Consider the following 71,520-nt stretch of genomic DNA (forward strand, 5'->3'; position numbering starts at 1 on the left):
GAAAACTTTCTTCCAAAGTGGAGAGTCTTCAACCGAAACGGCAAGAAAATTGCGGTCAAAATTCGGAAAAAAAGCGCCTTCCAGGCAGTTTGTGGATAGTTTTGTGAAGCGTGTGCGTGAGACTGGATGGTTGATGGATAAAACAACACGTTTAAGTGCTCGTCCAGTTCGGTCGGTCGAAAATATCGCTGCGGTGGCCCATAGTGCCAATGACAATCCGTCGACGTCAACTCGGCACCGTGCTCAAGAGTTGGACATTTCGCGCATTTCGGATTTTAACCAAAGACCTTTGACCATCCAATGGGTTTTCGGTTCGCGGAATGGGCTCAGGAGCGCTTAATTGAAGATGACCATTTTTTCCGAAAAATCGTGTTTCTTGATGAAGCCTAGCAAAACGGCGCTACGTGCCACGCAGCCAACGTCACAATCGATCTTTTGCGCGGTACGTTCGAAAATCGCATAATCAGCCGAGACGGCGATGTAAAATGGCCGCCTCGCAGTTGCGATTTGACCCCGTTGGACTATTGTTTGTAGGGGTGCCGTCAAGGATAAGTGTTACGCCAACCACCCAGAGACGATTGACGACTTTAATGGGAACCTCAAAAGGATTTATTTGAATTTAAAGTAAATTTCGGGGAACCAAAAAATACTAACAAAGCAATAGTGTCATCGACATAATCAAAAATATATGATCCCTCAGAAAATCTTTTTATTCAAAAATTTTGGATAAATAAGAATTTCTTGGCTTAGGAAGTATTCAAGGAAGACAAAGATTATTGCGATAAATATAGAGAAAATTTGTTATATTTAAAAAAAAGATTCGAATCCCAAGATATATAAGTTCCAACAATTGTATAAAAATACTGCTTCATGGATTAGCTGACGCTTCCAAAAAGGCATACACGCGTTTCTTTTAATAAAATAGTATTAATATTAATGATTATGTATTTTACTTATGCCAAGAAAGGTTGCCAGCTTCCATCTACATCAAAAGATAGATTTATCTTCTGCTGGCACTGCGATACAATCATGCACGCTTAATGTACAGGACTCGTTGGCAGAGTTAGAGATTACATTGACCTGAGGACTGGGCTGAAGTGGCCATGTTTGTCCTGCAGGGAATGGAACTTGGGATGTGTGGCTTTATGAGGCAGACTCGTAACGGTTTTAAGAATCTTTTTGGAGTATAAAACAACTCACTAAAGTTTTAAACGCGGTAATTGAACAATTTAGTAGTAAAAAACTGCTAAATGAATAACATAAGCGTGAAAAACCGAGACCATGGGCGCTTCTTTAAATTCAGTTTTAGAAAGGAATCAAAAAAATTGAAATTGGGGAAGAAATTTCAATTTTAAATATTTATAACACAGAAAAACAAAATGGGACTTTGTAAAAAGTGAAAGCATCTCTGTACAAAAAAATTTTAGTATTGACTTATATAAGCATATGTGAATTTTGCATCATATCTTAAGTAAAACCAAACTATTGAATATTTTAATCACCTCTTTTTCCAAAGCATTTCAAAAGGTGAACAGGTTTCAAAAAAATATAGAAAAATGGCTGCAAGTTAATATTTTACATACGTGAAGAGACGAAGATAATAAACACCATTTTCTCAAAAAGTGACAAATTTTAAGGACCCAGGAGCCAATGCTTTTTACACTCAAACATGAGCGGGCTGTTCAAGGGGTATTCGTAATGATTCTTCATGTAAAATATTATTGAATCTTGTTTACCACATAAAACGGTTTGTGATAAGAGGTGTTTCACTTAAGATATGATGGGAAATTCAATACAGATATAAGCAATTACATCTAAGAAATTTAATTTTAAGAGTCACAAATTCTTTAGCAATTTTAGCAACTTAATTACAAACGCGCACTCGTTAGCATTTTTGACTTTTTTTATACATTTTTGAAATTGCAAATATTACGATTAATAATATGTGCTTGGGTTAAGATGCTTTTTTATTGACAATTGTTACATAATTTGAGGCAACTTTTTTTCCAAATCTAGCCATTTTTGCTTCGGGTATTCTGGCAACACCGCCTGTCACTGGATAATTTGTAACAGCCCGGTGGCTCAAATGATTTCAGCCAACTGTTCCTCATAGTACTGCGTGTTCTGGAGTACTCCCTTCATCAGAAATTCGGAGTAAAAATGTTCAAGGGGTTTAAGGTTGCTGGTGGTAAAAATAGTCGTTCAGTTGTTCCCAAAAAAAAACAATTATTTGTTTCTCGATTGACCCCCGAATCCAAATGTGATGATGTTATGGAGTTTATTAAAAAAAAAACACATCTCCACACGTTACAGTTGAACAACTTAAATAAAATAAAATGTCTAGCCTATCAATATGTAAGGGGACTTAATATGAAGTTACCTAGGCTGTTTGTTGACTCCTCTGCATTTAATGTCTTCACAGAAAATTGGCTGAAACCGGAGATTTCCAACTCCGAAGTTTTTCCAAACAACATTAACACTTATAGAAATGATCGGGTTTCTCGTAAAGGAAATCACTCCAAGTTCTTATTGCTGTTAGCTCCAGTCTAAAATCGGAGATAATTCAGCCTGATTACCCCAATGAAATAGAATTTGTTAGTGTAAAAGTCTCCTTACATGACTTTCTATTTTTGAACCCTGTCCTTATTTCCCCCTGGGTCTGGCATCTTAAATTATGAATATCATTTGGCTGCTATTAAATCTGTCCTATCTCTACTTTCTGACAGGGATCATTTGATTGATTTGGGAGATTTTAATCTCCAAGATATATCTTGGTCACCTCCTATCGACTCCCTTGTTTGCACGCCATTGTAGGATCATGACTTTGTTGATGGACTTTCGGACGTATCATTACAAAAAATTAGCTTTATCCGTAACTGTTTAAATAGGCAATTATATCTGGTATTTGTTTTTGATCCGTCTGAGGTCGTTGTATCTATATTTGACCCTCTGCTTGTCCCAGAGGACCTTTACCATCCCACAATGGAATTCACAATTTCCCTGCCCGGCTGTGATACCTGTTCCCATTTAGTTTCTCAAACTAAAACGGAATGCGTCCGCAAATGTGACTTTTACAAGCTAAACTACTTGATTTTCGAAGTAAAATGGACAAACTTATACAATTGCATGGATATGGAAAGTGCCACTGCAATATTCTATAGCGATTTAAACATGTTTTTTAATGATTGCGTTCCTGACAGACTTCCTACAAGACATAAAAGACCTCCGTGGTTTACACAAGACCTTCAAAGACTTAAAAACCTCAAAACAAACACATATAAAAGTACAAAAGGACGGCTTTGATTTTTCGAAATATGTGGTCGGAAAAAAATTCCGCCTTGCCTTCATCAGTACGGTTAAACTGAAATATTTTCCAAGTTCCTCCAAACTACCTATAGTGCGGTTTCTTGTCTAAATTCAGTTTACCCTTACAAGTTAAACAGGTCAAATTGTATTTTTCCTCGGTTATAACAAAAAGTCCTCTTCTAAGGGATTTGGAGACCATAACATACTCTCCATGGCCGGACTGGCTTCCTGGGTGCATGCATAAGTTTTGTGCCTCGACTATTTGTAAACCGATTCTTGAACTGTTTTAATTGTCTACCTCAACATAAGTTTTTCCAACTATCTGGAAAGATTTTTTTATTATTCCACCCCATAAAAACGGAGAAATACCTAAGGCATTTGAGCGCATTATTACTTCTCATTTGCAACATTTGTGTTCCTCACTAATATCACCTTATCGACGTTGTTTTGTTAAGCGGAGGTCAACTACCACTAACCTACTTGAATTGACATTTATTGTAATAATAAAATGCAGACTGATGTTATTATACATATTTTCTTTTATTTAAATTAGATCAGCTCGGCTTTTCGAATAACCTATTAACTTGGATTTCAAGTTATTTGAATGGAAGAACTCAGAGGGTTATTTTTATAAAAGCAGTTTCCAATATGATTAACGTTACATCTGGAGTGCCTCAGGGTAGTCATTTGGGCCCATTGGTTTCGGAGAATCCTGTGGCCAAAAACCGCCACTTGAGTGTCACTTAAGCAAATGCAGCTCAATCGACTCAAGAGGGGCACCATTACGTGCTACAGGTGTGGGAATCCCAGACACATCGCATCGGCTAACCCAGGACTTCTTTCATTACCAATCCAGAGAAAATCAGATGGAAAGCATGTTAGCTTGTGTATCATTTGGTGAGTCGTAACCATTTTGCTTCTATTCTGAAGCAGAGTGCTCCCTCGTAAAAAAATCGTTATCCCTATGCCTCTCATTAATGATCAAATTGCTAGATTAGGTGGGGTAAAGTATTTTAAGTGTCTCGATATGGCAAGCGGTTATCACCAGATTCCGATTCATCCAAACTCAGTTGAGCGTACTGCATTCGTCACACCAGAGGACCAGTTTGAGTTCTTAACAATGTCTTTCGGACTAAAAAATGCGGCACCTGTGTTTCTAAAAGCGGTAATTAAGGCGGTAGGTGAGCTGGCTTATTCATACATCATAGTTTATATGGACGATATTTTATTAACCTCTAGTACAGAAGAAAGCTTTCAAAGACTACGAATTGTTCTAAGCCTTTTATCTCAAGCTGGTTTTTCATTTAACATCGGAAAATGTTTTCAAACCAAGGAAGGCGAAGTTAGACTAAATCCACCAAAGGTACATTATCATTCTACCCCCTCCACAGTCAAAGTTACAAAAGTATGGAAGTTTATCAGGTTGGCGCCATATTTTCAGTTCGTTCCGCAATTTTCTAAGAAAATAAAGCCGTTTTACGCCTTAACCTGTAAAAATAAAGTATTTGAGTGGAAAGGCAAATTGCGGAATTGCGTAAAAACATTATCAAACAAAAACAAGAAAGGAAGCATACTTCGGCAAGCCGAAGTTCATATACCCTTGCAGCTATTGCAAAAATGAAATATACTTAAAAACATTCAAACTATGATTTACTTTCGTATATGTTTAAAAACATTAAAGCTATGATGTTTTGCAGCTCAATTATTCAATAGTTCCTATGGCAACTATATGATGTTAATTAAGTTAATTAAGTTCTCGATTTTTACTTTTGCTACTCCTTTTTGAATTCCTTTCGCAAATCGCCGCCTGGCCCTTTTTCCACGGCCAGAATATATTTAGTTTTAGTTCGAATTTGTACTCGCTCGCTGAAGGCACGTTCGCAGATGGCCTGCCTATTCCTTTCGTCTTACTTTTGCTGGTTAAAAGGCACAGACAATTCGGTCTGACTGCCCAACCAACAAATCTCAAACATAAACATTTAAGCTTTGTAAAAAAGGCCTTGGTGGCATTTAGAATAAACTTAATTAGAAATTTGTGCGGTTTTATTTTACAAAGGTTAGCGTTAGTGAAAAAGCTCACTGACCCAACGTGATTTAAAAACAATAAAAACTAATGTGCAACCAAACAAATAATTTAATTATTTTCGTTCGTTTGAATAATCGCGCAAATACATAACCTGCGAGTTCTATGTACATAAGCGCAAGCAGTAACACATAAACTCCTATAGAAACTCACTTCGCCCCCGCGCATTCCGTTAGTTTTTCGGTGGTCAAGAGTTTTGGTACTGCACAGTGGAATTTAATTATTTACAAGTGATAAAAACCGAAAATAATTAAAATAAATATAATAAAATGTCAACCTAAACACTTTAGCTGCTTCAGTTCAGGGAGTGAAGCATTTTATATTAAAGGCTGAATCAATGCTTTCTAAGGCTAAAGTCTCTGGATTTTAATGAAATCGGCATCAAATTCACGATGATACAAATCAAGCTAACCGTTTCAACAATAAGCGTCTAATTTTCCAATCTCATATAATGGCAATTTTGGGACTCCCTAAAGTGGACATGCGGTCCGCAATGAAGCTGGGAGATATGTCCGATAAAATAAATGCTAATCTACGTGCTATTCAGTCAATGGGTTTGGCTGAGCAAGTTTCAATTTGTGTTTTTGTTTAGATATCAAAACTCAGGCCAATTGGGAAGAATCTGCCACTATTAATGAAATTCCATCGATTGATTAATTTACTAAATTTTTGGAAAATGTAGAGCACACTGCAGCATCGTACTTGAATAATTCACAATCAAGAAGAAGCCGCAAGAAAAGCATTTTAATTGCCACTAACACTTTGGGAAATAGATGCGTTGTGTGTGACAAAAGTAGCCATTCAATTTATAGCTGTGGTTAATTCGCCAATCTGAGTACAAGAGCGTGTTCGAAAGGTAAAGGAATTAGCGCTTTGTCTTAATTGCCTGAAGAAGGGGCATCAAATGCGCAATTGTAAGACAATCTGCTGTCGAACTTACTGGTCCAAGCATCACAACCTTTTGCATCTTGTCACTCAGTCCTCGACCCCGGTTCTGCAAGCTCCCGCTGTAGAACAAAGTACGCCAATTGCAATTACTTCAAGCCTTTCTACCTCTTTGCGGGCTCAGAATATGAATTCATATTCGATCAGGTGCTTGGAAATTATGCCGTGCGCTGTTAGACTCGTGATCTCAAGTTCGCATTGTGACTTCCCGACTCGCTCACCAGTTGCAATTGCATAAAACGAAGTCTCCCGTATCAGGTACTGGTTTTGGTGATGCTCGATTAGTTTCTGAAGGAGTCTCCGTTTGCATTAAGTTAAAGTCGCGTACCTCTGATTACTTCGCAAGCCTGATTACTGACAATCAACCCATTTTGTCCGTTAAGCCCGATGGTTGAAAAATTCCCTCGAATATTCAATTAGCCGATCCTGAATTCTATAGATTTCAGCGAATAGATCCTCTTATTGGCGCAAGCAAGTTTTTTGAGCTATTATCTGTAGGGCAGATTAAGTTAACTGCTGGGCTATCCCTATTGCAGAAAACGAGGCTTGTTTACTGCTGAAGTTCATATGGATGAATAAGTTCGTCGCTCTTGGGAAGTTGAGAGCTGTGGTGAAGGCGTGGTAACAGCCACCAAAGAAGAACTGGAGAGTGAGGCTCATTTCAAAACCAACATTCGTCGCTTAGACTCTGGTGAATATTCCGTACGATTGCCTGCAAAGAACAGTCTAGAATTACTGGGTGAATCGAACAATCAAGCTTATCGTCGGTTTCTCAATTTGGAGAACAAGCTAGAGCGCAGGCCAGAAGTCAAGATCCAATATTCGGCATTCATTCGTAAATATTTGAATTTGAATCACATGACCGTGGTGCCCAGAGGCTCGTTGAGTCCATGCAAAAATGTTCTGCCTCACCACTGCGTTTTCAAGGTAGACAGCACCACGACATTTAAAAAAACGCCGCAAATTGTCACTCCTGAAAAAACAGGACTTGTGCCCGGTGGAATAATCAGGCCAAATTCCATCGCCTTGATCCCTTTAGTATCCGTTCGAAGGGAAAGTGAATTAAGGTACAGAGAAGGCCCCTTAGTAAACTCACACTCAGGAGAGATCGCTGCAGCGTGGGATAAAACGGAATCCGCCGAACCTGTCATCATGAGAGCACGCCGAGATATGTTGCTACTGTAAGAAGAGTTATAAGTAGTTAAGTAAACGAAAACAAACAAATTATTTAAAATTAAAAAATATTCACAGAACAAAAGTTTATTCAAATATAAAGTGTAGAAGACACATTTTAGTAAAAAAAAGACCAAAATATAGGGAAAATAAATCCCCAGAAAATAATTACAAAAATCCACCCCATAATTCTTAGAAAACAACTTCCGAATAACTAAAATTAAAAGTAAATTTAACTTTTCCCTGCTCATATATCCATTCCCAAATGACCGAACTAGATTTGGCAGACAGACTCGCGAATCTTGACAGACCCTCATCAGCCAATAACACACAAATAAATCAACGAATCATGACCCAGAGCGACATTGAGGAATAAATAAGACAGTCTTAGAGACAAATCTCAGTAGCCTAGTAAGGAAACACTTATCCAAAAAAGATTTTCCAAATATACAGATCAAACAATTAAAGAGAACTAACGCACATCTTAGTGAGTTTGATAAATTACCAGACATGTGTCAGACACTCAGACACTTTTCAGGAAACAAAAGCTAATAAACGTCATGAGAGAAAAGTGTCGAGAGGGTGTTAAACATCTATGATAAGAGAATTGGTTCACCAAAATATTATGGAATACTTTTAGTAATCCGTAACAAATTACTTTTCAAGCGGACGCAGTACTAGAATCATAAATACCCCCTTAGAATGGATAGCTATTTCAAAATGCCTAAAAGCGCATTTCGACGACAAGCGCGAGTTAAAGACCTTATAATATCAACTCGATGCTCTTAACCAAGGTAACAATACTATAGATGAATATATCAGGCAGTTTATCAACAACTATCACTAATTCTAAACCAAATTGGCAGCTTAGATGCCTCACACGAAACTATACAATCTTTGACAGCCATGTACAGGGAAAAAGCCTTAGACACTTTTGTCAGAGGCCTTAATGGAAACCTGCCACAATTGCTGGCCATTAAAGAACCACATGACTTAGGACACCCTCTACATCGATGCTGTTTGCTAGAGAACCAAATACTAGAAATAACCAGATACCAAAAACTCCGTATTTAGGGAGGGCACCCATGCTAACACCCAAACCCCAATAACCATATCAGATGGTAGCTGTCAAACAAAATTTGCCATCCGCATCTCTACTATCTGGAAAAACACCTACAAAAAACTTCTCAGCACCGCTTATGTCCCAAATAATAACAAGATGCCAAGACAGTTCCATATTCAACCAGAGACAGAAAGTACCGCGCAGCCAAATTTAGATGAAGTTACATCAAGTCCAGAACAAGAGTATTATCAGCTAGTAGAAGAAAGTAAAGTAAACGAACTTCAGGGAGAATATGTATGGCAAAGTGATAGCGAACAATAAGAATAAATAGATATGTCAGAACATTATTTTTTAGAATAAATCGTTTCTCAGTACCTTACTTTAAAGTAACAACGGGGAACGGCAAAAATTATAAAGTTTTTAATCGCCACGGGCTCAAATCAAAATTATATTCAAAACCAATTAGTACCAAAGCCAAAGCCAAACGAGAACACTTTTTCAGTTAGTTCATTCGGAGGTACACTAAGATAACACAACACGCAATACATAAGCTCGCTATTATTTCGAATATACCCATGCAATTTTTTTTACTAAACACACTGAAAACCTTCCACGGTATTTTGGGCAATCACACAATGAAAAGCCTAGGAGCAATAATAGATGTAAAAAATAATATATTATTTCTCGGAAATAAACGCAAAATTGAAATTCATCAGTTAGCGACACAAACATTAAATACAATTGGACCGCAAGTCAGCCATGACCGAGCCACAGAAATTAATAATAAAACTCCTCGTACAAAGTCACAAAACCCTCTTTGCAGATCCCGATACAAAGTTAGCATACTAGAGTAGTGGGTGAGATCAGAACTTCATCAGATTCCCCAGTTTATTGAAAACATTACCCATACCCAATATCACTCAAACAGGAAGTAGAAAAACAAATAACAGAGATGCTTAGAGATGGTATTATAAGACCTACAAGATCACCATATAATGCACCAGTCTGGGTAGTTCCGTAAAAGTCCGGTCAGTCCGACCGGCTTGGGGACAACAAGTATTTTACGGTATTAGATCTTAAGAGTGGTTTTTACCAAATACCACTGAAAGATACGGACATAGAAAAAACAGCACACGCGGTAAATGGCGGATAATATGAACTTACGAGACTCCCATTTCCATCCATTTTTCAAAAGGCATTGGGTGACATATTGAGGGAATACTTAGGGAAAATTTGCTATGTGTATGTTGATGACATTATAGTGATAAGCAAAAACAAAGTGGTGCACGGCCAAAATTTGAAATGAGTATTTTCAACGCTACAAAACCCACATATAAGGGGCCAAATAGAAAAATACCATTTTTTCAAAAACTAAGTAGCTTTCTTGGGGTACACAATATCAGAAAATAGAGTAAAAACAAACATAGATTAAATAAAATCGATTATCAAAATCCCAGTTTCAAAAACATTAAAAGATCTTCGTTCCTTTTTGGGCATGACAGGTTATTATAGGCGGTTCATACAAGAAAGGAGAAGGAGAAGAAGGCCGTATATCTAAGACCAAGTAAAGCAGAACTGCTATCAACTTGAGCAAAGACGCGATTTCAGCATTAGAGAAATTAAAAAATACTCTCGGTTTCAGGGAGGTTACCCTTGCCTATCCAGATTTCGGATAAGAATTCCAATTGACTACTGACGCTTCAAGTTACGCAATAGGCGTTGTATTGGAACAAAATAATAGGCCAATAACGTTTAATAACTGAAGAGAACTACGCAACTAACGAAAGAAAAATGCTCGCTATCGTTTGGGCGCTCCAAAGTTTAAGACATTATATTTACGGGTATTCAAAAGTGATATTATACACGGATCACCAACCCTTGAGTTTTTCGAATAGCGTAAAAAACCATAACGCTAAGCTTAAATGCTGGAGAGACCTCATTGGCGAGTATAACCACGAGATCATGTACAAGCCCGGATTAGCTAATGTGGTAGCGGACGCGTTGTCCCGGGCCCCCGCAGAAATTAATTCAATCAGCTCCTCAGCATCAGCCCTTAGCGACGAAAGCGCGTCACACAACCTCATATTTTCGGTAAAAGCTCCAATTAACCAATTATTTTTACTGAAAGCCGACACAGACTCATATAGTTTCGAAATCCCATTCCCAACATACCACAGACACATAATCAAACAAAAATCTTACACAGAAGAACAACTTATAGCACTTTTAACTAGTAGACTTGACCCTAAGCTTATAAACGGAATCATTATATTGAGGTAATGGAAAAAATTCAAAACATTTACCCTACCTATTTTAAATCATACAAGGTAAGGTTTACGCAAAACGTATCTTCAGAGTCAAAATACCCTTGAACAGAGCCCATAGAGATGCAAAAGAGAACAAATTACAAATTTTGAAGTATTATTTTTTTCCACAAGTTACAAAAAAAGTCCAAGCAATAGTTTAAGCCTGTCAAACATGTAAAGAATCAAAATACGATAGACACCTCCAAAAGGAAAATCCAACCCTATTCCTAATTACCCAGGAGAAATAGTTCACATAGATATTTATATTACCGAAAAACATAGAGTCTTAAGGGGAATTGACAAGTTTTCAAAATATGTTCAAGTACAAATTTTAGAGTCAAAAGCATCTGCAGATATTAAAAATACGTTGAGGGAAATGTTAATTGCTTTCGGTATGCCGAAATGGACAATAATGGACAACGAACGATCATTTGGCTCAGCAACAATAAAGTTTATGTTAGAAGATGAACTCAAAATATCAGTACACACCACTGCTCCGTACGCATCGACAAGTAACGGACAAATAGAAAGGTGTCTCAAAAAAGACAATGGGAGCCAATCATTTGAGGATTTCATCTTTAAAGCAGTTCAGGAATATAATAAATCGATACATTCTGTAACAAGAGAAAGACACATAGACATATTTTTCAGAAGCACAATATCTAGTTCAACATCAGACATTGAAAAAAAACGAGAAGAAATAAAAAAGAAAAGAAAACAAACAGCCGACCTCGAATACCACAATCAAGAAAAAACATTACCAAAACTTTATAAGCCAGGCGAAACTGTACACGTGAAAATAGATAGAAGGTTAGGAACTAAACTTAAACCTAGATACAAAGCCGAAAAAGTAGCGGAAAACAAAACGACCACTATTAAAACACAAAACGGAAAAATCATACATAAAAATAACATAAGAACATAATTATTCAGGTTATTTTTACCAACATGCTTGGGGATAACTACAGTGCACGACTATTCCAATTCACAAATCATCTCATTCGAAACCAGACTAGCGGCTTAATAAGACGGAACATCTAAAATCATCCACATCTTTAACCTACAAAGCTATGAAGAAACTCTGGCGAAGTTAGAAGAATCATTTCATTCACTCACCTCATCTCATCCATTACACCCATATCTTTCTTATGAACTAAAACAGATCCGAACTGATTTACGCATACCCCAAACTCAAAAAGATAAAAAAAGGCAATAGAAGCAATATGTACTGCATGGAAATGGCTGCCGGGATCACCACGACCATCAGATCCTAGAAGATAAGATACATGAGCAGCTAGAAAACAACAATAGACAAGTAGTAATTAACAGATTAATTAACCAAAAAATAAACCAACTTATTAACGCTACTAATGCAATGTTGAAAATTACCCAGAGCTCGGAAGAAATCGTAAATCAGAAAGCAAATATTTTAAAGTATAAAATTCAATTAATAAAAAAAGAAATAACCAACAATCTAACATAATAAATTCATTTGTACTTACGAACACAGAAACCAAAGTAGTGGAGGAAATTTTTTAAAAAGGAAAATAACTTATTTTTTAACATAGAAGAATTATTGGAATTTGCTCGAGTCAAATTAGCAAGAAATGGCAACGACCTTATTTACATTATTAGCCCCCCAACCATTAAATCAGATAATTGTAGAACTATAAAAATTAAAGCAATAAAAAAGCCCAAATAATCAATGATATAAAATATGAAAATTTTTTAGAATGTAACAGACAATTATTTGCATAATGAAAAACTTCTACAACTTCAATACAATACCGTAATTCGACTGTAACTATTGACGAAACCACCTACTAGTCAAGGGAAATCAACGAAGTCGTACCAGAACCACCGTTATTGCAACTATTGGGAGAAAAGATTAAGTTAGAGGAAGTTCTCTCGCTACAAATGGTCAAGGAAGTCAAAATTAACAACACAAAAGAGCTGGAAAAATTAAGAAGCAAGGCAACCGTAGAATCTTCCGTTAGCTACGGATCCGCCATTATCCTAATACTACTTATAATAGGATCGATCACGGAACTACCACGAAGACTTAGGTCAACGGAAAGTGCACCAGCTTCCGTGCCAGAAACTCAAGATAATTGAAATGCACCGGCCAATTACAATTAAGTTTGGCCAACGGCGACGGCGACCAAGAGCAGCAACCAATGATATCAAAGAACGACAGCAGAAACAGCAACAGCGGTAGAGACGGTGGCAGCGATGGAGCGTCGCGTAGCTATAATCAATAATTGTTTAACTTAAGTAAATTAGTTCTTAATCCAACTCAATTAATGTTAAGTTTGATCTTTTTATATCAACATCTTAATCAATCTTTTCATTTATATATATACAAATATAATATTATAATGGAATAGGAATAAAATGCTCAATAAAAATTTATATGACTTTAACTTTAAACTTTTAAAGTTCAGTTATGTAATGTTTCTTTTCTTTGTATTCTACTTTTACTTTATATGATATTTCATGATTTAGTTGAGTGCCTTAAGTTGGCATAAACCATTTTTACTCTCACTATGAATTTGTATACTTATGCACGTGTAGATTTTGTTTCGCTGGTTGTGTTGTTGGTTTTTATACCCTTGCAGAGGGTATTATAATTTCAGTCAGAAGTTTGCAACGCAGTGAAGGAGACATTTCCGACCCTATAAAGTATATATATTCTTGATCAGCATCACTAGTAGAGTCGATCTAGCCATGTCCGTCTGTCCGTCCGTCTGTCCGTCCGTCTGTCCGTCTGTCCGTCCGTTTATATGCAAACTAGTCTCTCAGTTTTAAAACTATCTGCATGAAACTTTCCCAAAAGTTGTCATTCTATTGCAGGTAGTAAATAAGTCGGAACGAGCCGGATCGGACGACTAAAACATATAGCTCCCAAGGGAACAATCGGAAAAATAAATAAAAAAATTATAACTTTGCTGTTTTTTTAATTTTTTTAGTTCTTCGACATATAGTAATGGTTAAATATTTCAGAATTACTGTTTAAATTTCATCAAAATCGGACGACTATTACATAAAGCTCCCGTGAGAACAATATAAATAAAAAATAAATTTTTTTTAATTTAACTTTTTTATTTTGTAATTGTTTTTAGAAATTCTTTTTGATTATTTAATTATTTGACAGTTCAGAATTACGCTTTTAATATTTTTAAAATCGGAAAACGGTATCGTATAGCTGCCATAGGAACTCAAATAATTGAGCTGCAAGTCATCATAGCTTCAATGCTTTTAAACATACACGCAAGTAAATCATAGTTTTAATGTCTTCAAGAATATTTAATTTTTGCAATAGCTGTTTGCTTCCTTTCTTGATTTGTATTGTATGTTTCTTTAGCTGTGTTGAATTTACTTAGGTTTTCATTTAGGATGCTAAAAAAAAATTAGGTGTGATCTTAATTATTCGTTGATTTTCTCCTTAATTTGTTATGTGGCCTTTTCTATAATTTCGTAACAATGCCAATTTGTCTTCTCTCTTTAAAGGATATACGGATTCTTCTAACAAGTTCAGTTTTGAAGTAAAGAATACTCAGATCCATGCTTTAGCTCCATATGCTTTGGTGAATTGAATTTCGCAAGGCACAGCTGATAGCTGATTCATTCTTATCCCAGTCTCTCTGACCATCCTTGAGATATGCTCTTATTGCAGATATGATTGACCTCTTGTCACGCTCTGACTCATTTTCTGAGGTGAAAATATAAACATATGCTTAGCTTGAAATGAGTTTAGAAAGGCTTCGAATTCCTTGCTCTTAAATTACACAAAACTGGCACTGATATGATCTCAGGAGCTCCACAAGTGAAGAAAATTTTGTTTTGCAAGAAAGCTAAAATTGGAGAGTTATTACATTTTCTAAGCAGACATATACAATGGGATTTCGAAAAATGAACCAATATAAATATCAAACCCATAAATCCGTTCTTGCTTCTTGGATATGGCTCCAAAAAATCAATATAAAAGCGTTGAAATGGTCTTGTGGATTCTGCTTGTTTTCCCATCGGAGGTCGTAACACAAACTTCGTAAATAAATTTCGTAATTTTAAAAATGTTACAATTGCGGACGTAGTCTTTAATCTGCTGCACCACAATTGGCTAATAGCATTGTCTTCCCACTAGGGCCAGAGTTTTACTCACCCTCCGTGCGCTGCGGCTTCACAATCGTAAGCTCTATAAACAGTTTCTTTTGTTAGACTGGATGGTATCCATAACTTCCAGCCTGTATCTTTTTTTGCATCCGTTTCATCAGTCTGTTCCGTCCGCATATATACCCTCTGCATTTAAATCAGGGTAATCAGCTTCGACAGCCAAAACTCGACTTTGAAGAGTCATGTATTGAAACTCTCTGATTGCAAATCAATCATTGGTCCCACTGTTTCAACGCTTTCTACCTCATTCTCATGCAGTCTAAACAGAGCGTCCGGAACCACATAAAATTTATCTTTTCGATGACTAATAGTAAACCGATATCCTTGTAACTTTTAAGTTAGTCTGACGAGATAACCAAACCAAGCTTGCATGATCCGTGATCACTTTGAAATCCAGGTAACATCTAAACCCATTAGGGGTTTATGCAATAAAAAATCATTCGCCCAAAACGTTTTTAGAATAAATACTGAAAAATACCGATGTTTAACGATTTTTCGTTAGTGCCACCACTACAACAGCTGGCTTTTTTGTGCAGGGCTGGTGCAATTTTTGATTTCTTTCGAAATTAAAATCTATTTTGCATTAAAATGACTGAAAACAAGAGCAAACGCATCAAATCCTGGTCGCAGTACCACAATACATAACTGCTGGATCTCTGACAGGAAATAACACCCACATATACGGGGATCCTTGGCTTTTTAGAAACTGTAGTGCTCTCCTTTGCAAACCCGTCAAAAAACAACATCAGCTTCCCTTTCTTGTCGCCCAATTTGGCAAATGCCTGGATAGCATTATGGATGACCTGCTGAGCACTTAAGATATCCGTAAACTTGCACATATTCATGATTTTTAATTAATTTCCTTTTGATTTGCGACAGTTCAAAAGTAAACAAACACAGATCAGCTAAATGCTAATCCGCCAATGGAATCAGGCACATTTGAAAAGTCCACTAATGCGGCAATGGAATCCGGCTATTATACAGTAGTTTCTTTGTGAAGTGTCGAACTTTTTGCTCATATAAGCAATCGGCTTTTCTTCTTGGAGATCATTTCTTTGAGTAAGGACAGCTCAATGCCGTAGTCCCTCGCATCCTAATGGAGATAAAATTTCCGAGATAAGTCGGGGTTCTGTAATGCAGCTTCCTCTTCATCGATCCACTGAAACTTGCAATTAGTCGAAATTAACTGCATTTCGGGATCATTCTGTTGTTCAGGCCAACCAGTTGATACAAAGCTATAGACTCTTTGTAAAATACTATCGCTCATTAAATTTTCGATGATTATATCGGCATCAATTGGACAAGATATATCGACGATGTTGAAGCATGCCTATTCCCTGTCAAAACTGGCATCTAAGCTTATAGGAAGACGTGAGAATGCGTCTGCGTTTCCATGGGCTGTGGTCGAGCGATATTTAATTTAAAAATTGTAGGCCATCAAAATTAAAGCCCATCGCTGTAGTGTGTTTGAAGTCATTGTTGACAAATGCTTGCTCGGATTAAATATCGTGATCAGGGGCTTGCGATCAGTTATAAGAATGCATTTTCTGTCAATAAATACTGATGAAATTTCTTTAACCAAAACATGATTGAAGAGCTTCCTCCTCAATTTTGCTGTATCGGACATGGTACACATCTAAAGTTTTCAATGCGAAAGCTATTGGTTGGACGATGCATCTGTGGCCAAAACGAGCGGAAGATCCTCGTTGAAGTGAGCCAGCTCAGTAGCGTTAAGGATGTGACTTTTGAAGGCTGAGAAAGCCTGCTGTTTCCCTGGGCCAATCTTAAATGGTGCGTTCTTTCTACGTAATTGATTTAAACGTGATGCTAACTTGTAATGATTCTCGTGGCCGTATGAGTTCCCTTTAACTAGATTTAATTTGATATCGGTTAGCACCGGTACGTTTTCGGCTAGAACTTCGTCGGAATGGCGGAAGTATTTTATAAAATCTAACTATCGAAGTTACAAAATTAATTTGTGCTAACCTAGCAAGGTGTTTATTTTAAGTAGTGTTTATGCGTATTGGTTTTATTTTTAAATAAAAATTATATTTATATTTGAACTTGTTACCTTTTAAGTCCTCGTGTGCATGCAGGCCTGTTTTCTATGAGTGGAGTTAGTGAGTTGAGTGAGTTTTCTATTTGCCCTTTGGATTGTTGATTGATACTACTTGTTTAGTCTAGAATCTTGGGGATTCATTCGCATGGTAATTTTCCATTGAGGGTCCGAGAGCGCGGGAACGAACTGATAATGTAAATTGATTCGTTCTGGATGTTTAGTCTAGGGTTTGGGTACATTTGCAATTATATATTGGCTGATTGGGGTACTAAGGGTGTATGTGTGTGTGGGCGTGTGGACATGTGCATAGAGTCATGTGGGATTATGGATATGTCACTATATATATGAATAGTTTCCAAGCTAATTTCCAGGTTTTAATTTTCCAAATAATGTTTTCCAAATTAGAATTAAGTATTTTTGTGATGCGGTAATTTTCTTGATTTTCCTTTTCCCGTCTTTGATTTTAGTTGATCAGGTTTAAACAGATTTGGAAGATAATTAATTTTCCATAGGTGCGCGAGATGTTTATGGACTTATAATTATGTTTGCAAAACCTGAAACAATAAGTTCTATAAGCCAGCAGTGATCTGAGATAAAGATTACCTTCGCAAATTCTTTTGCCAAAAATAATGTTATCGTAGTCACTTGATCGTTTTTTATACCCTTGCATAGGGTATTACGATTTCGGTCAAAAGTTTGCAACGCAGTGAAGGAGACATTTCCTACCCTTTAAAGTATATATATATTCCTGATCAGCATCACTGGAGAGTCATTCTAGCCATGTCCGTCTGTTCGTCCGTTTCTACGCAAACTAGTCTCTCAGTATTAAAACTATCTGCATGAAACTTTCCCAAAAGTTGTCGTTCCTTTGCAGGTAGTATATAGGTCCGGACGAGCCGGATCGCATAGCATATAGCTCCCATAGGAACAATCGGAAAAAAAAATTAAAAAATTTTATAACTTTGCTGTAATGATTACAAATTTCAGAATTACTGTTTAAATTTCATCAAAATCGTTCGACTATATCGTATAGCTCCCATGGAAACAATAAAAATATATAAGCAATTTTTTTTGTAAATAGTACTTTTCTATTTCGTAACTCTTTTTAAAATTTCTTTTTGATAATTTGACTGTTCAGAATTGCGCTTTTAATTTTATTGATATCGGAAAACGATATCATATAGCTGCCATAGGAACTATCGAATAATTAAGCTGCAAATCATCATAGCTTCAATGTTTTTAAACGTATACGCAAGTAAATCATTTTAATGCTTTCAAGAATAATTAGATTTTGCAATAGCTGCAAGGGTATATAAACTTCGGCTTGCCGAAGCTTGTTTTTTTTTTTTGATTAATTTTGTTTTTATTTTTATTACGTGAGTGGCTCTTTATAAAATTTGCCTTTTATTTTTGGCATCTGCAAAAAAACAGACACGTGTTTTCAAAATATAAATTTAATATTCACCAAGAACGATGTGAATTATTTGAGAGACTCTGATCAACTTAAACTTCTGTGCTTAAAAGTTATTCAATGCACAACGTGGGCGTTGAATAAGCTTTCTCCAAAACAATGTTGCTGACTGATATACGAAGATAAACCAATCAATATGCTGACAGGCATGGCTTTGGTTTAGAGACAAGAAAAAACAGAAGTTACTCCCAAAACTATATGACTATACATACATACATACAAGATCTGACCATCACAAACTGAGAGTAATTTGGGATGAAATTGCAGTAGTAGTTCTCTTTCCCATGAAAGCATCTAGCTGTTGTAGATAAGAAGGAGGCTTTAGTTTCGAAACGGCTTCTAGTCCTGACGAATTTGGAAGGATGTCCTTGACACTGACTCTTCTACCAAGATACTCGATTTCGTCCCTTAGAAAGAATCATTTATCTTTCTTACACTTCTTGTCAATCACCTGTAAAATGCATAAAATTTGTTTTACTCTATCAATACGTTGATCTACTGTTTGAGCCGATATAATTTTGTCGTCGAGATAATTTCCACAACCTTCTATTACTGGAATATAGCTGAGCGCTTACTGTTCCGTAAGGAAAACGTTGCAACTGAAAAAGACCCAACGGCGTGCTGACGACCATAATTTCTTTGGAATTTGCCTGCTTTTGTAAAAGTTTGGTTTCAGATTTTAAATGTTCGCTTTAAAAAATATAGCTAAAGAGCTGTTTGAAATAGTTGCACTTTTGTGAAGCTCCGCTTTAAACACAGAAAAGCACCTTAAACTAGGCTTACAAAACTAAAAACTGCTTACTGTAGCAACATAAACAGGAGTAAAGCACATAAAACTTCTTTTTTCCCGGATTAAAATGGTTTTCAACTATAAAAATCGCTTCTTAAAAATCCACAATATTGGAAACAAGGAAACAGTGCATAGCATAACACAAGAGCACATAGACAAAACACGCAACACAACAAAACACTCGTCATCAACACAAATTTGTCTTCAACAGCAAAGCAACTCAGGAAGGAAACTCACTCCGATCTGAAGAGAGCCCGTGACTCCGATGTTCAATGGCTTCACACGATCGACCTCAGATTTTCCAAGCTAATGGAAAGGCTTGAGGGGGAGATCCGTGATGGTGAGGCAGTCTGGAGGTGAAATTTAAGTTGATAACAGCTGACTGCAAAAAACTTTCTCTGCTGGTCCCTCAATTGGAGAGCGAGGTGAGATGATGGGGACGTTGACGCAGCGGGTCCAGAAGCTGGAGGCGCACTGTGCCGCCTAAAGTACGAACGATTTTTCGAATGCGACCGCGAAAATCGACCCGTTCAGTAGTGGATGCAATTATTAAAATGGATCACGTGCGAGATAAAGCATTTGATTAGGTTTTAAATATAGAAATACACTTTCATTGAAATTGAATTAGATCTCTCGTCTTCTCGTCTTTGGTTATCGCCTTAGAACCACTCTCGTCAAAGGCTCGAACTCAACTCCCAGTCTTCGCGTCGTCTGCATAAAGCCAACATCGCTTTTTGCTCATCCTCGTCCTTGTTTATTTGTAGTCTCCTCGTCTTTCGTCTTTACTTTTAGATTTCCCATCTTTCGTATTTCTTGTTCAGCTTAATGGTTGTTGTCTAGGGTAAACGTGTATCCATATATGTCGGAGAGTATGTAGTGCAGCATCTGGACAGGTATGACCATGTGTTGTGCTGGGTATACTAGATATACTAGATACTAGTTTTGGTAGAATGGGGACTCAGTTTGCGAGCTGAGGCCGAGTGTGGCTTCGTATGCGTTGCTAGGTCTGGTCTCTCTTTTTTTATGCTTCTGGTTTGTAGCGTGGCGTGAGATAGACACGTGTTTGATCCTTAAGAAAGAATTATGAGCAACAAAGGCATCGAAGACTCGCTGCATTTGCCAGAATTAAGCTCAGGCAACAACTAAACAATCAAGTAACCAGCAATGACGACTTACAAGGGGATGACTTTAATTCTCCGACATCAGAAGTGGGATTCGGCCCTAACCAAACTTTGTCAAGGGATGTCTTCGCGTTGTTGGAGCAACAAAACCGGAATTTTCTGGAAGTGATTAAGAATCTACAGATGCCGGCGAGCACAGTACAACAGACTGGCGAGATTTGCTTGCCGAAATATAATCCGGACATTGCTGGGGTGGATGCCACGCAGTGGTGCGCTACGGTCGACATAATTTTACGAACGAAACCGCTAAGTGACAGCGCTCTTATATTAGCGCTGAGTAAGGCCTTGGAAGGCACAGCGGCCCAGTGGTTATCACAAATATGCTATCCAGGAATAACTTGGCAACAGTTCCGGCAATTGTTTGAGCAGCGGTTCGAGACTTCAGAGACGCCAGCCGCTGTTATTTTTAATCTTCTAAATAGTCGCCCAAGGAACGGTGAGAGCTTGCCTTTTTTTGCTAGTCGCAGCGTGACGTCACTGTGCACAAAATTGCGTAATTTAAATTGTGAACAAATTTCCATCGCTTTGATTCTTGGACATATGGCTAATTTCGACCGGCGTTTACAACGAATTATACACACAACGCATGTCAGCAATCGACGTGAGCTGCAAGCGGAGCTGCAAGAATGGGGACTCAGTTTGCGAGCTGAGGCCGAGTGTGGCTTCGTATGCGTTGCTAGGTCTGGTCTCTCTTTTTTTATGCTTCTGGTTTGTAGCGTGGCGTGAGATAGACACGTGTTTGATCCTTAAGAAAGAATTATGAGCAACAAAGGCATCGAAGACTCGCTGCATTTGCCAGAATTAAGCTCAGGCAATCAACAACCAAACAATCAAGTAACCAGCATTGACGACTTACAAGGGGATGACTTTAATTCTCCGACATATATATAGACGAACAGCTGACCAATCCAAAATACGAGATCTTTAAGAGGACGATGCATCTCAAGAGGCAAAAGCGCCTAACAACTGTTTTCTCTTAAGGTGGGGATATCTACGTAAAGGAGAAAGGAGGAGGGGAGGCGAACTAGCTCAAATGGAGATTTGCACCCCCGATGAATTAGCTGCTCTGGAAGCTGCTAGTTCTGGGGCTTTAATAGATAATAATTAGAGGCGTTTATATTTATATTTAATTTTTCTGAAATTATCAGTAGTTTATTATATTTATTTAGGATTAGAATCTGTCGCATTAATTTTACTTTGTTTCTTGGTATGGTGTGTCTTTATGTCATAAATATTTGTAGACTGCGAGCGCAGCTTATATTTCAATTAAATAATTTTAAATGGGTGACAGCAAAAGCATAAACATAAATCCAAATCGATCAAATAGCCATGCGATGTTAAGGGTTCTCGAAACGAAGAGAGCTTGTCTTTTTGTGTGTCATATAAATGCCCAAAGCCTGACACGAAAAATTGAAGAATTTAGATACCTCTTTATCAGTTCGAACGTCGATGTTTTATGTGTGTCTGAAACTTGATTTGCTCCAAACTATGTGATGTTTCAGTTGAAAGTTCTAATTTTCATCGCTCTGATCGTGATAGTCATGAGAGTGGGTTTGCAATATATGTGAGTAAAAAGATAAGTTAAAAAGTTAAACACTCAACCAGTAGTGCAATAGAATACTTATTTATAGAAATTAGATGCCAAAGCTATGCTGATAAGCTGCTTATTGGGTGTATATACCGACCTAACTGCCGGATTGAATAATTTTTAAATATCCTTCCTGACGTGTCATTAAATTATTCAGACGTCAATATAACAGACAATTTTAATAGCGATATTTTAAGGGAATCCCACCTTGCAGAGGACATGAAATCGTTGGGGATAAGTGTCCCTAACGCATTTTACCAAAACCCGCAAATCGCTTTTAGATTTATTTTTTGTGTTTGATACAGAAAAGTAGCTACATATGACCAACTTGTTGTCCCATCCTTTTTAAAACATGACCTCATATTCGCACTTGACTTACAATACCTGACCATCCAATAGTTTTTAGGGACTTTAGAAATATCAACTATGATCGTTTGGACTCCACTTTTAACTTGTGCACTTCCGAAGTAGAGGAACAAGTTAACCTTTTACAAAACAACATTTCTTATTTATATAATTGTCTCGTGCTTGTCCGTAGCAAAGTTATTCGTTTTTCTGAAAAACCATGGTTTCAAAGAAGCATCAAAGACGCAATATTACAGCGTGACGGGGCGAACAATAACTGGAGAAGGTACAGGACACCTCAAGCTTACGCGGTGTTCAAGTCATTGAGAAAAAAAGTGACCCAACTTACTGAACCGCCAAGACAAATTTCTATTCCCAAAAATTCAACAACGCATCTTCCACTGCTCAGACATGGAAATAATTAAAAACCAGGGAATATGCAGAGTTAACCAAGACTTGAGCAAACTTAAATGTAAATGAACTTAATAAAAAGTTCCCTTCTCCATTTTACCTTACCTATTTGAAAATCTCATGGCTGATCAAATTAATAAATTTATGTTTAAAATATGTCAGTCTGGTTTTAGGAAAAACAGAAGCTGTACCTCAGCTATTTAAAAATGCAGACGACATAAGGGAACAAATAGACGAAAACAATGTTACACTCTTAGTTTTACTGGACTATAGTTAGGCCTTCGATACAGTAAACCATAATGTCCTTTTTTGCAAAACTACGTAATATGTCAGTCTTTTCAGATTCATAGGTCACTTTGTGATTGTTACATTTTTCCAGCGCTATTTCATGGAACAAAAGTTTTTTCAAACTGTGACACTATCAGTAAAAACAAAATTAATGTATTATTTTATTGCATAGCCAGGTATATATTCAACCTAACATATAAAAATCACGTATCCGAATTTTCACAGAAATTATTTGATGTCTCACTAAATGAATGGATAAAGATACGAATCTTAATTTTTCTGCAAAAAATTATTTCCAAAAATAACCTTTGTATCTTTTCGAAAAACTGAAGCTTACATCCTCTAGAAGAGAAAACAATCTAACTATCATAAGACCTAGATCACTGATCCGAAAGACAATTTTTAATTAATGCTATTCGATCATGGAATCAGCTCCCCAACCATCTTAAAAATATTAGTAGTGCCACGTAATTTAAGATAAAATTATTCACACACCTTAAAAATACTATTACGTAAAATAAAAGTAAAAATAGAAGGCGACTTATGTTAGTTTTTTTATACCCTTGCAGAGGGTATTATAATTTCAGTCAGAAGTTTGCAACGCAGTGAAGGAGACGTCTCAGACCCTATAAAGTATATATATTCTTGATCAGCATCACTAGGAGAGTCGATCTAGTTATGGCCGTCTGTCCGCCCGTCTGTCCGTCTGTCTGTCCGTTTCTACGCAAACTAGTCCCTCAGTTTTAAAGATATCCCAAAAGTTGTGTTTCTATTACAGGTAGTATATAAGTCGAACGACTATAGCATATAGCTCCCATAGGAACAATCGGAAAAATAAATAAAAAAAAATTATAATTTTGTTGTTTTTTAATTATTTTTTTTTAGTTCTTCGACATAAAGTAATGGTTAAATATTTCAGAATTACGGTTTAAATTTCATTAAAATCGGACGACAATAACATATGGCTTTCATAGGAACAATCGGAAAAATAAATGAAAAAAATTATAACTTTGCTGGTTTTTAATTTCCTTTTTTTGGTTCTTCAACATATACTAATGGTTAAATATTTTAGAATTACGGTTTAAATTTCATAAAAATCGGACGACTATAACATAAAGCTCCCATATGACCAGTATAATAAAAAAAAAATTTTTTTTTAAATGTAACTTTTTTATTTTGTAATGTTTTTTAGAAATTCTATTTGACTTATTAATGATTTGACAGTTCAGAATTACGCTTTTAATTTTATTAAAATCGTAAAACATGATCATATAGCCATATGCCATAGGAACTCAAATAATTGAGCTGCAATTCATCATAGCTTCAATGCTTTTAAACATACACGCAAGTAAATCATAATTTGAATGTCTTAAAGAATATTTATAATTTGCAATAGCTGCAAAGGTATATGAACTTCGTCTTGTCGAAGTTTGATTCCTTTCTTGTTTTAATTTAAAATTAGTTTAAGAATCATGAAACATTTAAATATTTGCAAATCGTAGTGACTAGCGCATTAACTTATAAGTTCTAAACTTATAGCGTAAGGATGACATTTTATAATAAAATAATAATACAAATAGCTGGCTCAAATAATTCCTTGTACTTTATACAAAGATCCGTCATTTAAGTACCTTGCTCATCACGATAGAGATTTGTTGAATATCAAAATAAAATGTCTTAAACAAATCTAAGCCGATCAGATTGTTTAAATTTTCTTCATTAGCCACGATTAACCTTACATTTGCCAATTTGTTGCCACACTTCGCAACAAATTGCGAGTGTTCAGCTCGCCCAGTACAGGGATTTGTTGTTGGCCAAACACTAGTATTAAAGACCTCTATTTTTCTTCAAACTTCACTTAACTGGAAACTTGTATATGGTTTGAACTGATTCTGTGTTTTTGTTTCGGTTTTTATTTTGTTCGGTGTCCTTTTTGTCTTGACACTGCAATGTGTCCCTTTCATGCACATTTGTGGCAAATAGCGCCGCGAAATTTGCAATTTTCGCGAGTGTGTGTGTGTCCGCAGGCGGATTATGATTTTAAAGCAGTTTTGCCGTTACACCAGTTACACCAGTGCGTTTGATTTGGTTTGGCTCCTGTGTGTAGACTGCATTCATATCCAGAGATCTATTCTCGTTATAAAAGACGGCTGCAGCTTTTGCAATACGGCTGTGAAATTTGCGTCGATTGGAGTATGCACAATTATTTAATCGCGGATCATTTAATTTGCGTAAGTAAGTGAACATCCATCGGATTGGCAAACAAATTGACACTTGCAACCAATGCCACGTAGTTCGGCGCCCCATTCTTTGTGAGTTTGAGAGTCCCGCATCTGACGTTTGAAAAAATTCATATGCAGCAGCAACAATATGACGCTTCTGCTTGAAGTGCTCCGATAGATTTATTTATTTATTTTATTTAGTCATATGTATGTCTGCTGGTCCAAAATTTCGCTTCCAAACTGATTTTTCACAATCTCAAATGTGTGAGTGCCTACCCACCATAGAAAGTACGCTTTTTTCTTTTCGGTTTGTACCGAGTAATCTGCGAAGAGCTGAGTTAGTTGTTGAAGATACGTTTTCCAATTTTAATGATCCTTATCACAAATTTTTACATCTCTTTTGTTGTAGCATTAACTGCTGCGCAAATTCTTGCTAGTGAGCCAACAACGTATGAAAATTGACTTGATTGTTAGTAAGTGTTTTTTTGTTTTATTTTTGTTTGATCACTGTGATGAGTCTACCGACACGAAATACACAAAATAAAATTTTTGCGGCACAAATTTTTTTTATCCCTCGTTACCAGAAAATGTTGTGTTCCGATTTAAATAATAACACGATCGGGATGGGTTTAAATTTTGAACTAATTTTATTCTCCGCAGTGGGCATCCTTTTATACATGCTTTGTGTGTGTTAGTATAAGTATGTACATGAATAAAAAAATAAAAAAATAATGGAATAATATCATAGGTTGCATAGATACTGATTTCAGAGAAGAACTTTAAGGTAAGTTACAATAAATATCACTTTTTATACTCGTTACTCAAAGCGTAAAAGCGTTTATAGTAAAAGTAAAAAAGTATGTATCATAAATATAGAAAAATACTTTTGTTATAAAAAAATACAAAAATAGATTTTGAATTATTTACTTTCACGAAGTAAGTTCCATTAAATTTATAACATTAAGCATTTTTAAAAATATAACGCATAGAACCAAATATTATACAGAAAAATATGACGTATGGCGGGTTCCAGCGGTGGAACCTATTTCTATTTGGTAAAAGGTAAAAAATAAGGTAAAAACAGATTTTTTAATCCATTTTTATACCCTTGCAGAGGGTATTATAATTTCAGTCAGATGTTTGCAACGCAGTGAAGGAGACATCTCCGACCCTTCAAAGTATATACATTCTTGATCAGCATCACTAGGAGAGTCGATCTAGCCATGTCCATCTGTCCGTCTGTCCGTCCGTCTGTCCGTCCGTTTCTACGCAAACTAGTCTCTCAGTTTTAAAGCTATCTGCATGAAACTTTCCCAAGAGTTGTCTTTCTATTGCAGGTAGTATATAAGTCGGAACGAGCCGGATCGGACGACTATAGCATATAGCTCCCATAGGAACAATCGGAAAAATAAATTTAAAAACATATAACTTTTCTATTTTTAATTTTTTTCTTTAGTTCTTCGACGCATTTTCAGAATTACGATTTAAATTTCATCAAAATCGGAAGACTATATCATATAGCTCCCATAGGAACAATCACAAAAATAAATAAAAAAAAAATATAACTTTGGTTTTTTTTAATTTTTTTTTTTCTGCTTCGAGATATAGTATTGGTTTAATATTTCAGAAATACGGTTTAAATTTCATCAAAATCGGACGACTATAGCATATAGCTCCCATAGGAACAATCGTATAGCTGGCATAGGAACTATCGAATAATTAAGCTGAATATCATCATAGCTTCAATGTTTTTAAACATAAACGCAAGTTAATTCATAATTTTAACGTTTTCAAGAGTATTTAGTTTTTGAAATAGCTGCAAGGGTATATGAACTTCGGCACGCCGAAGTTTGCTTCCTTTCTTGTTTTATTTTAAATTTAATCATTTTAAGGTCAGTTTGTTCTTCACCAAGTAGTAGATTAGTTTTGATATTGTGTATACGATCTGGCATCTTAAGTCTACATGTAAAAATAAACCTCTTAAAAACCTCTAAAACCATGAACGTTCTTAGAATAAATACAGGAAAATACCGATGTTTAACGATATTTTGTTCGTCCCACCACTACAAAAGCTGTTTTCTATACGCAAGGTTGGCGCAATTTTTGATTTTTTTCGAAATTAAAATCTATTTTGCATAAAAATTACTGAAAACAAGAGCATACGCAGCGAATCCTGGTCGCAGTTCCACAATACATTACTGCTGGATCTCTGGCAGGAAATAACTCCCACATATACGGGGATCATTGCCCTTTTTAGAAAGTGTAGTGCTCTCCTTTGCAAACCCGTGAAAAAACACCACCAGCTTCTCTTTTGTTGTTGTTGTTGTTTTTGTATTGCAGGTAGTAGTCGGATCGGATATAGCTCTCATACAAACAACAGGAAAACTAAATGAAAAAAATTATAAGTCTGCTGTTTTTTAATTTTTTTTTTTAGTTCTTCAACATAAAGTAATGGTTATTTTAGAATTACGGTTCAAATTTCATCAAAATCGGACGACTATAACATAAAGCTCCCATGAGAACAATAAAAATATTAAATACAAGAAAAGAAGCAAACTTCGGCAAGCCGAAGTTCATATACTATTGCCGCTATTGCAAAAATAATAAAAATAATTTTTAATCTTGTGTTTTGGATATAGCAAAGGTTTACAAATTCAGATTTTGGCTTTTAATGTTATTAATTTCGGAAAACGATATCATATATCTGCCTAAGAAACGATGTAATAATTGAGTTGACAGTCATTAAACATATGCGCATATAAATAAATATTTTAAAAAATATTTTAGTTTTGCAATGGCTGCAAGGGTATTTGTTTGTCGAAGTTTGCTGTCTTTCTTGATTTCTCTACATAATAAAATCGATTTGAAATTAAGAAAAGTTTTTTTATTTTAAACAGTAAGCCTAAAATAATACAAAACTGCAACACAAAGAAAAACACCTCTTGACGAGGTAAAAAAGTCGTAAAGATCAAATAAACATTCGAGTTATTCAGCGTTTAAAAATTCAACCCAGTTTAGAATTTTATACTTATCTTTTTATGCTTATTTGCATGACCAGAATGTCAAGCAACTTTGATGATGAAAAATTCTTATGTTCTCATTTCACTTTAAAAAAGCTATGTATACTTTTTTAAAGTAAAATGAAAACATAAGCAAGGTTATTATAGACAAAAATAATATTTAAAATCCTCAAGTAACATGAGGACGCATCCTGGTCAAGATATTTATGACCTTAAAAAAAATTGATTTAAGTCTCCTGTACAAAATAATAAAAACATCTAACAAAAAAAATTAAAAAAAAATTAAAGTTTTTTTTTTAAATTAATTAATCCAAAAACAACCAGTAAATTGTTTTTTAACAAGGTAAAAACAGCTACCGTTCCTTTAAACGTACCAACACCTATATATTGATTAAAAGAGAGTTAATTTACATTGAAAACCTATTAAAATAGTCAACAAAATGAAAATGTAAACAATGGCCTATGAAAAAAATTTTTAAAATGTAAAATAAAAAAAAATTTAAAATGTATTAAAAAAAATTGTTTCCTAACCATATTTATAAATCTATCACTATTAGTTTGAGCTATTAAAACTTGTTAAGTGTTTCTACATACTCAGAAATGAGAAATATCTAACTATTGTCAGCAGTGAGCTGCTTTGCAAATTATTAAACTGCCTCGTAGATACAAAAGCTGCCTGTTATACTGCTTGCTGACTAGAGGACAACAATTGTATTACCAACACTCGCAACGCTGCGTTAACTGCACTGAACTGAGAAATGTTGCCGTGTTTTTTTGCCTAATAATTCGTTCAAAAACACGTTATATATACCAAAAGTTGAGAAATCTCTAGGGCTTTTTACGTAAAAAAGATATACAAAAAATTCCTAGGACTATTATATTTAGGCCATATATAAAATATTATATATATAATATAAAAGGCGTGACTATCATTTGACAATACCTTTTTACCGTTATATAACTCTTACCTGTGCTTTACTAGTTTTGGTATAAGTTTTTAAATATGTTTTGAAGTTGTCCCGCTAAGTAAGCTAGATTATAAAGTCGTAGAACAACCTTTTTTTGTAACAACCTGCCCAACAAAAAAAAACAACGCTTTAGTCGAATTTTCTGACTATTAGAAACCCGTTACTCAGCTAGCAAATTTCGGATTAACTTCCGAAAAGCGCCAACGCCCGATCATTTTAAAATTTTCAGGATCCATGTATTTTGGGGTCCTGATTACGAATAAATGGGCCAAGGCTAGAGACAAGAACGATTTCTCGGATAACGATAACGGTAAAAACCCTTATTTTTGTGTTTTTTTTGTCAATAAATCCTATAATATGAACTTTATCAAAACAAAAAAAATTTATATCTAGTTGAATTACACTTTCATATTTTGTAAATTTTTTGCGTAAAGCTGATGCCTTTAAGCCGTCATTTTAAAATGAGCACTCAATGAATTGGCACCACCGAAAAGAACTGTCAGCAGAAAGCATGGAAAATTATAATAAATTGGTAATCACTTTACTTTGGAATAACATAATTTTTTTTTTTTGCATTTACGTAATAGTATTTGACATTTAAATTTTGTAATTTCTTGTATTAATTTTTTGAATATGTTGTATATTATTTTATGCATAAGTGGAGCGTGCGGGTATGGGATGGGCGAGGGAAAAATAGAAAGCCGCAGGCAAAAATTTGTCTTGCATATGTATATCGCTTATCGATAACGTCCACGAACCAAATTGTATATCGATAGCATTCACGAACGAAATAAAGTATCGAAAAGCGTTAAGCAAGTTTGCTCGTCGCCTATCTAGGTGATGTTGCCAGACCCAGTGCTCGTTTAAAATGACGTATAAGAAGCTAACTATTTTGGTCGATATCTCGTTAAATAATAACTTTACCCAAAACAGTCACAAAACATAAAATGTGTATTTCAATTAGATCTTGAACTTTTGTTTGTATGTATTTTTTGATATTGGTCATATTTTGCCATAAATGGCCAAAAAAACCAAAAATAATGGTTTTTACCGTTTTTTTTTCCAAGAAATTGGTCTTGTCGCAAACTTTAACCTATTTATTCGCTATCAGGACTCCAAGATACATGGATCCTAAAAATTTGAAACCAATCAGGCGTTAAAGCTTTTCGAAAGCACAGCTTAAATTTCAAACTAAATATTCACTCACAAAACAGTCGGAGTTTAGGTGGCTCCATCTGTCGAGCCCCACTTCTTTCGTTCTATCTCTCTGCACCAGCGATTACCGGCAGAGCATCGACCAAACAGCGGCAGAGCGGCGGCAGAAGACTTAATAACACTTTAACTTATATAATAAAAGCTCGATTTTGATAATTTTTATGTCCACCGATTGATATGACCAAAACACACACACTCAGAGTAAAACAGCTAAGGTCTAAAATGTTTCAGAATGACGTGACAGACGTGTTTGGTGATTCGCGATTTGTGGGCGTAAGAGTTTGCCTGGCTTCGTTTTGAAATGAACTTGAGCTCCGTAAGATCTATTGTATTAGAATCTGCATTTTAAATCCCAAATCTCTAGCTTTTATAGTTTCCGAGATCTTGACCTTCATGCGGACGGACAGACAGACGGACATGGCTAGATCGACTCGGCTATTGATCCTGATCAAGAAAATATGTACTTTGTGTTGTCAAAAACGTTTCCTTCTACCTGTTACACACTGTTCAACCATCACAAAATACCCTTTTACTCTAGGAGTAATGTGTGTAAAGTATTTTTGAATAACTTTTGAACGAAGCATCGGATCGGATGTCATTCAACTATGCAAAATTTAAACTATGCCAAGTGCCAATTTTATTATGTCCCTTTCACCGCTTTTTCAATTGAACAAAATAATTTTCCTCAAGTCTTGGTATGTAATCCCTTTTCTTTTGGCGATACTTTTCGATTGGTGTATTGGGGATTAATATACATACGTAGTAGTCTCCTATGCACACGCTTCTGATGCGCATCGTCACTGCCTTTCGCAGTGATAAATATCGATATTTTCCTATCAGATGCTGAAAATATTTTCTCAATTTTTTACTCCAGAGATGAAACTTTGGTACTCAGGTGACTGAAAACCTTTCTATAGCAAAATTTTTTTTTTATGTAACTAACGTTTTAATTATCTATTCATTTTACCATCCAGATCTGGCTAATTTTTTTCATAAAACAGAAAAAAATATTATAAACTGGCTTACAAATTTACACCAAAAAAATCCTCCAAGGATAAAATCGCTATTTTTGTATACCCTCTTCGACCCTAAAAGTATATATATTCGCGATCAACTTGCCTATTTTTGTAAATTATTTTTGACATAGTAATAATTTGATAGTTCAGAATTACGCTTTTAATTTTGTTTAAATTGGAAAACGATATCCTATAGGAACAATGGAATAATTAAGCTAAAATAATCATAGCTTCAATGTTTTTAACATATAAGCAAATTAATAAAAAATTAATTTTTGCAATAGCTGCAAGGGTATAAGAACTTGGGATTGCCGAAGTTAGCTTCTTTTCTTGTTTAGTTAAATATCAATGATAAAAAAAGATAAAACAAATAAAAATTTTTAGAACCATTTTCTAAATTAACTGCATCGGAAAACCAATATTTGAACTCTTGCGCATTTTGTCAATTTAAATTTCTAGGCCAGTTTTATTAAAGTTTTTGACTATTGTTAAATGTTTTCTTGTCCATCAGTGAAGGAGACATTTCCGACCCTATAAAGGATTAAATAAAAAACCCCTCTTAACGATCGCACCTTCGTCATACAAAATATCTGTTTCAAATTTTGTGTCGAAAATAACTACTAAATAAATACACATTTTAAGTGTTGCCATTCGTACAGCTTCTTCTAGGTATTTTGCAAACAAAGGCATTTTTTATCTCAGGCTATATAAGTAAAAAGTGAAGCCAAAGACGATTTTACAATTTAAAATATATTGCAAAAAATGTTTAGGTATATTATTTAGTCCAATGATGTTAAGGCAGCGTGATAAGCATTTGACAATACCTTTTCAGTGACTTATATCCAGTGTTGGGGTGTACTTAGATACTTGTTACTAGGTACGTATATAGGTATACCTTACCTTACCTAGGTAAAAAATATAAGGCTACCTTTTACCTCACTTAGGTAACGATTTTATTTATCTTAAAAATTTGCTATAATAGATACTGAACTTTTTTTTTATTAAATTTTATTTTCAAATTAGCTTAATACCACTAAATTGAATTTTGTATTATTTTCCCCAATATGTAAAAAAATAAATAATTTCACTGCAAACTAAAGAAAAGTTAATTCCACCACACATGCAAGATGAAAAAGGTTTCTTGTGACATGTTTATTCTACAACAATAATTAACAGGGCATAAACACAATATCAAAATTCCTCTGCAACTTCGTGAAGAACAAAACGTTTAATTATTGTATAAAACATTTTTTTTATTTTTTTTTTGTACCTTTTACCTTACCTAGATACATAACAAATTGTATACCTTTTACCTTACCTAAGTACTTATTTTCACAAATTCCTTGTACCTTACCTAGATCCAAAAAGCTAGTACCTTTCCCAACACTGCATACATCACGTTTGCAGTTTTTCTAGTTTAGAAGCTAAAAACGTGCAATGTTTAGCTGTTTTTTAGCGATTTCCCGCTAATCAAGCTACTTTTTCTAAAGATCGTAGAACACATTTTTTTGTAACGACCTGCCCAACACATGTAAAATTATTACAGAATTGTAAAACAAGTCTTTAACAATTTTTGAAACTGACAAACAGACACCGACAAATTTTATTGTGAGATACAAGAAAAAAAATTATTTGAATAACTTTTGAACGGAGCATCGGATCGAAGAAAATTGGTTGTCACTCGACGCATATTTTGATATTTCCTCTTCAAAAAATGTTTAGTATGTATGTCACTTTCACCGTCCTGTCTCCTGAACCAATTAACATTCCTAAAGTTCTGGTGTTTTCGATTGGTCGATTACTCATTGAGGTTTTATATTTAGTTTAGTAGTTTGGTGAGCATCGTCACAACTTGTACTGCCGTCCATACTGATATATATTCTTGATCAGCAGTACTAGGAATTAAAACTTTGCTGTTTTTTATTTCTTTTAGTTCTTCGAAATATACTTGTATATTTAGTAATGGTTTATTATTTTAGACTATATCACAAAGCTCTCATGGAAACAACCGAAATATAAAAAAAGGCTGTACTTAAAAAAAACCCAACGCCCGAATATTTTCAACTTCTCAGGTTCCATGTATTTTGGGGTCCTGATTACGAATAAATAGGTCAAAGTTTGCGTCAACAACGATTTCTTGGAAAATAACAGTGATAACCGTTATATCTTCATTTTTGGTCATTTCTTGCAAAAGATTACCTTTGTAAGAAAAACACATTCCAACAAAAATTGAAGGTTAAAATTGATGATCAAACTATCTTAACGTTCATCGGTACATATTCGCGTTCGAGAGTGTTCTAGAATAATTATCGGTTTCTTGAATGTTATCCTCCCTTCCTACACAAACCACCAAAAACTTGTGCCACTGAATATTAATAATATAAAACAAAATAAAAAACAATAATAAAAACCATAAGCAAATAAAACCAATTAAAATTTCAAAACCATAACGTTAATTCAATTTATAAAAAATAGTGAAGTTACTTGAACGTTAAAGTTTAGTGATGCCACCCCGGTCCAATTAATTGTGCGCTCATTTTAAAATGACGGTTTGAAGGCAAAACTTTTTTACGCAAAAGTCACCAAACATGAAATGTGTGTTCCAACTAGATATCCACAAGTTGATACAATAACGGTTCTTACCGTTATTTTCAAAGAAAAGGTCTTGTCGCAAACGTTGACCTATTATTTCATAAACATGACCCCAAAACACACAGGTCCTAAACATTTGAAACTGATTGAGCGTTAGGGATTTTTGGCAGTTTATTCTAGATTTGTATTAATAACGAAACCAGCCAATTTTTTTTCGGCTTAATCTCGTTTTTCTGAAGTCTATATTAAATACAATGTGCCAGTAACGGAATTTTCATTCAAAACATTGTTAATAAGATATTTTTCAAGTATTAAAGATACCTTTAAAAAAATTTAAATATTTTAGACTTTCAATACGCACAGCATTCATTTACTCTTACTTATACCTGCATACCTAAAAATCTGCTTGACCTTTTAGTGGATTTAGACATTCCGGGCGTGTACACTTTTATGTACGCACATATTTCGCTGATCTGGGGATTATCCACTCCCCTTCAAGAGCCCAGCCCAGCTGAACCTACAACTAGGTCGAGGCTCAATCTATGGCTCTCTTGTGCTCTCTCTCTCTCTTTTTCTCTATCGCACTCTCTCTCTCTCTCTCTCGCGCGCTCTCTCTCTCAAGCCTGCCTTTAGTCGGTCGGGCAGAGAGCGGAGAGCGGAGAATCGCAGAGAGCGACTTCCGATCGCAGACCCGAACAAAGACCACGTAGATGACGCTGAGTTTTTCGCCAGATTCATTTTTCAGGGAGACTTCGTCGCGTAGACAAGCCCAAATTCGAAACGGGCGCCAGCAAGTCGATCCGGCAGACAACTGCCAGTTGATACAGGAGTCTAAGCAGCCCCTGCGCAGTGGAAAGTTACGCAGCGCGCACCCAGAGTTCATAGTGTAAAGGATAAGCCGGGGATTGGACGCCATATTTGTTTTCCAAGCGCTTGAGTGTGTGCGTGGCTCAGCTCCGGTGTGTGTAAGTGCAAAGACTATCGGCAGCCTTTGCATACCAAGTTTTCCGACATTCCACTTAAAATCGAACAAAGTTAAGCCCGGGAATACAATTTTCATAGCCAGTTTGTGTCTGTGTGTGTGTATGTGTCAGCTCGCTATGGACGAGTGTGCGTGCGCCCGTGTTGGTGGAACCCGATCGAGAACGCTGGTGTGAGTGCAAGTGGCTTGAGTGTGCAGCGCAAAATATCCGCTTACCTAAGCGAAAAAGTTCTCTCGTAACGGCCTAAGAACCGCACCTGAGCACAGACACAGTCACAGAAATACCTATGCCAACAAACGTGGCCAGCACACAAAGCGAAACCAGAAAGTCCACATTTTTTGACCTGCTCTTCGCTCTTCGCTCTTCTCCTCGCGCTCTCGGTTGGAACGTCGCTCCCCAAAGCTCCAGCTCTGTATCTATAGTACTACGTTTTCGTAAGTCCGCTACGTAGCCACAATGGGCGACTCCACGCCCATCTGTCGGTGCCGCGTGCTCTACCTGGGCAGCGCCGTGCCGCGCCAGAGCAAGGACGGATTGCAGGGAATTCAGGAGCCGCTGCGCAGCCTTTATCCTTCGGAGGGGGCTGTGGGCGCCAAGGGCATCGATAGCTGGCTGAGCGTCTGGTCAAACGGCATCCTGCTGGAAAACGTGGACGAAAACCTTAAGCAGATTACGCGCTTCTTCCCAATCGAGTCGCTGCACTACTGCGCCGCCGTGCGCCAGGTGCTCATTCCGGAGCGAGGCAACGCTCACCCGGAGCCCAAGTTCCTGCCGCTGGACTCGCCCTTCGCCCGGATGCCACGCGCCCAGCACCCACCCATCTTCGCCGCCATCCTACGCCGCACCACTGGCATCAAAGTGCTTGAGTGCCACGTGTTCATCTGCAAGCGGGAGGCGGCCGCAAATGCGCTAGTCAGGTGCTGCTTTCACGCCTACGCCGACAACTCATACGCCCGCCAGTTGGAGACGGGCGTCGTCGGAGGGGGCGGCAGCGTCTACGGCACCCTGAAGAGTGGTGCCGGCAGCAAGTCCAGTGCCGACCTGACCAGCGTGGGCCTGGCCAACGGAGTCGGAAATGGAGGCGGTAACCACCATCTAGCCCTGTCCAGTCAAGGTGGCTGGCGATCGAGAGCGGGCAGCACTACGACGCTGAACAGTCTGGGACGCGCCTCCAACGGCCACGCCCCTAATGGATCAGCCATGGTCATGAACGGTGGCAGCACTGGTAGCGCGGCCGAAGGTTACACATCCGTCAAGAACTGTAAGTACCCTGCCCTTAAATGTATTGACTTTATTAGTTTTTCAGCAAAAATATTGAACAGAACATTTAAATTTTATTTGGTTTGGTGCAAATTACTTTTCTTTTTCGTCACGATGTTTGTTATCAAGAATTTTGTTTGTTGAAAGTGCGATCGTTGCATTCAAACTTCACTTATTATGAATAATATTACACTAGTTTCGAAAGAAATGGTATAAATGCTCGGATCATGCTGTCCACACTCGATTGATTAACACTAGCAAAGGCTTTGGAAAAATTTGTTTAATTAATTTAATAAAACACTAATTTCTAAATTGTTGTTTTTCATAATATTATGCGCATAAAGTTAGCAGAACAACTTTTGAAATTTAAACTTTTTTCTTATCGACAATTTGCCGTTATCTATCCGTAAATTATTCGTGAAAAGGAAAAAAATTGCCACTTAATTTTTCTAAAAATTATGAGATGTTCTGCTAACTTGATATCAAGTTAGAAGAACAACTATATTTAAAAAAAAAATCCTTAAAACAGGAGCGGCAAATTTTTTTCTTTCTCGATTAATTTACTGATAAATAACGGCAAACAATTTTTGGAAAAGTTCAAGTTTAGTAAGATGTTCTGCTAACTTGATATCAATCATTTTTAAAAAAATTGAGCGGCAAAATTTTTTTTTCCACGAATAATTTACGGATAAATAACGGCAAGTTCTCGATAAGAAAAAAGTTTAAATTTCAAAAGTTGTTCTGCTAACTTTATGCACATCATAATATTTGGTGAAATAAGTCATGAAATAATGCATTTCTGGGTACGTTAATCCCCACTCAACTGGCGATTCATACTTTTCGGGACGTTATTGTTTTCAGGCAACGTTAGATGTTTTCAACTGAAAGGAATTGTCCTTGAATGCTGAGGACAAAAAAACTTCAAGATTGAAAAAAATAAGGTTAGCCATAACTATTTTATATAATATTATGTGTCAACGTACTTATTGTAAAATAAATTCTTTTTAAGACACGAAGCACAGCTCTGTACCTTTGGTCATAAGACTCCTTGGACTTTTCAGACAATTTTGTCATTTATAACGAAATCGTAACCATTTTTTCTGTGTATGAAAATTGACTACTAAATAAAAAAAAAAGTGAATTTTTACACTATTATATTTAGCAGTTTACGTATTTTGGAGACTATTATATTTAGTAGTCAATTTTCATACACAGAAAAAATGGAAACGAGATGATTCTCAAGCGGATGAAATTGAGAACCAATTAATGTGCGATATTTGGCGCATCTCTTTGAAAACTTCGAAAACGTAAAAACGGTATCAAATAATAAATAATAATACGCAAGTAAATCATAATTTTAATGTTTTCAATAATAATTAGTCTGCTGTTAGTAAAATGAATCTTACAATTATTTTTTTGCATTTACTTATCGAAAAAGGAGAGTTAAAAATAAAATATGTTTTAAATTTAATTTAAACACGGTTTCATTATCGGCCAGCTCCAATATCGTCATAATAAATCCATTACAGAATCTTTGACCCAAGAGTAAATTAAAAATGTTGTCTAGTTCAAAAATTCTTGCTTTGCAGCCATAATGACCACTTAAGTCAAAGCTACTAAGCTCCCTAGTGTATCAATGACGCTTTTGATACAGCCGTCGTCGGTTGTGACGGCGCTGACCACTAGATTTAAAGAGGGAAAATATGTTTTGGTATTTTGATGCGTACCAAACACTTTCCACTCATTTAAATTTCAATGATGGCGACCAGTCAGCAAACAACACGGAAGCCGAGAAGACGAGGCTTAAACCAAACCATGTTTAACTTTGCTGCTTCTCCGTCCATCGGTTATAGCGAAGTTATGATAATTACCAGTAAATTGCTGGAACTGAGGAAAGCAGTTCTGCTTGTGTCTCTGCACGGTCTCTATCTGAATTTCGCTCTTTGACTGTCAAAGCTGCTGCTGTCAATCGCGCTCCCAAGTTCATTCATATTAAATTAGCACAACTCTGTCTGCTTGTTTACTGCTTGCAAATAGAAATCAGAACGCTCCAGGCGAAACTGGAACTGTAGCTGTGTATTCAAAATCAAAAATAAGTCGGAGACGGTTAATGGATTCAATCGCCGTTGAAACGATTTAAACTAAGAAATTTGTAAATTTCCACATTTTGTTATACATAGTTCCCATTACCAAATAACACAAGAACACAAAATCGAACTTTATGAAATTTCCGCGAGCCGATTGTAAATTTTCATAAAAATGTGGTACTCATGATTAAGAGTCCCAAAGAAAATTATGTTCCATCAGCTAGGACTTCCGCGGTATAGCTAAGAATGACATTTTGACATTTTGAATGACATTGATGACATTTTTATTTAAGTGGAGTTGCCTAATTTTTGTTGGTAACAAACACTCTAAATATACTCGAAGATATATTTCTTAAAGGCATTTTAAGCCTGGAGAAATGGTGTACAAATCTGACTTTGACGTCATGGATAATGGTTCAAGCCGGGAACTTTTTTTTTTAAAGCGGTGGTATGCGTTTGTTGGGTATTTCTACCTTTATGTCAAATTAATTCGTCAATTTATTTGATATGTATAAAAGCAGAACAACTAATTAATTAAAAATTTATTTTAATAAACCTTATTATTATATATTTACAGGATTATTTTGTTTATTTTCAAGAAAAAAGTTTAGTAGTCAACAATTAAATTAAAAGAGTAGTGAAAACCATAATCTTTAAAATATCTAAACCTCGTGAAAAAATACAAATCTTAATGAAAAGAAAAATCTCATGGACACACTGTCAGTCTTAAATTAGCTTGTTAAACAACTGATTTCATCGCTTCTCGACAGAGTTTCACTTTAGCACTCTCACACTGACGTATTCTGGCGAGCCTCTCTGGGACTCTCTCTTTTCTATCCGTCCACCGCGGTTCCACGTTCCACTGCGATTTCACACTTCCAGCTGGCTTTGCAGCGACTCAGCTTTAGGAATATGAAAGCGCCAGGCAAGACCACAATCACAATGAAATTAGCAGACCCATCCGAAATTTTCTCACGCGTTCATCTCAAATTACTCACAAGTTGAGCGCACTTGCATGTTTATAATGAAGGTTTGAGGCCCGTTCCCGACTTCCCAATTGGTTCCCTGCATTAAATTGCGTTGGTGGAACCTGTTTGCAAACCACGCGACCACTGATCCCAAAGGAACATTCAATCTACTCAGTAAGAAGTTATCAAGCCTGAGCGAGAGAAAGCGGAATGTGCTAGAGCTTAAAGGGCAAAAATGAGAAGTCGGTGGTAAAAAGGCTGTGAGAACCAAGCAGACAGGGATAGACATAATATCCTGTTCGCATGAGGCTAGCTGCAAGTCACTTAATTTGGTTTTAATGAAGCTACTGTTTTATTTCAATTGGCATGCTTTACAGTCTCCAAACAATAACAAGAAAGGAAGCCAACTTCGGCGAGCCGAAGATTATATACCCTTGCAGCTATTGCAAAAATTAAATATTCTTGAACACATTTAAACTTCGATTTATGTGCGTATATGTCCAAGAACATTAAAGCTATGATGATTTTCAGCTTAATTATTCTATCGTTCCCATGGCAGCTATATGAGTCCTATAGAAACTTATGTTCCATCAGCTAGGGATTCCGCGTTATAACTAAGAATACGAAAATTCGATGTCTGACGACATTTTTGTTTATGTAGCCCATATCATAAAATTTATCTAAATTGTTTTGTTTTGCTGACAAACGATCTTAATACCATTTCCCGGCTTGAATCATTTTTCATGTCGTTGGAATATAACTAATTGGAAGATCCCTAATTTTACATAATTTCTCTAATCTAAAAGTGACTCTTAAATATATGTATTTAATGGAAAAATGTTATAATGTTATATATTGTTCATAATGTTTATAATGTTTGTGTGCATACTAAGACTTTACAAAAACTTGACATGACTCCAATGCTCTGCTCAAAAGTTACTCAAAAAAATTGTTTATTTTAGATTTTTCAAAACAAAATTTTTTTTTTTGATCGTCGGCCTAAAACAATTTGTAGGACTTATTTTGGGATTCTGTTTTTCGACTTTTTGGGAACGTGTCTTGTTTAGCGGGATATCAGCTAGAAAAAGCGAAATATTTCTTTTAAATGTCGTTTAAGAGGTATTTTTAAATGCTAATTACGCTATTAATATAGTTGGTATAAATACAAAAGATTTAAAAATTTAAAAATAAGTTGTACATTAGTATTTTTTTTAACTTTTTCGCGAATTTTTTAAAAATGGAATTTTTTTAAAAATGGCCATTGATTTGTTTTTTTTTTTGTTTTTTACTATATACCCTACGCGGCTCCTCAACTTTTGATACATGACACATCTTTCTAAAAACTTTGTATGTATAACAATTATTATTATTTATTTTACGATTGTTCCTATGGGAGCTATATGCTGTAGTCCGATCAGGCTCGTTCCTGCAACAGAAAGACAAGTTTCTTGCAGATAGCTTTAGAACTGAGAGACTAGTAAGATAAGAAATGCCTGTGTAGGCATAAACCTGGATGAAGCGGTCCGAATGGGAACATTTGAAAAGTGTATTTATTTAGTCGAATGATTATTCATTTTTCGTCACAAAATGTGATATCAGATATTTTATTTGTTGAAGGTGCGATCGTCACGACTTTTTTACCTCGTTAAGGTGTTTAGCTTACTTCAAATTTTTTAATGCTTACATACTATCAAACCAAATTAAAAAAAAATATCCTATGATATTGTTTTAGTTTTTTTAGAAAAATAAAAACTGTTAATAATTCCTTAAAATATACTTTTCAAATAGTAAATATTAAGAAATGATGTTTAAACAAGTTAAGAAAAGAACTATACCTTTGCTAATAAGCAGTTTGTATTGGGACTTAAATGTTTTTAATATCATATATATTTTAAAGTTATAAATTTAATACCTTTGTGAAAAGCCGATTTTTATATTAGCCTCATTTATTTTATAGTACTGTTTAAACGAAAAGGTTTACAAAAGTTGTTTCCAACTATTTTCGTTTGTTACATTCCTAAGCTAAAAAACTAACTGTATGTTGATTCATTCAGGGCTCTAATCAACTAATGTGGTCTTTATCGGACTTACCGAAGAAGATTTAAAATGGGGCTGTACAAAGTAGTTTTCTTACCCGAGGCTCGGTACGACTCTTCTTTATGTGACTTCCTTTTCGGTCAACTCTTTACTTTAAGGAGTCATAAACAGTTTTAAATGATTGAGAACGCTAAAGTCGAGTTAGATTAGATACCCGTTACTCAGGCAATAAAAATTCTTAATAAATATTCCCCCAGAAAACAATCGGGTTATAGCTGGCGCTATCTGCCAAACTGCATTGACAACACTACAAGCAAAGAGCGGGCAGCACCCACCCCCGCTACAGCGACCTTATCTTGTGCAGAGCAGCGGCAGACCACACACAAACAGTATAAAACCGCTGTCGGCACACACACGTCTTAATTGCGAGCATTTTATAGTACGTGCGCTCTTCGCTGCACTTCATTGACAAACCCTTATTTTGGAATTGCGTCAAAACAAAACAAAACAAGAATTGCCAATAAGTTCCAAAATAATGTCTCGATTTTAAAAGCCTCGATTTTAAAGCCTAATAACTAAGGCCTTACATGTCTCAGAGTGATTTCGCGATTTATAGGCTTTATAGTGGGCCGTGTTGTATAAACTTGCGCTACATTTCAAATCCAAAATTTCTAGCTTTGATAATAAATTCATTTTTTTTTAAATGTTTGTTCCTTCGAATATTTACTAGATTTAACATCACTTTAACGAAATGTGTTTGGATTTTAAACTTTGGAGGATCCAGTTCAGAGATAAAGTGGTCACCGCAAAACGTTTTTTTTTAAGACGAGCTCCCGTAGATCAGCTATAGCTCCTTTCCAAAAAATATGTTTACAAATACGTTCTAAGTAAAAATATCAGATGTGAACAAATTTCTAAATTAATAATAAATTTAACATTTTTTCCAGAAAAATTCAGGAAAGTTCGCCTTTTTTCGTCCTTTTAACTGTACATAAACTCCTAAAAAGGAAGTGTAGGCGCAGGCTATATAAAGTAGTATCCTTACGCGCACTTGCAATGCCATTCGTCTATTCATATTGAAAATTTTTTTTCGGTGTATCCTTTGCTTTAAAAGGAACAAGTTAAGTCAGATACAGCTTGAGTTTAAATACTTTGTCAGTGTAAGCAGTTTTAAATGTTTTAGTTTTTCGCGTTTGTCATGCGTGCCATTGGGCAAGCTAATTTTTTCTTTTATAATAGAAACATTTTTTAATACTTATTTTATAAAGCGCACTTACATAAACCTAGTTTATCAGCATCAAAACATCTTTTTGTTTGCTGATCGTCAACGATCTATCCAAGCAACATCTTACGGACCTTACCCAGAGACTAACAAATAATAACAAACTGCAAATTGAATAAGTAGAAAACTGCAGAGTATCAAACTGTTAATATGCACCATTGGCACAGGGTATACTACAAGCATAAACTGTAAAATACCCGTCAGCGTGGTCAGTTGCCCATATTAAAGTGTCGGAGCGTCGCTACAGCATTTGGAAACACAAGTTACCTTCTTCAAATACCGGCTTCAGCCGGGCTGCAAAAGTTTTGGAGTACTTATTACGATCATCGACCATCTCGCAACTTTTTGTTGCTGTTGCACAATTATGCAAAGCCAGCACCGACTGGGGGCAGAGAAAGGCGAGTGCAAAAACAGAGACGGGACACAATAACCGAAATCCAGTTATAGTTCAACGACTTAGTTGCATGCAGCAACCGCATGATAGCTTTTTCGCGGGCTCGACGGAGTGATTACAACTAGGGACCCGATCGCTATTGAAAAACATCTAGTTTATTAAGCATTATAAGATTTGATGCTAGGGCTAGTCTATTTTAAATAAAAACAAGATAGGAAGTAAACTTTGGCAATGTTTAAACACATTTAAGCTATGATGATTTGCAGCTCAATTATTCGATAGATCTTATGGCAGCTATATAAATTTTAATAAAATAAAAATTATTTTTAATTTTTTTTTTGTTTTGATGGACGCGTTATGTTAAAGTAATCCGAAATTTAAACCGTAATTCTGAAATATTTAACCAAATGTCGAAGAACTAAACAAAAAAAAACGTATAATTTTTTTCATTTATTTTTCCGATTGTTCCTATGGGAGCTTTATGCTATAGTCGTCCGATCCGGCTCGTTCCGACTTATGTACTACCTGCAATAGAACGACAACTTTTGGGAAAGTTTCATGCAGATACCTTTAAAACTGAGACTCTAGTTTGCGTAGTCATGCTAATCAAGAGTATATATACTTTATAGGGTCGGAAATGTCTCCTTCACTGCGTAGCAAGCTTCTGACTGAAATTAAAATATCCTAATTACTAATTACTTTGGCGTACACATCTTTATGCCACATTTAAATTAGTCAGCCAAGGCATCTTGCCTGTGTGAGTTCTTAACTGTTGTGTTAGTCATTCTGTTGACATTCCGATGTGACATTGTCGGCCTAGATACCGACTTGCAGCTGCACCTGAGTACCTCCAACGTTGGGAAAGCTGCATGCCAAACGGTTGATTTTGGTTTTTTTTTTGTTTTAGCGCTGGTAACACAAGCAGCAGAAAAGCCAGAAAATAAAAACCATTTGAAAATTTGTCTGGCAATTTCGTTTTCTGCCACTCCTCTTCCGTTGGAATTTGTGTAGCACCGAAAAGCAGCTGAATGCCAGCAGGGTGCTTTACAGCCTTAGATACGTGGTATTTCTACTCAATCGGCCTTTTCCGCCACCCTGTATGAATAATACTTGCTTTTAGTTAGTAACAAACTCCTATTCCGTCTGCCATTTATATTTTCACGCACGCATGCGCACCTCGGTGTCCCTCGGAGAGTAAGTGAGAGTAATAATTTTACTTTTGGATGACCACATTCACTCAACTTCCTCTGATAATGACGTAAGCCGAAATGATTTGTTGAATCGAAGATCGGGAAATTTTTGAAACATTTGCTAAAAATCCTTGATCAAAACAGGGGCACAGAAAATGTGACGCAAAGTAAAATAAATACAATTGAATTGATTTACTTACACATTAAAGCCAATGAACTGCTAGTCAATGAAATGATCATGACTCCGACGGACTTCCGCAGTCATTTACGCAAATTATGTTTCGTACACGGTAAAAGTAGCTGTCTATTTACTAAACGGTAAAACTAAACTGCCCGACTAAGCTTCCTGCTGAGCTAACTATGTTTTGATGGCCCATTTGTATGTATGTTAATATATCGTTATATTAATGCCTTGCAGTGTCTGTTTAAAGATGCCATTTAACGATTGCAACCAAGACAGAAACAATACGAATTTTTTTGGTTGTAAAACCATTCGCTTCTTTTTTATTAAAAGTAGTTTAGAAAAATAAAAGTGGAAAAAGATTTAGACTAAATAAGGCATTTCTTCCTGTGCCGCCGCAATATGTCTATGTCAATACATATTGAGCTGCTTTTTGGACCGAATTACCAAAAGTATATTTCCTTCGTAAATTCAAAATTTTGGTGCCGCAAAAGACCCCCACTTTCCAAGCGTGAGCGACGAGAGCTCCTATGCTCAGCGTCCGCCAAGTCTTTGGGTCAATAGTCCCAAAGCCAAGCTGGTTTCTCATGCTAGCGGATGAGACAAGAACGCCCAGAAAAAGCCACCGGAAAGAAAAACAAACGAAACTAAAAAGCACAAACCAAAGAGCTGCGTTAAAAATAGTACGAATAGCAAGATACTGAAGTGGGCAGAAAAGACTGTTGCAAAGTGACTCTTCGCATTGTCGCTGGTCAAACAGGTCTCTAAAATGGCTAAGCGTTGCACGGCCCCCAGACGATCGGATTCAACTTTCGGGCTGGTGCTTGCGAGGTCTGGTTGCGGACTAAACGCAGTGAGGTGGACTGCGGGTCGGAGGTGTGGTGACAGTTGCAGGTGTAGCCACTCAGGTTATTAAACTACTGTTATTTATTACAAAACCGTTGCTTCCATGGCCCAAATGCGCTGCAATGTGAGTAGATATTTGTGGGCTTGGAGAGGCCAGTCGGACCGACTTAATCGAAATCCCTGACCAGTTTATTTGAATGCGTTTGACGACGCGAGACCGCGTTCTTGGCCCGTTTTCGTGCATAAGAGCGGATAAGACGCGCTCAGTCGATGGCCAGCGTTTTGGCTAATTTGTTTTCGAGTGCTTTGTCCAGCTCTGGCCACCACTTGCCTATCTTCGTTATTTAATGACTCAGCAGCTCGAGACAAGTGCGCAATGGTTACAGATAGTCAGCAGAAAGCATCCGTCGGCCATGAAGGTTGGAGGAAAATTAACAAAATGCTTCAAATTTATATTTATTCTGAAGATCTGTAGTTTCTTTAATTTCAGTCATATTTCTCACATTCGTAAACTTAATAGACTAAGAACGTTGCTACTAATAAATGTACTGAACCGGCAGTCCACGTAGTTACATATCGCAGCGAAAGTATACAATACACAGGTAGATCAACTCATACAACAAAACATAGTGGCCCGACTACTAAATTCACGTTTCTTAGCTAACCATTATCAAAATAAATATTCGTCCAGAAAATATTCGGGTCTTAGGTGACGCCATCGTATGTAAACATTTTGACATAAATGAAGCAAGTAGTGGTGCTGAATATAAAAATTTCCTTAAAGTAACTAAAATTGTATAACTATTATCATTAAAAACATATAGCCTGTTTTTCAGCACTTATTTTTAATTTATAGCCTTTAAAGTGAAAAAAAAACTATCTAGAATCTTGCTTGTGCGGGAGCTCAACAACCGGCAACACTCAATTTTTCCTCAACTCCAGGTGTAAATTGTTTAAAAACCTTTTTTTTTTAATTGTTTAAAAACATTTTTTTTTTAATTTTTAAGGTATTATTTGTATTTTAGTTGCGATAGAGCACCTAAGTCGTTAAAGACCGTTTTAAGACAAATCGTTCACAAGAAGCCGGTTATATTAATAACCAAAGAACAATTTTTATAAAGAGTATTATTTGGTCGATAGTAAAAATATTTCTTTGGCACAATTGTGTTGAATGTGTTTCAGTACTTAAGGCCTGAAAGCTACTAACAAAAAATAAACATTCTCCGCTCTCCCACTCCCTGTTATTAACATGCGTTTAACAAAACACAAAATTTTTTAGTCCACATGTCTTATCTATAATCTTTAATCTTTAATTTATAATCTTTATTATATAATGCCTTTGTTTAAAAGTGCAATACGGTAAACATTATAATGCACTGTGGATCTATAATGTGTGAATGTTGTAAATGTGCAGAACCATTTTATATTATAAAGCGTCGCCCTTCTAATAAATGTAACATGGTCTCTTTCAGTTTATGGCAGCAGTGCTGACCTCAACGTGACCGTCGATGACGGAGATGCATCGTACAACGGCGACGAGAACCACAAGGTCTGGAGTGGGTCGCAGGACCAGCTGGATAGTATAGGACCCGTAGAGAGTCCTTACGAACTGTTTGCAGGAAACTCCTCCACCTTGGGAAGGCCTCTTCGGGCGCGCCAGATCAGCACGCCCATCGATGTACCGCCACCTCCAGTAAAGGAGGAGCGCAAGCCGAAGCGGGACAAAAAGTCGTCCAAGTCGAGCGGCAGCCAGAGCCTTTCCGGCACTCTCATCCGCCCGAAGCCAGTGCACGCGGCAGCGCTGCATCGCTCCGGCTTCCAGGGAGCGTCCGGACCTGGCAGCATGATCTACGGTCACGTTCCCATGCCCGGACACGGACCGCACGCCGCTCGGTACCACACGATCAGCCACCGGGGCTTTCCTCCAGGTCCACCAAGCCACCTGGCCCATCACCAGCCGCCACATCCTCCACAGCACCAGGTTCACATGATGCACCACCCTCACATCGGTGGCATGACGCCCATGCAGATCCCCGTGATGATGCCGCAGCAGTACGCTACCCTTCAGTCGTCTCGCTCTACCAGCAAGAAGAAGAAGAAGGACAAAAAGAATGGCGCTGGCGGAAGTGGCGGGGTTCCCGTGGGCATGCCCATTGTACCGCCTATCTACGCCTATCATCAGCAGCAGGCCATGGCCACCGTCCCGTCCCCCCAGCTGGCCCAGTCCCTCATAGGGGAGAACCGGGGGTTGGGCCACTCCAACCGCAAGCTGGCGGCATCGATGGGCAACGGGCTGGACGACTCCGGCAACTCGGGGGCAGAGTCGCCATCGCCAGGCGGCACCGGCATATACAAGGTGTGTGCTGAAACCCATTTTATTTTCCATTAAAAGCAACAGAGACCGCAATAGTCGAGTTTTCCGATCATTAGGTTACTTCAGACTTCATAGCCTTATAGCTTCAAAAATAATTGCTCGATTTTATTTTTTTGTGTCTACCGATAAATGTGACCGAGCATACATTCCCATGGGACAGTACATACATTCACGATTTGTGGGAGTTAGAGTGGGCGTAATAATAATTAACAGCCTTATTAATATTTAAAGAAAATAGGGAAACTTTTTAATTGAAATTCAAGAGATGAAAATTTTTTTGCGATTTTTTGGGTTCTTCTTTTCGAAATAATTATACCCTTTAATCGTTGAGTAATCGTTGATCAGGATCATTAGCCGAGTCGGTCTAGACATATCCGTCCGTCTGTCTGTCTACCTGTCTTTTTGTCCGCCCGAATGAACACCGAGATCTCTGAAACTATAAAACCTAGAGATTTGGGATTTAACCTGCTGATTCTAGTTATGCCTTTGCAGCGCAAGTGTGTGCCACTCCCACTCTAACATTTGCAAATGACGCCCAAAATCAGATACGACAGAAACCTCCTTTTGGGTAATATGTGTATATATGTACGTATATTCGGTCAATATCGATCGGCACAACAAAAAATAATTTTTTAAATCGAACTATTTTTATACCCTTGCAAAAGGGTATTATAATTTCAGTCAGAAGTTTGCAACGCAGTGAAGGAGATATTTCCGACCCTAAAAAGTATATATATTGTTGATCAGCATCACTAGGAGAGTCGATCTAGCCATGTCCGTCTGTCCGTCCGTTTCTACGCAAACTAGTCTCTCAGTTTTAAAGATATCTGCATTAAACTTTCCTAAAAGTTGTATTTCTATTGCAGGAAGTATATAAGTCGGAACGAGCCGGCTTGGACGACTATATCATATAGCTCCCATAGGAACAATCGGGAAAAAGAATTAAAAAAATTTTTTACTTTGATGTTTTAACATAGTAATTACGGTTAACATTTGATCAAAATCGCACGACTATATCTTATAGCTCCCATGAAAACAATCGAATATTTAAAAAAAAATTGAAAAAAAATTGTAACTTTTCTAATTTAATTTTTTTTATGCAAATCGGAAAACAATATCATATACGAACGAACAAATAATTAAGGTGAAAATCATCATAACTTCAAAGATTGTATGCGTATGTGGTTAAAATGTTTAGATGATTTAAAAAGTATTTAATTTTTGCAATAGCTGCAAGGGTATTTAAGCTTCGGATTGCCCAAGTTTGCTTCCATTTGTGTTTTAAAAGTTATTGGCAAATAGGTTTTGTTTTGCCGCTCCATCCAGGTTTTTGTCTACACAGGCATTTTTTATCTCAGCGTGACAAATGGGAACATTTAAAAAGTTTTTTATTTATTCGAATGCTTATTCATTTTTTATCACGAAACTTAATATCATATATTATATATGTTTAAGGTGCGATCGTCACGAATGTTTTACCTCGTTAAGAGGTGTTTTTGTTTGATATCAGAAGTTTTTGTTAGAAATATAGTCAAAGTACCCCAATATTAACCATGGTTTTTACAAAAAAAAAAAACTTTTACCTATATTTTAGTACTAATTTTGTTTAACAAACTACGTTTGACAAGACTTTATAGCTTAACAAGAAAGGAAGCAAACTTCGGCAAGTCCAAGCCTACATTTCCTTGCAAACATTCCAAAAATTAAAATGTTGTAAAAAACAATATTTTTATATTTGTGCTTTTATGTTTTACAATCAGCTTTTTTATATAGTGGTCTGATTTAAATAAAATTAGAACCGTAATTCTGAAACAATAAATTATTACTTTGTATCGAAGTATATTCAAATCAATTAAAAAACAGCCAAATTATAAATTTTTCATATGTTTTCCGGATTGTTCAAATGGGTGCTGTATGATATAGTCGTCCGATCCGACTCGTTTCAATTTATACTAATAGTTGTAAAACTGATGGGCTTGATGCGTAGAAAAGAGTGGAAAAACAATCGGACATGGCTATATCGACTCTCCTAATGATGCTGTTAGGGTAGGGAATGTGTCCATCTAACCGAAATTGAAATACCATTTTTAAGGATATAAAAATTAACGAGAAAGTTATTTGGCCCTACATTAAAATTTTATAACTTCGTTAGAAGTTATAGCGGTGCAAAGTTGATCTGTGTTTAGCGATTTCCCGCTAAATAAGCTAGTTTTTCAAAAAGTCTAGAACAACCTTTTTTTAACGACCTGCTCAACACAAAAAAATTATTCCAGAATTCTAAAACAAGTCCTTAAAATTTGTTGAAATTGAGAAACGATGTAGAAACTTCTTTTATTTTTTAAATATACCAAAAAAAGTATTTTTTAAATAACTTTTGCATGTAGCAAATTTCGTGTCATTCGACACGTTTTTTCAATAAAATTTTAACTATTAAAAAAGTGTAATATTTTACCATCCCAAGCTCAGGAACTCTTCTTAAAAATTAAATAATAAATAAATCTTGGTATATTAAAGTAAGTCTTATGTTTTGCGATTTTATATTTTAATGAAATTATTTAATTTTCGAATAAACTCTTAATTTTTTAGGTGCCTACTTCCTATTCAACGAAACTACTTAATAAGTTAAAATATTTAAAAAGACTAGGAACTTTACCTGGAACCTTGAATCGAACTGGGAATTTTTTCATGTTTATAACGGAAACGATCCCCAGCTAAAACATGCCAATTTAGAATTTCAGAACACAAAGTCTAATAATTTCTGTTTAACCAAAGATCTAGTAAAAAGTGCAGTAATTTAATTTTGTATTCTTACAGCGCAAAGGACACCTAAACGAGCGAGCCTTTAGCTATTCTATACGCCAAGAGCATCGCAGTCGCAGCCACGGATCGTTGGCAAGCTTGCAGTTTAACCCGCCGGACATAAAAAAGGAGCGCGAGATCGCCCAGATGGTAGCAGGTCTTGACCTGAATGATGGCGAGCGACACATTGGCTCGAACACACTGCAACGCAAGCAGACGGCCCTAATGATGTCAAATGGCGGGGGACAGGGCCTTGGACCAGGCCAGCACGCTCACGCTCACCCTACGCATCCACATGCCATCTACGGCCCACTGGGGCCCGCCAGCAATTTTGGAAAGCCGCGGAGATAAGAGCTTTTGTCCCTTTAATTTAACTTTTGGGTTGATCTGCAACCGCGAATTTTACGCATATATACATAGATTTACACAATGTTTATCGATGCTGGTCAAGTTTAAAATTGGTACGATCGAAAGCGGCAAGTGAAGAATTACAGAAAGCACTCTGATTGTCTTTGTTGTACACCGGAACAAAAATATGGTGGCTGAACAGTCTAGCAGAGGTCTGGGCGAGAACTCCCACACGGAAACCAATTCTACTTAAATGAATATGTGTGCCTTATTAGGTTTATACTAAAAGTACGTGCGCTCGCTAGTAACCATAAATCCACGAGATACCATATATTAACCATTATAATGTGTAGTGTAGTATATTATAATAAGTTTACCCTTTCCGGCTCGAAGGCGATTACAAATTCTATAGCTTCGGTAAACTCATCCCGCTGAGCCGTAAATAGCCTGTATGCAATTAAACATGTATAATAAATACCTACAATAAACTGTTAACAGAGTATCTACGCCAAAACGAATGTTTCTTCATCTCCAGGTGCCCAGCTGTCGTCCTGCCGCTTCCAAGCACAATTGCTGGGTCTGGTACGTAGTGGTACCTTCACTTAAGCTAGATTGATTGGCAGAACTTTCCATAGCCAGACCTTTGGCTCTGCCAAAGTTCCAAGTTGCAGACGTGTGCCCCGCATGTAAAGAGAAAAACCTGCGAGCCTTGACTGCGAGCGAAACCGATCTAATTGATTTGCATGCGAATGAGCCGAGACCTAAATGTGTTTGCTTTGTGGAAAGACAAAGCTTTGGTCCGGGATCAACTCGACAGCCCAGCGACTTCAGCTATGTTTGAATTTTGACCAAAATTTGTATACATCAATGCGATTGATTATGTAAGTCAGGAAAGCCGATAAACAAGCAAGCCCATTAAAGGGTTTGGCATAATCGCATAATCGCAACGGTACCCCAATAGTCAGCAAGTGTGACATTGTCAATCTTACGACTATCGCCGTAAATCAAATTTGGCATAGGTTAAAAGACAGTGCAAGTATATTACCGTTCGGTTTTTCAGGTTTTAGGCATTTGTTATGGCTGCAATTCATTGGGCCGCGTTGTGCGTTGTGTAATGCCAGTGCCTGCCAGCAGCTTTTGCCGCCGCATCAGCGGCGCACTGTTTTTATGGAAAGTCAACAGTTTGTGAAACAAGAAAATTCAACTCATGACGAGTTTTATTTGTATACGAACATTCTACAACCACACGGAGGCCTTGCGGTGGATGAAATCAGATACCCATTTTCAGTTACAAATTAAGCAAACAATCCAAATTTATCAAATTTTATCTGATCGTTCATCTTAGCTTTTACAAATAGTCGTCCGATCATCAAGATTTTTTAACATGATCAGTGTGCACATAAAAACATAATTTTGCGAATTTTTCAAGTCTCTATCTTTTTATCCAAACAAACGGTGTAGGGACAGAAAGTCGGAAGGCCATAGCTATATAAAATATACTGTTCTTGCTGATCAACAAAATGTATTTTATAAAGGGTTGGTAAAATCACTTCACTGCGTTACATGCTGCCCAATTTTATAATTTTGAACGGGCGGAAGAAATTCTTTTTTGTTAAAACAAGATTGTTACTGGGGTACAGATTAGGTAAATGCAAGCGGTCGTGTCCTCGACTACGCATTAAGGCAGTCGTGTCCTGGAAGCTCGGGATATAATTTTAAAATAGTAGGATTAGCCGTTTTCGAGTAATTTTGGTAACCGATTTTGAAAACACCATTTTGAGAAAAACGCCTGCATTTTCAAGCACTCTGAAACGACTTTCACGGGTAAGACATGAATTTTTCTGTTTGTATTTATAAACATATTTACATATAGAAAATAAAAAAAAAAATTTTTTTCTAACTGTATATAAGCTCCTAAGAAACTACGTTTGGGAAGAACTTAAAGCTTAACTTACAACAAAGGAACCAAACTTCGGATAGCCGAAGATTATATATAATTGCAGCTATTCCAAAAATTAAATTTTTTTTTTAAACAACAATAATCAGGTTTTTATGCTGTTATGTTTTACAATATCGTTGTTAGAACGGTAATTCTAATCAATTGAAAAACAGCGATGATACTACTACTACTTATACTTACTACCAGCAATAGAAAGACAACTCTTTGGAAAGTTTTAGCAGATTGCTTTAAAACTGAGAGACTATTTTGCAAAAAAAACGGATAGGCAAACCGAAGGAAATGACTAGATCGACTCTCCGAGTGATGCTTATCAAAAAATTAGAATACCATTTGAAAGGATATGAAAATTAACGAAAACATTGAAAGTTAAAATTTTAAAACTTCTTTGCTTTAAGATATTTTCATCTTGCTTACAAAAAAGCAAACTATCTGATTTCATAAAAATTTGCTTGAATTAATAATAGTTTTAAATTCAATTTTTCAATAGTAATTAATATTATACAAATATTTAGTAAACATTAAAAATGTTTATTCCTTTAATTTGAAAAAAAAATTTTTATAACATAATTCCCACTAAATTTTGGAGGAAGTTTTTGCCCACGCATCGTTAATTACTCTGAACTCAGAAAAATGGCCATTTTGTTGCTTATTAGCTTTCGAAAATGTTCTTTCAAAATTACGCGATATTTATCGAGAGATGGCTATTGTCGTTGTCGGATTATTATGGATTTCATAAGGCAAACCGATTTGGAGTACCAGTCTTTATTGGCCGGACTTAAGGACCTATTCACTCGGTTTGAAAAGGCTGAATCCAACTTTAAAGGCCGTTTGGCTACCAGGATGGCATCTACTGATGTTGCTGGAGGCTGCACGGTAGACGCTTCCACTGGACCTACATCTGCCGCTGGCTATTCTGGACCGCCCGATCGATTCGCACCTTTTGTTCCGCAACTCGTCAACATTATGTGGAGTCGGTCATCTGGAACCTAAGTCCTTATCGGGCGTTTCTCTAAAAAAAACTCATTTTTGTATCCCGCCTTAGTCCTGGTGCTTCTGAAGATGACTTCAAAAACTGAGCAGCAAACTGAATGTTTCTCGAACCGAACTATCGTCTTGAAGTTCAAGTTTAAGCAGACGTAAAATATCTTAGCTTAAAATTGGACTTCCTGATATTTATAAGGCTCTGGATGTTTCTATATGGCCTGGACATGTTATTGCTCACGAGTACGTAAACATGCTTAATGCACGGGCCTCAGATTCCTTTAACCAACGTTCCGAAAAACTTAATAATTATTTTTCCTACCCTACCATAATGTTCGCAGCTTATTGGGCAAACTTAGTGAACTGCACGTCAACAGTGTCTCCTTCGATGCCAATGTGATTGCTTTTACCGAAACGTGGCTTTATTCCTGTTTATCTGACTGCGAAATATTTGCTGGAAATTATGTAATATATAGATGTGACCGCACATTGGGTCTTGGCGGTGGTTTTCTTATTGCCGTCAAGTCCGATCTTGTCTAGCAACGCATTCCGATAATTGGAACGGACAGCATTTTAGAGTTTGGTGCAGTTCTTCATGATTAAGCTTCATGATCATTTCGTTTTTCATGCTCGTATATACAAAGTATTCATTCAACCCTCGACTATAACGATTATCTTATTGTTATGGGCGACTTTAACCTCCCTGCCATATCTTGGATGCCATCAACTGATTCAATTGCACTCGTTCCTACCACGCCCATGAGTTTGTTCACGGTCTTATTGATCTTCCATTAGGACAACTGAAATCAGTCTAAAACTGCTCCAGAAAAGTTTTAGACCTTATTTTTGTTTCGGAGTTCGCCAATGCATACGTAACTTGAATTAGCCTCTCTCCAATCCTAAAGACGCTTACTATCCTACACATGAGGTTACTTTAAAAGCAACAGCTCCATTACTGTCATGTGCCGAAATCGAACCAGCACCTTTTCACTGTTTTCGAAGAGCTAAATTCGCAGAAATGAATAGGCATTTATCGGAATTCGATTGGTCTTTTATAGATTCAAACGATGGTCCCTTACGCATTTTAGAACAGTTTTATGGTATACTCGCGTCTCATAGGAACCCGTTGTTCTCTCAAAGAGTCTCTTTCCTGAAAAACTCCATGTCCAGACTTTTTAAGAAATTTAAGAGAACCGGGCTGCAAGTTGACCATTCGAGGCATCTAATTGCTCGTTTAAATTTCTTAGTCCACAATTCCGAATGTTACAAAAGTTACCTAAGCTGTTGCAGATTAGAATTCCAAGACAACCCCAAGCAGTTCTACGCATTTGTTAATTCAAAACGAAAATCACACCAATTTCCATCTTGCCTTCACCTTGATACGACATCCGCCTCTATTGACTCCGATATTGCGAACTTATTTGCAAAATTTTTCCAGTATACGTACTCTTTTAGTAACGATAACACTTTATCCTACCCATGCCCTCTTTCTCACTCCAACTGTGTTTTCATTAAACTAATTAGTGAGGATGATGTTATACAAAATCTGCAAGCAGTCAAGACGTCTTTCTCTTCGGGCCCTGATCTTGTACCAAGCTGTGTTATAAAAAAATGTGCCGATACTTTGTGCAAACCATTATCTAAACTTTTTCAGATATCTTTCCTAAATTCCTATTTCCCTGAAGTTTGGAAGGAATCTTTTATCATTCCACTTCATAAAAAGGGAAGCTATCCAGACATTTAAAACAACCGCGGTATTGCAAAACTAAGCGCGATCCACAAGCTTTTTGAACAGCTTATTACCGCTCAGCTACAGCACCAATGCAGCTCAGTAATGTCCCCAACTCAGCATGGCTTTATGAAACGAAGGTCAACGACTACAAATCATCCCTCAAGGATCGTCGGACCTGCCATGGTGTCATGTTTCTTCACAAATTAATAACTGGACTTGTAAATTGCTACCTACTGGGTCAAATACGGATCTCCATCACTGTAAGGTTTACTCTTCCCCTCGACCTATTGCCCTCGATATATGTAAGACGAACTTCGAGGTACATTATGTTCGCAATATAACGAACTATATTTTTTGATATTTTCTGAATGCTAATTTAATTGTAACAAACATCCTAACTCACCTGTCCTCGCCCCCTCCCACTTTAGGTGAATCCGGGTACTATATATGTTTATGTTGGCAGATATTTGCTAACTTTAATGTAATAAATAAATATCAAAAGTTGAGGAATCGCAAAGGCTATATACGTAAAAATTAAAATCGTTAGAGACGATTTTAAAAATGTTGCAAAAAAAGTTTGATAAGCATTTGACAATACCATTTTAACGATATAGCTTTTATTATTTCTAGCCGATTTCCCGCCAAATAAGCTAGATTTTTGATAGATCGTAGAACAAACTTTTTTGTAACAACCTGCCCAGCACAAGAAAAGATATTTCAGGATTCTAAAACAAGTCCTGTACTTTTTTTGACACTGAACAACAGACACCGAAACATATTTATTTTGAGATATACCAAAAAAAATACTTTTTGATTAACTTTTGAACGGATCATTGGATTGGGTGACATTTTCAACAAAATTAAACTGTGCTAAAAAAGTGGAGCATTTTACCAAACCGGTCCCAAGAGCTTCAATTTAAAAAAAAATTTGAGTATCTTTTTGCTTGATCTTGGCTGCGTGCCAAAACGGAGTCGCAGGCTGCGTCAAAGGTTTATGATGCGGCCACAGTGGCAGTTTACTACGTAGCGGCAGAGGGCTTTATGATCAGGGAAAATGAGCCATTATCCGACCAAATTTTAATAAAATTTTTCTCGAGCTTTACAAAATATATGTATTCAACTCCAGTTGTCTGTTGAGATTGTTGCTAATGAATAAAAATATGGGCTGTTAACCCATTTCAAATTGTTTTAGCTTCGATTAGGGGATTGAACCAAATCGATTAATAAGGTTCCGGCTAACGAATTGGTTTGTTGATATGCTGTAACAGGGTTCAGCTCCGAACAGGGGCTAAAAAAAATATTTTTTTAATTAAATAATAATGCAAATTTTATTTTCATTGTTTTTCGTAAGTATGTGTATCTTTGCATTAAGTCTTATAAAATATGTCGATTCTAACGTTACGTTCACATGGACACGAAGATGTTAAAAAATAGATTTTGTTTAGCATTCCGTATGTAAAATCCTCCACAGCATTACTGGAACTATCCTAATATAAATATTTATTAGAAAACTGTATAAAAACTATAAAAATTACCTAATTCAAAATTGCCAAATGAATGTCGTTTAGTGTATTAACTGTATTTTTTATATTATTTTTTTAGTGGAAGTGGACTAGATATTAACAAAACAAAATCACGTCTTAACGAGATAAATTTTCGTGACGATCGCACTTTCATAAAAAATTTCTAATATCAAATTTTGTTAGGAAAATGGTTAAGCATTTGACTAAAATAATACACTTTTTATACCCTTGCAGAGGGTATTATAATTTCAGTCAGAAGTTTGCAACGCAGTGAAGGAGACATTTCCGACTCTATAAAGTATGTATATTCTTGATCAGCATCACTAGGAGAGTCGATCTAGCCATGTCCATCTGTCCGTCTGTCCGTCCGTTTCTACGCAAACTAGTCTCTCAGTTTTAAAGCTATCTGCATGAAACTTTCCCAAAAGTTGTCTTTCTATTGCAGGTAGTATATAAGTCGGAACGAGCCGGATCGGACGACTATAGTATATAGCTCCAATAGGAACAATCGGAAAAATAAATTTAAAAAAATTATAACTTTTCTATTTTTTAATTTTTTTTTTAATTCTTCGACACATAGTAAAGGTTAATTATTTCAGAATTACGATTTAAATTTCATCAAAATCGGACGACTATAGCATATAGCTCCCATTGGAACAATCATAAAAATAAATTAAAAAAATTATAACTTTGGTGTTTTTAATTTTTTTTTAGTGCATCGAGATATAGTAATGGTTAAATATTTCAGAATTACGTTTTAAATTTCATCAAAATCGGACGACTATAGCATATAGCTCCCATAGGAACAATCATAAAAATAAATAAAAAAAAATTATAACTTTGGTTTATTTTAATTGTTTTTTTAGGGCTTCGAGATATAGTATTGGTTAAATATTGCAGAATTACGTTTTAAATTTCATCAAAATCGGACGACTATAGCATTTAGCTCCAATAGGAACAATCGTATAGCTGCCATACGAACTATCGAATAATAAAGCTGAAAATCATCATAGCTTCAATGTTTTTAAACATACACGCAAGTAAATCAAGGGTATATGAACTTCGGCACGCCGAAGTTTGTTCCTTTCTTGTTAAGGCTTTTTGTCCACACAGACATTTTTTATTGCAGCGTGCCGACTGGAAAACATTAAAAAGTGATATGAACACATAGTACCAAAAAGATAAACAAAAACAAAATTAAAAAAAGTTACATTTTAAACCGAACATGATATAGAAAAAAATGATCCGGTTCCGATCCGGTTTATATACGAAATAAATCGTCGCTCCAATTAATTGATCGGTTCCTTTATAAAGAAAACCTCTAAACCACTCCGGTTTTGAGTAATCCAACTCCGGACACAAAAAGGATTTCGTCAAAGTACAGCTTATATTCTAGAAAATGTGTATCAGCAAAGAGAATCATGCTCTAGTTGACAATTCTCTCTCGATGCCTCTCCAAGAGTTTTTAGTGCGGGCCTAAAATGAATGTTGCATATATCATATCCAATGGTGTTCTCCAATATATTCGCTCCAAAGAAAGTACAAGCTTAACATATTCATGTAAGTCCAGCAGTTTCAACCAAATCCTTATTTGCAGCCATCAAAGTTTTGCTATGGGGCCATCTCCATTTAGTTATTTATTTTGGTTTTTTTTTTAAAGTGGTCAACCCGATAGCAACATCATTGTTATAAACATTTTTTTTAAATGTTGTTTTTTGAGATCTCAACAAATCATGTCAGCCATGACACACATATTTTTTTGGTAACACCACTTTACCGTCCTGTATCTCGGCAATTTTGTTTTTTTTCATTTTTTTACAGTGTATATATGAACAAGAAAAGAAGCAAACTTCGGCAAGCCGAAGTGTACATATCCTTGAAGCTATTGCATAAATTAAATATTTCTTAAAACTTCTAAGTCTAAAATATTCTAAAATATTTTTTTGAATATTCCGATTGATTCCATAGAAACTATATGATAAAGTCGCCCGATTTTAATCAAATTAAAACAGTCATTCCAAAATAATAAACCATCACTAAATGTCAAAGAAAAAAACATCAAAGTTATAATTTTCTTTAACTTTTTTCCGCGATTGTTCCAATGGGAGCTATATAATATAGTCGCCCGATCCGGCTCGTTCCGACTTATGCACTACCTCCTGAAGGGAGACAACTTTGGCCTACAAGTTTGCGTAGAAACAGACAAACGAACGGACAAACGAGCATGGCTAGATCGACTCTCCTAGTAATGCTGATGAAGAATATATATACTTTGTAGGGTCTAAAATGTCTTCTTCACTGCGTTTCAAATTTCTGATTGAAATTATAGAACCTCCTAATGGGGAAAACCTTAGTTTTCGAATAAATCAATTCACTAAAATACTTATGTTCTCCTGTTTGAACTCGCAGATATGCCATTGCACCGTAAGCGCTTCACAAAATATAGGCAGTTGTCAACCCAAAGCCGAAGTTTTCGGTAAACTCCTTATAAGTTTTTTCCACTTTTGTTCAACTGCTGGATATCATAAATACAATAGTTTAAAGCAAGATAATATGTTGATAATAAGGATATATAATTTATATTGTTTTGTAATAATTAAAGCACGTGCAATTAGATTATTGAATTTTTATTATTAATCTCGAAAACGAAGAGGTTCCTTAAATAACTCACTTTATTATATTCATAAGATCCGGACCTAACTATGGGGACAGCACATGAAATAGTTAATCCTGATAAGCCGCTTGTATATAGGTTTTCTCCTGAGCCTGACTTCGTTTTTTCCTTAAAATATTAAATAAAAAGAAAAACAAAATATTTTACGAACAAGCAAGGTTCTGCCAAAGTCCGCCTGTTTGAGTTGCCCTGTATATTTTTCATAAGTGCTCGGCTTTCACCGTTCCATCGTACAGTTCCCTTACTTGGTAGCTGGGTCGTACCAAGCTTTGGGCAACAGCAATTTTTTTAATCGTCGAATCGGAGACACTAAAGTTGAACGGCAGCGAAAGTTCCGAAAGGATAGTGTCCGTTTAGTTGGTCGCCCTAATATTTTGAAATCATTCTCCTGATCGTTTGTCATTTGTGCGGGTAAAATCGATATAAATAGGGCAATAGCAAGGTGCTTTCGAATTCCACAGCCGATCACCAAGCACTCATTTTCCATTGGCGATTAGTTCGGTTCGGCATCGTTTAGTTTCCGGCTCACTTAGGCTATTACAGGTTCATTACCGCTGATTACTTGGGTCAAAACACCGCATAGGCCGTAGTTGCCCTTGAGCCGTGCGAATGTTGTGTTCTGCTCCTCACCCTAGTTCCATTTCTGGTTCTTTCTAAAGAGGTTTGCCATTGGAAAAGATCTCAGATTTTTGGTGGCTATCCCCAGGCAAAGTCGAAGTTCGCGGGTGTTGTGGAGTAGAGTTTGGTTGCTCATGAATGAGTAAAAAAAAGTTGTTCACTTAAGTAAGATAACAAACAATTGCTTAACTGAATAACTGAGCAACTGAAAAATGAGCAACTTAACAATTGAGTATCTGAAAAACTAAATAAGTGAGTAACTGAACAACTTTATAAGTGAGCAACTGAACAAATAAATGAACAAAGTGAGTCAGTTTGTTCACTCAATAAAAAGTGAGCAACTGAACTTGTTCACTAAAGTGAGCGGGCTTAGATTTCGCACAGCGTCGGTGTGGATGATCTGATTGCAAGATCCTTGAGCCGTTCAAAGCCCTGCAGGCCACAAGGCGTGACTCGCCACTAATAGAGAACCCTGCCTGGTACCGAAAGGGCGGTACTCTCTGGTCTGTCTGGTGTCATTGGTATCTGCCAGTACCCGTTGCGTAAGTCCAGAGTATTTTGCGTTTTTAAAGTTTCTGTTAGATGTGGTTAATTCTAGGAAATTAGTAGACGTCAGGGATTGATCATGCATCGATCTGACGATAGTCTACGTATATACGCCACCGCCCAATCTGCTTTCGTACCAGCAGCAAAGGTGCACTGTGGGTGCTGCGAGATTGTTCTATCCATCCTGGCTCAAGTAGTTCATCTACCTGCTGATTAATGACTTCCTGGATGGCAGGATTTTTAGAAAAATACATCTGCTTACAATACTTTTCATCTCGCTAAGTTGGGCGATCGTTGACACGCCTGTCATTTCCGCGAATTTTGCGAGTTTTCTGATGAAAGAGGCTTATATTTGCATTTTTTGCTCATGCAATATGTCTGCTAATACCGTCTTTTGTGTATTCTTCCGTAGATATAACACTGTTGCTTGGTTCAACTTTCTTATGCCCTTCTGATTTTCGTTGCGCTGGCTTGCCTGGTGCGAATGCGTTAGATGAAAGTTTATTAAGGTCTTCCCGTTTTACTTCGGCAGGTCAACAGGGTTGTATCGAGATGGAAGGTGTTGGCTCGCCTTACCGCAGCGTCGTGCCCTTAGAAAGTCTTATCCTAAAATTAAAGGTTCCAGCTCGGATGGCGGGACCAGTTGCGGTACCACGAGAATGTCCAGTACGATCCTGGGGACAATCAACTTCGACATTTCAATCCTCGAGTTATCAGCTAGACGTATCTGGGTTCGAATTTCTCGAACTGGTGTGGTTCACCGACTGCTTCAGCGAATTACAAAACTGCGCCGGTATATATCGTGGCCAGCCTGGTCGGCCCTCCGATTTCCACCACAGCCGCTATCTTCCCTTCTTGTACACTGAGGGTGCGATTACAACGTGCTACCCGCTTCATTGGTCCCCGTCGTATTCCGCACAGGGCGAGGACTCGGTCTATTTAGCGGCTGCGTTTTGTATCACATCTCGGCCCTATTGAGATGGGCCCTTCCGGTTGTCCGGATCCTGTTTGTTTTTATTTTTTTGGCAATTGTTTTATTTTACACGCCACACAAGGATGGTCCTTGTTTTTGTGTATGCGTAGCAGTGTTCAAAGATCCCAAAAATTCGGGTTTTAAGTGCAGGGCTGGTAAAAACTTGTCAGTATTCTTGTGTTGTTATACGAGGCGACCGTGTCTATAAGGACTAAAAATCCACAGGTCCGCTGGGTGCCGTCTGCGGAGACGTCGTCGACCCAATGGTGTAGCAACCGTCTAGCTAGACGGTTCTTGTGGTCCAGCAAGCGATCTCTGTATCGTTTTGAAAAGCCACAAATTGTCTCCGTAACCGTCGGCACTACCGTGTCCTGAAATAACACGTGATTTTCGACATAATGGTGCCATTTCACATACACTATCCTCTTAAGCGCCTATGATATGCACGTTTGTAACATTTTAAGAGATGAATTACAGGATGTGCCCCAGCAAGGTATTCCCCAATTCAACGTCAGGAGGACAATGGTGTTTAAGAGTCGCAATTTGATCTAGCTGAGCCCCACACGCGGTCAATTTGTCCATTCCAACAACGGCGACGGTCCAATGTTACACCAAGGTAGGTAACCTTGTCTTTATGCTTAAGCTACGTGAACGGCCAGGGCGGACGTTTAGTCGACGTTTAGTGCAATGTACCACCGAGAAGCCCAACGCTCGAATTCATATACGAATTTCTGGACACGCTTGAAGGCAGAAGTTGGGGTATACCAAGCATATCCATAAGTACGGAAAAAAGAGCGGCTGGTAAAATGTGTCTCCCAAATAAGTAGAATGTCAATGTTACGTTCCTGGAGAAGATACTCAACATCCAGAGATTTGCCAACTAAGCCGTTAGCGTTCCCAATTGCGATATTTAGCCCGTAATTAGTCATCGCAATGCGTCGACCCCAGCATGATTAAACATAACGCTCTGTAGCATTTCCAACGTCTAGAGACTTCGATCACTGAAGATGCTTGAGTCTGTGGAGCGCGTATATTAATGTTTGAGCTTACATATATTTATATATTTTGTTTATAAAAATTGGATATTTTATCATTCATGAGTTCATGTTGTGCTTCTTCCTTTGCTTATAACAATAAAATAACTTGTCGTCTACCTTGGGTTTGTTTTAGAGATGCAAAAACACCAAAGTCACTATTAATAGCATCGATGTTTATTTTTCCCAACATCAATGTTTTCACTAAGAGAAAGAGACTCTACGCAACCTGTAAGATTGCTTGGTAATTAATTAAGTAATGCTATGTTTTTTTTACAATTGCATTTCCTCTTGGCGAAATGGACAGGATCAATTTTTTTAATAAATTAGGTATTGCTATAGTTTTTACAATTGAAATCTGATGCGGCGCTGAAATGTGGCGAAATGGGCAGGTTCCATAACAAGTAAGTACGAGCAGCAGCAGTTTTAGAACATGCTTTTTCTACGTCCTCTGCTCCTTACCAGTTACACACTTTTCAACAAATACAATATATACTATATATTAATAACTTTTAAGCTATTAAAGATATCTAATTGATTTTTTTTTTATAATAAAAAACAAAGCCACAACATTTTTTAGATGTTCAAAACATTTGGGCGTACATCATTCGCCAAACTAAAAACTTTAAGTTTTTACTAAAAAAATGTTTATAATAATCAATGAAACGAAAAAGTCAAAATGATTATTTAAAATACCTTCAAGAAAAAGTTTAAAAAAAAATCTACTCCGGGGGTTGAGCCCATATATTTTGCTCCCATAATTTTGAGTGCACTTCAATGCACTGGACCACATGCAAGCTGCAGGAGAATACATTTTTATACCCTTGCAGAGGGTATTATAATTTCAGTCAGAAGTTTGCAACGCAGTGCAGGAGACGTTTCCGACCCTATAAAGTATATATATTCTTGATCAGCATCACTAGTAGAGTCGATCTAGCCATGTCCGTCTGTCCATCCGTCTGTCCGTCCGTTTATATGCAAACTAGTCCTTCAGTTTTAAAGCTATCTGCATGAAACTTTCCCAAAAGTTGTCTTTCTATTGCAGGTAGTATATAAGTCGGAACGAGCCGGATCGGACGACTATAGCATATAGCTCCCATAGGAACAATCGGAAAAAAAAATGAAAAAAAAATTATAACTTTGCTGTTTTTTAATTTTTTGTTTAGTTCTTCGAGATATAGTAATGGTTTAATATTTCAGAATTACGGTTTAAATTTCATCAAAATCAGACGACTATAGCATATAGCTCCTATAGGAACAATCGGAAAAATAAATGAAAAAAAATTATAACTTTGCTGTTTTTTAATTTTTTGTTTAGTTCTTCGACATATAGCAATGTTTAATTATTTCAGAATTATGGTATAAATTTTATCAAAATCGGACGTCTATAGCATATAGCTCCCATAGAAATAATAAAAATATATAAAATAACTATCTAATAATACAGCTGCAAATCATCATAGTTTCAATGTTTTTCAGCACATACTCAAGTAAATCATAATTTAAATGTTTTCAAAAGTATTTAATTAATGCAATAGCTGCAAGGGTATATGAACTTCGGCTTGCCGAAGTTTGCTTTCCTTCTTGTTTTTTATAACTTATGTATTGTAATTTACAATAACACTTTTTAAGGTTTTGAGAAAGGTAGTGTAATTCCCAACTAGTTTTTATTTATTAGTCATGGAGTTGAGTTCAGGTAAGTAGAGCTTATACATGTAATGAAAAGTGAAGTAAAACATAAAATGTAGTGCCTTACAGTGATTTGTTTGAAATATATTTAAAAAGCTGTGATGACAAGTCGTTGACTATGAATTCAGACCAAATGCATGAAATGGCGCAGCTAACTTAACTCGTTATAGTTAAGTTGGCAACTCCGGATAAAAACTTTTTAATGGCGCAGCTAACTTAACTCGTTATAGTTAAGTTGGCAACTCCGGATAAAAACTTTTTTTAAATTTGTTTTAAACTGGTTACGAATATTTTTATTTGGAAGAGCACTAACTGTTTTAAGACAAGTCTCAAACTGAACTCGCTTCTTAACTTGAACTTCTTTGACGATCATACCTCGGTTTTGAGCTTTAGAGCTTTCTATGAGTGGAGTTAGCTTTAATTGAGTGAGTTTTCAGATTGCCCTTTGGATTGTTGATTGAAAATGCACTAGCTACTCAATCCGATTGTTTAGTCTAGAATCTTTTGGATTCATTCGCATGGTAATTTTCCTTTGAGGGTCCGAAAATGTGGGAACGAACTGATAATGTAATTTGATTCGTTCTGGATGTTTAACCTAAGGTTTGGGTACATTTGCAATTAGATATTGGCTGATTGGGGTACTAAGGGTGTATGTGTGTGTGGGCGTGTGGACATGCGCATAGAGTTATGTGGGATTATGGATATGTCACTATATACTATTTCTTATATACTACTACACTATTAAGATAAATAGTGTAGTCTCATACGACAATCGTCAAAGTAAAGCTAAATTTGTTTCTATATTTCTTAGTAATCTGCCATAAATATAATCTTACACAAGTAGAGCAGCTTAAACAAAGAACGTTAACTAGATTTAAGATCTTAATCCATAATAGGAACATTAATAATTAGCAACAAGAACCCGAATTTCGTTTCTGCAGAAGTAAATGATGTTTAAAATGAATTAACTCCTAATCTTTTATGTAGCGCAGTGGTTGTAAATGGGTCCCCAATCTTCGATAGGTGCACTGTTTTGGTCAGAATTTAGTTATTGCGATGTTTATCTTTTCCTATCGTTTCTCTGTATACTTATGTTAGTTCCGTAACACATCTTGTTCCCTCTTAACATAAGCCCACCAACACTCTCCCTGAGCATGCCGGTCAAAAATGTAGACAGAGCGTTTTAGGAAGGACAACGCTCGATGAGTGTGTTTGTTACAGAATTAAATGGCGCCCAACAATGAAGGCAATCCCGATGCCTGGTCAGGCATCTGTCGTTTGATATCCGAGCTTCACGAAAAATACAAAACTCCATCCAATTATTATATAGAGAAGATTAAGTCGGTATTTCATTTTTGACTCGGACTTGACGGTACTCTTTATAGGTTCGGAGCCATACCAACAGAAATGTTATACTTTAAAAACATGTTTTTTGTATCACTTCGGTCATAGCCGAACATTATAGTTAAAAACATTTCATTTAGAATTCGTAATACCTTGGAATTATAGTTCTGATATTAGGACGGTTCAGTATCAGGTTTTCAGATTTCAAACAAATATGTCTTTCCATTTAAAATCGAGAATAACTCTAGATGGATAGGTCCGTCTAGTTCCTCTTTTATTTGGCAAGACCTCAAAACATAAATTTTATGATTCAATCCGCATTAATTTTCAGTATATATTGCACCTATCAAACAAAACAACCTTACTACCCAGGATAAGCCCCTCTTATCGTAATAATTATATCGCATTCCTTAAGATTTTTCACTTCGATAAAATTTATCGTAAAGTTTATCATATTTCTAGTATCTTATTTTCAATATTTTGTTTAAATTTCAATTTTCATATTTTCCCTTACGTAAGATTACAAAAGCTTAACAATGTCGGTTAGGCACAGTAACAACAATCTATTTTCCCTAGGCACTGATGATTCTGTAATATGCACCATCTGTAACGAAGTAGTATTAATCGAAACAGCTTGTAGGCACAGTTTTCACAAGGCCCGTCTACAGGGTTGGTTGCAGGAAAACAACACTTGCCCAACGTGCTCTCAACCATGTCCTTAATCCCAGATGGGAACCAACTTAGGTTCATCTGCAAAAAATCGAGTAACAACCAGATCAATGCTTCGCAACGCAGCTAAACAGAACAAAAACATTTTAGTTCAAAACTCCGAGCATTATGCCCAACAGGAAAATTGTAATGTGCATAGCCCAGCCGCAAACGATGTTTCTAATCAGCATTTTTTAATTAATCAAATGTGATCTTTCCAATCAAGTAACACAGATGCAAGCATTCCAAGCCAGAATGACAGAAACCGTTACAAACCAAATCACATTCAGCTCAGTCGCATCGTGAAACGCGAAATAGTTTGGAACGAGCATAATTTCGTAACAACCCAGATAGAAACAATCAACGGAGTAGAAATTCGCCAGATGCTAATAGCGAATGCAGCGAGCTGTGGATGTATCTACCCGACAGGACTTTAAATGTGATTTCAAATATGCGTATCAAGTTCTGTGGCTCGGTCGAAGACTTAATATACCGTGTAAACTGTCCCTACTACGCAATGCCTTAATTTCAATGCACTTTCCCAAAACGCTAATTTGTTGTTTGAGTCCGGTACTAGCTTTTTTTTACTGGCGTATTCATAGGTCAGTGGATAACTTGAGTTGGAACGAACTGTGTAGGCGCATAAGGGAAAGATATCAGTACCAGAGATCAGACCACGAGATCAAAAGCGTCATGCGTCGTCGCCAACAGGGTTCTAATAAAAGTTTTAATGAGTTTTTGGACGCAGTGCTCTCTATTGTGACTCACTTTGAGAACCTATGCATGATAGTGATATAGCTAGCGAAGTGCGCCATAATCTTAAGCCAGATCTCAAACTTGAGTTACTGCATGTTGACACACCAAATTTGGCAACTTTGCGTAAGGAGTGTCATCGCCACGAAGAATTTTATCGTAGCACTCGGTCTAAGCCAGTTCAACGCCCTATTATGAACAAACGTATCGTATACACAATTTTTCAAGAAGAAGATTCTGAAGATCAGTCTGAATGTGGATGACGAGGTTTATGCTATCAAGTCGGACGAAAAATTTACTTGCTGAAATTGTGACAAAATAGGTCACAGATACCAAGATTGCCTTTAAACTCGCTGTGTTTATTGTTATGGTTGTGGTGCGCAAAAAGTGTATAAGCCCTACTGGGCGAAATGCAAATCGGTTTTGGAAAACTCCAAACAGGACATTTAAATTTAAAACTCATGTGCTAGTCTACCTTGATGACTTATTGGTGTTTGGCGAATAATTTCGACGACCATCTTCTGCGTCTATCTGTGGTAGCCACCCAATTGCGCAAAGTTGGATTGACAATTAATGTTCAAAAAAGTCAGTTCTGTCTAAAAAGTGTTGACTATCTAGCTTACTAAGTAGGTGAAGGCACACTTCATGATCAGCGCTGTTAGTGAATTCCCAGTACCCAAAACTCAAAAACAGTTGAGAAGATTCCTTGGAAAGAATGGTTGGTGCCAATAGTTCATTTCGAACTATTCTTCAGTAATCTTCCACCTAACAGAGTTATTGCATGGCAACGATCAGGCTCAAGAAGCTTTTGAGAATATAAAAACGAAGTTATGTTCGGCACCTTGTCTCGTTCATCCCAACTATGAAAACCGTTCACCCTACTGTGTGATGCCTCATTAGGTGGTGTTGGAGCTATTTAAGCCCAATGTGTCGGCTCTGGATGTGAACGACCAATAGCGTTCATGTCTAAAAAGCTTAATAAAACTCAACGGAACTACACAGTTATAGAGCTTTAATGCTGTAGTCCTGGCGATTAAGTTCAGATTGTGTATTAATGTACACCTTTTCAAAGTAGTTACTGACCACTCCAGTCTGTGGGTTCATAAGTGCAAATCGACATGCTAAACCTCGATTTTATCTGGCAATATACGTATACTGATTATCCTGGATCACATTTTAAAAATTCACTTTCCTGAAACCAGTCGTGAGTGACAACGGCACTCAGTTTAAAAACCGTGACTTCTCCGACTTCCTATCAAAATATGGCGTTCTCTATATGTTTACTGCTGCTTATGATCCGCAATCAAACGCCGCTAAAAGAGTCAACCGATCAATCAACGCTGATTTAAGAGCTTTCATTCGCTCAGATCGGCGCTCATGGGACGTATTCCTCAGTATTATCAACTGTTCACTGTTCAATTCAACTGTATATAGGTATGTCTCCATATCAGGCTGTCTTTGGTCAACAAACCTGTTAAAACCAAAGCTCGAGTAATGAAAAAACTTGGTCAATCTATATATGTACTAGAAGACATGAAAGGTAAAGAGCTGGGTACCCACTGACTCCTTTTCAGTTTTTGTTGTTAATCGCAGGGACTAAAATTCAAAACAGTGGATGTGTGAGTCAGTTAATTTTGTTTAACGAGTTGGTTGCCACACCCCCAGAATTTCTTTAAACGTATTTTGTTAGCTGTAAGATAAGTAAATAATCTGGCAACACTGGTCTCAGCACCCTAATTTAGTCAAGATCCGGTCCTCTAAAAATATCCCAAAAATAACAGAACATGAAAAACACTATTTTGTGGATCTTTCGCAAGCGACGTCCACACTTGAGTTTGAATTTTCCGGTCTCTTGTTCTAGAAGCTTGCTGCGAGCTAGTTGATTTGCTCTTAAAAATTGTTTAAAATCAGTGTTCATCCCAACGATAATATACCATTTCCAATAAGAGTTCCCGAATGACTAAAACTATAATTGAACTTCATCTTGTGGTGGTAAGCTGCTAATACTGTTTATTTGGCAAAATGTTATCTATAGCTCCCTCAAAATAGCTACAGCGTCACACGCTCAAGCACATTCTTGAAAATCGTGAGATATAAACTGCCAGCAGAGACACAGCATTGCTGCCATCGACGGCGTTTCCAGCCAGAGGATTAGGTTTTCCACGGCAGCCAGGGCTGGCGTTACATACATCGAAAGTTGCGTCACCATCTCATCCAAAGCTGGCAACGCATAAATATGAACGCTCAGACAGCGTCCTCGCTCTGCGTGCAAGAGTCAAGAGCATTCTTTACACGAATCGAAACGTTGCGTACCGTCTTCGATATTCATACAGCAGGAGTAGTCGCCGCACACATTTATCCTGTCACTCCCTTTGCTGCAGGCAGGAAGCCTGCGTCTAGCCGACGCTTCGAGAACGGTTTGGTTTGGTATAGACAAGCTCATGCTTAGGTTTTCTTTCTTTTGTTGACATAGCTAAGAACCCCTACTCATAAATCTATTCGATCTCTATTGGTGTGCATTATTAACATTACATTAGTTAAAAGATTGATTAAGATTTTGTTATATAAAAATATATTAAACTTATCCTTATTGAGTTGGATTAAGAACTTAATTGTAATTGGCTGGTGCATTTGAATTATTGTTTTTATTGTATGCACTTAGTTAAGTTCAATCAACTTTGGAAATTGGCTGTTCTGCACTCCCACGATCGCTGATCAAAAGGTGCAAGCTCAGCGCACGTGGCTAAGTTCGTGTGAACTTTATTGAGGGCATTGCATTGCTGATGTGCAATCAATGCTTTCTCTTTTCTTCTGTCTGGAAATTTGTATTATTTTGTGTGCTAACTCATTTTATGTGTCCGTATCCAAATTTATAAAGTTCTACAGCCACACTTAAATAGTCATCAGACCTGAGGACATCCGTTAACATTTAACTGACACATCATTATTTAATAGCCGTTGCTTTTGAATGCGAAATCCATTTGAAAACGAACACGCTATAGATATCAATATACTATTTCTGATACACTACTTTTAAGTGAGAATTAGATACTTAGATACTTACAACAATCGTCAAAGTAAAGCAAAATTTATTTCTCTATTTCTTGGTAACCTGCCATAAATATAATCTCATACATATAGAGCAGTTCAAAACAAACAAGATCTTAGTGATAGGAACTTTAGCATTAGCATCATGAACGCGAATTTCGTTTTTGCTGAAGTAAATATTATTGTCTTTTAGGGGCAGTGGTTGTAAATGGGTGGAATCTAAATAGATTTCACAGGTAGGGTGGGTGTAGAACGAGGCCAATAACATTTGGTCCTCAATCTTCGATAGGTGCGCTGTTTTGCCGGTCCAAAAGATGTAGACAGAGCATGTTACGAAGGACAACGCTCGATGAGTGTGCCGTTACAAATTCATTAAATTAATAGCATAAGCGTAGTATGTGTCAGCTGTGCCAGATCTTATACATTTTTTAAGTATTTTTATAGAGCTTTTAAAGAAAAGTGGAATGACCGAAAACGGAATAGAGAAAGGTTTACAAAAAAGAACGAATCGATGGTTGACAGAAAATATAATTTTGGTGATGAACAAATTGAACAGCCAACTACGTCTAAAAATTATTTAGGACGACCAGCAATTTTCGTAAATAAGTAGTCTCAACTCACAGAGAAATATAAACTAATAGAACCTATTCAAATAACTGTTCGCTTTACTGGAATAGAAAATGAAATCATAAAGAGAGTTTAGGTTATGCTCAATGTTCTTAATTCCCGAGAAAAAATTTTTACCCAAAATTGTTCGGACAGTATTTATTTATTTGTTTAAGCAATGTACTGCTCAATTTAGGATGCAATGTTTAACAATATGTAACAATCCATATGTATTAAGTATAACAGGTAACAAATTAAAATATAAGTTTGATGTTGAAAGGATTGCAATGACTTTACATGAGTTCGACTCATAGTAGCACTCAAAGGATAATAAGTGGTGCAGTTCATTGTAGTTATCACATAGGAC

The 71,520-nt window shown here is 36.5% G+C and overlaps 1 protein-coding gene and 1 long non-coding RNA gene across 2 annotated transcripts; both read left to right on the forward strand.

Moving 5' to 3' along the window:
- Positions 1-10,001: 10,001 nt before the first annotated feature.
- On the forward strand, positions 10,002-12,154 carry LOC128265322 (uncharacterized). Its single transcript, XR_008268853.1, has 3 exons — positions 10,002-10,134; positions 10,213-10,661; positions 11,810-12,154. It is a non-coding gene; the product is annotated as an uncharacterized LOC128265322 (long non-coding RNA).
- A 22,773-nt stretch (positions 12,155-34,927) lies between these two features.
- LOC128265317 (uncharacterized) lies at positions 34,928-51,478 on the forward strand. The gene is made up of 3 exons (XM_053001240.1): positions 34,928-36,459; positions 46,916-47,799; positions 50,632-51,478. Exons 1-3 carry the CDS (start codon positions 35,655-35,657, stop codon positions 50,965-50,967), a joined length of 2,025 nt encoding a protein of 674 aa, XP_052857200.1. The 5' UTR covers positions 34,928-35,654; the 3' UTR covers positions 50,968-51,478.
- Positions 51,479-71,520: the final 20,042 nt, after the last annotated feature.

This window comes from Drosophila gunungcola, unplaced genomic scaffold (genome assembly GCF_025200985.1).
Source record: "Drosophila gunungcola strain Sukarami unplaced genomic scaffold, Dgunungcola_SK_2 000113F, whole genome shotgun sequence".
NCBI classification, from domain to species: Eukaryota; Metazoa; Arthropoda; class Insecta; order Diptera; family Drosophilidae; genus Drosophila; species Drosophila gunungcola.

Coding starts and splice junctions, on each gene's coding strand:
- LOC128265317 (XM_053001240.1), top strand. CDS start 35,655: ATGGGCGACTCCACGCCCATCTGTCGGTGCCGCGTGCTCTACCTGGGC. Junction 36,460..46,915: donor TTACACATCCGTCAAGAACT/GTAAGTACCCTG, acceptor GGTCTCTTTCAG/TTTATGGCAGCAGTGCTGAC. Junction 47,800..50,631: donor GCGGCACCGGCATATACAAG/GTGTGTGCTGAA, acceptor GTATTCTTACAG/CGCAAAGGACACCTAAACGA.